At 39.1% G+C, this 72,089-nt stretch overlaps 1 protein-coding gene across 3 annotated transcripts; it reads right to left on the reverse strand.

Annotated features, from left to right (window-relative positions):
* Positions 1 to 15,550: 15,550 nt before the first annotated feature.
* SH3GLB1 (SH3 domain containing GRB2 like, endophilin B1) lies at positions 15,551 to 54,640 on the reverse strand. 3 transcript variants are annotated; one of them, XM_056123672.1, is made up of 11 exons: positions 54,419 to 54,640; positions 38,830 to 38,971; positions 35,499 to 35,627; positions 32,207 to 32,340; positions 31,624 to 31,716; positions 27,529 to 27,615; positions 26,067 to 26,090; positions 22,867 to 22,956; positions 22,395 to 22,495; positions 16,927 to 17,155; positions 15,551 to 16,014 (listed from the first exon to the last, which is right to left on the reverse strand). In XM_056123672.1, the coding sequence occupies exons 1-11, from the start codon at positions 54,488 to 54,490 to the stop codon at positions 15,907 to 15,909; spliced, it is 1,209 nt and encodes a 402-aa protein (XP_055979647.1). In that variant the 5' UTR covers positions 54,491 to 54,640; the 3' UTR covers positions 15,551 to 15,906. The 3 variants fall into 3 exon arrangements, with proteins under 3 accessions (XP_055979647.1, XP_055979649.1, XP_055979650.1); XM_056123674.1 differs by having other exon boundaries at positions 27,577 to 27,615; positions 54,419 to 54,639; XM_056123675.1 differs by lacking the exons at positions 26,067 to 26,090; positions 27,529 to 27,615 and having other exon boundaries at positions 54,419 to 54,638.
* Between the last annotated feature and the right edge of the window lie 17,449 nt (positions 54,641 to 72,089).

Below are 72,089 nucleotides of genomic sequence, written 5' to 3' on the forward strand. Positions count from 1 at the left end.
CATATTGCTTCACAGCTGAATTTCAGAATAAACTTTTCAAATTAAGAGGACTTTCTTCTGTTCTGACAAAGTTATATTCTGAGCACAATAGCTGATCAAATTATTCATTAGTAATGGCCGATTTAATTGATAGAGTCAGTAAAATGATATCACATTTCAGCTTAATAGTCTGGACCGTAATTATTCTCTTTTATTGTTTCTGCAGATAAATCAGCTTTAAGGGAAAGGAAAAAGATAGTTTAATCTCTCTTTTATAGAAACAATTGTCCTCAAACATACGCTTAGAAATTACCTGGGGAGCATGTTGAACTATAAAATGGCTGGCTCCTACCCCAAAAGTTTAAGCTAAGGCTGATTTCTGTTCAGTTTCAATTGTGGTGGTGATATGCTAAATGATTCCCAAAGGGGGTTTTTCTCTAGTTGGTTAAGTAGTTATTTAAAGATCACGGTCCTCCCGTTGTTCATCGATTTGCTCGAGCGGGCCCAGTAACATCTCCATCATAAGACTTGTTATTACTGTGTTTGGCATATCAAGTACACCATGGGTATCTTGCCAGGCTCTGCCGTGCGGGCGAGATACTCTCGGTAGCTTGCTGGGCTCTCCGAGAGGGGCGGAGGAATCGAACTCGAGTTGGCCATGTTGGCTGCATGCAAGGCAAATGCCCTACCTCTGAGCTATCGGAAGAAAAATATATATATATCACTTGATCACTTGACTTCCCGTTAATCATCAATTTGCTCGAGCGGGCACCAGTAACGTCTCCATTTGTCCCTGTCGCGTGCTAGTGTAGCCCAATGGCGTCTGCTTGTTCTAGGAACATGAAGAGCCTCAAAGCGATCGATCATTCAGGGTCTTGATGAAGAAGTCTGACCATCTGGTAGGTGGGTGGCCACATGGTCTTTTGACATCCCATGGAATCCAGTCGGTAATGGCTCTAATCGAGCAGTCGTCTCCAAATCTCATTATGTGTCCAGCCCATCTGATTTTCAACGCCTTGGCATAAGAGACAGCATCCCTGATTCTTGACCATCGACGGAGATTGGAACCACGGATTCTTTTTCTCATTTGAGTGAAATGTGATACTCTAAGCATAGCTCTTTCGATTCCTCTTTGGGAGACCCGAATAGCGTTCTCATCCTGTTTTCATAGGACCTAGGTCTCTGAGGCATATGTTAATACAGGAAGAACAGTGAAATCGAAGAGATGTACCCGGAGCTGGAGGTTCTTTATTCTCTTAGCTATATTTCTTTGATGCTCTTGAAGGCATTTCAAGCCGCTCTCTTCCTCCTGTGCAACTCAGGTGCCAGGTCATTTGTCATGTTGACTTCTCGACCTAGGAACACATAACAGTTGCATTCGGAGATGGTTGTTCCGTTGAGAGCGAATGGAGTATCAGGAACGAGGCTGTTTCTCATGAACATTGTCTTCCTAAGATTCAGCTGTAGTCTGACCTTTCCACACTCACGGTCGAAGTCGGCCAGCATTTGTGCTGCTTGGCTAATGTTTGGTGTTATTAGAATGATGCCATCAGCAAAGTGGAGATGGTGTAGTTGTCGACCGTCTATCTTCACTCCCATTCCTTCCCATTCCAGTCGTTGCATGATGTTCTTGAGGGTGGCACTGAAGAGTTTTGGTGAAATAGTATCACCCTGCCGAACCCCTCTCTTGACATCGATGATCACTTCTTTGTAAAATGGTGAGATCCTGGTAGTGCATCTGTAATACAGCTTACAGAGGATCCTGATGTATTGAGTTTGAATGCCTTGATTGGCTAGGACTTCAATGACCGCTTCCGTCTCGACAGAATCAAAGACCTTCTTTAAATCAATGAACGTTAGACAGAGCGGCATCTTGAACTCCTGAGAAACCTTAATAAGCTTGGTTATCGTGTGGATATGGTCGATCGTGCTGAATCCTTTGCGGAACCCAGCTTGCTTGCATGGTTGTCCTTCATCTAGTGTTCTGCCAATCCTATTCAGGATGACTCAAGTGAACAGCTTGTAGATGACAGACAATAGGCAGATCGGGCGATAGTTGCCAATGTTGTGGATTTCTCCCTTCTTGTTCGATATGCCAAAACCAGTAATTACAATTGGTCTCTTCCCCTGACCCTGAAGGCGTCACCAATATGGCAGTGTTGAGAAGGATGAGGAAGGAGAGGCTGATAAAATCTCAAGACCGAACTAGGCTGCCAAAATGAAGAAAGACAAAAATGATTGTCTGTACTTTCAATGCACATACGCTAGTATCAGATGCATCCATCGAGGACCTGATGGTACAAACACGAAAGATCAAGTACGACATCATTGGTCTGACTGAGACAAGAAGGCATCAATCACATCACGCCGTTATTGACACTGGAGAAGAACTGTTCCTCGGAACATATGACAAAAGAGGCATCAGTGATGTTGGTGTCCTTGTCAACACAAACTTGGCCATGAGCATTGATTCATTCGAATGCCTAACAACCTGAATCAGACGATTACACTTGAATAGATGTGGCTCACTGCGGGTAGTTTCTATCTTTGTTGTCTATGAACCAGCATTCAATTATGATGAAGGAGAAATTGAGAAGTTCTACATGGAGCTGGAGAAGTTCTATAAAGGTGACCACACCTTCTACAAGATCATTGTCAGTGATTTTAATGCCAAGATAGGACCGAGAAGATCAGCTGAAGAACTCCACATCGGGACCCATGGCCTAGAATGGAATGAACAGGGTGAGAGACTGTCTGACTTATCATGTCAACCAAGACCATCCATGGTAATTCACAGTTCCAGAAGGCTGAATCTAAACGTTGGACATGGGAGTCTCCCGGTGGACGGTTCCACAATGAAATAGACCACATCATATTCAATCAACGGTTTTGCCTGACTGATGTCACTGTTGTCCCAAAATTCCAAACAGGATTGGACCACCATCTCTTTCATGCAAAATTCTACTTCACAGAGCAGGGAGAAAGGACTGCAAAGTTTGAGAACTCCCAGAATGACCACCAACTGGGAGCACTTTGGCAATAATGCTGCAACATGGGAAGATGCTGTTGTTGAAAACATTGACGAGGAATATGATCGACTGGTTCAGCACCTCCACGATTGTGCGAGGAATGCCAACAGAGAGATAGCCACAAAAAACGGCTGTCTTGGAAAACTCTTGAGCTTATTCACCAACGTGGTTTGGTGCATGCCTCAGGCAACCACAAGTGAATGTCCGAGCTCGCAAAGCAGTGCAGAGATACTATAAAGGAAGACCTCAAAGAGAGAAGAGCATAAGTGCTGTTAGATGCAGCAGAAGCCGGGAAAAGCATTCTTAATGCCCGCCTGTCCTTCGCCAACTACAAGACCAAGATGACTGCCCTCCGACATCCTGATGGATCTATCACATCTTCCAGAAGGGCAATGGAGAAGATTATCCATGACTTCTACTCAGATCTCTTCGATAGCCACATCCACCTGCCCACATACCAAATTCCAGAGAATGGATATATCGTTCCCAACGTTCTCCCTTCCGAAATCCGACACGCCATTTCGTCAGTAAAGAAATGAACAGCACCCGGCCCAGACAAGGTCAGACCTGAACACCTGAAGAACCTGCTGTCAGTACTCATCAATACACTGGCTCGGCTCTTCACATGCTACCTGTCTGAATGCGAGGTTCCATCCCAATGGAAAACCAGCAGGACTGTACTACTGTACATATATATATATATATATATATATATATATATATATATGTGTGTGTGTGTGTGTGTGTGTGTGTGTGTGTATAAATAAAGAAAAGCTACTAACCCAGGAATGCTAGGAGTAATAGGCCATTTACCATATTTGGGGCACACATTTAAAAGAAATGTGTGTATGTGTGTTACACACTGAAAAAGAGCTTGGGCCTTGGAAGACAAGGAACAGGACCTAGTTCTGCCCCTTTCTGACTCTCTGACTTGTTTTCTTGTCTGTAAAATGGGGTGGGTGAAGGACATCAGTGTTTTTGTTGTCTTTAAGGACATGAATAAATGATAGCAATTTTTCTCAGGGAATGTAAGACAATACTGCCCATGATGCCTAAGACAATACTGTTGGCATTTGCTTATTAGAACCCTTTTGAAAGTCTGAGTACAAAGTGAGTCTTTTGGGGCTGGAGCAATAGCACAGCAGGGAGGGCATTTGCCTTGTATGCGGTCGACCCGGGTTCGATTCCCAGCATCCCACATGGTTCCCCAGCACAGCGAGGAATAATTCCTAAGTGCAGAGCCAGGAGTAACTCCTGTGCATCGTCGGGTATGACCCCAAAAGAAAAATAAAGACAAAACAAAACAGAAAAAACACAAATTGGGTGTTTTTCTTCAGATGTCTGGTTCAGTTAGGCTGTCAGCCGAGATAAGTGATTTCCAAAGGATTCCCACAAGGTATTTTCTAGAAAACTTAGGCTGAAGAGCTTTGTATATTAAAATTAAATGTAAAGAAAATATCTTCAGTAGCTCTCAGCCTAAAAAGATTGTGCAAGCTGCATGTTAATTAATAGTAACTCATGGTTTAGCACTGATTATTATTAAGACAGGACCAACTTTGTCTTGTTTAGATCATTTAGGATGTGATGGGTAGGACCTTAGAAATAATTTAGTTTAAAAGTATGAGATTAATATCCAAGAATAGCTGAGATCAGCACCAGGAGGATTACTCCATAACTTAGAGGCCAGCCGGGTATCCTAGAGGAAAGGGCAGTTCAGATAGAGAAGGGAGCACCAAATAAAGGATGTTTGGAGGATCCTCCCAGGAGGGGAGATGCATGTCGAAAGGAGACTATGGACTGAACATGTTTGCCACTCAATGCCTCTTTTGCAGACCACAACACCCAAACGGAGAGAGAGAACACAGGGGATTGCCCTGCCACAGAGATGGGGGGGATGGGGGGATGGGGGTGGGAGGGATATTATCCATGGTGGTGAAAAATGGGCACTGGTGGAGGGATGGGTATCTGATCATTGTATAATTGAAACCCAAGCACAAAAAATTGTAAATCTACAACTGTAAAAAAAAAATAAATAAAATAAAGGGAAAAAAAAAGAATTTAGTTTAATCCTTTCACTTTACAGATGACAAAACTGTGGGCCTGCAAGGTTAGGTGAATAATTTGCCTGAGGAAAATAACCTCAAATTTAATTTTTACTGGACTTGCCATCTAAATGCTTTCAGAAAAAATGGCTTATTTTGAATTATAATAAAAGCACAATTATTTTAGACTCTTGCAAAATGTAATTGGTTTATATCCAAATACCCTAGCTTAGAAGTTAAGTCCATTTATTTTCCTGGGATAATATTATGAAACAATTTTATTTTGAGGCATTCATCAGAAAGTTGCATGAAATAAAGTTGACTCAGGTCTTGAGTGAAGATTAAAATTTTGTCATAATAACAATTTGTAACATATGCTTTGAAAAATTGCAGGCCAAAAATGATCACGTGTATGTTCTGTGGCTCAAACATTGGAACTTTCATCTCTCAATTTTACTTATCTATAAGGACACACTGGACTGTTTTCTGAGAAGAAAACCATACCTTTCTCCCAAATACTTCTTTTTTGGTATAAGTTCTTTGTAGAGATTTCAGACTGATTTTTCGTTAAAAACACTTCAACTTGGGGCTGGAGCTATAGTACAGCGGGTAGGGCGTTTGCATTACACATGGTCGACCCAGGTTCAATTCCCTGTATCCCATATGGTCCCCCAAGCACTGCCAGGAGTAATTCCTGAGTGCAAAGTTAGGAATAACCCCTGAACATCGCTGGGTGTGACCTCCCCCCACAAACAAAACAAAACAAAACAAAACAAAAGAACACTTCAACTCGTTTTCTACATAGCTGATTACAGATATATATATATATATATATGTATATATATATATATATATATATATATATATATATTTGGAGGAGGTTTGTGCCATAAGCAACAGCACACTCAGACAACCCCTAGAAGTACTCAATGATATGACCATATGTGGTGCTGGGGATTCACAAACTGTGTGTGTGTGTGTGTGTGTGTATTACACACTGAAAAACAACTTGGGGTTTACTGCATGTAAAGCACCTTCTCTCCAATACTCTCTTCAGCCCTGCCAAATTCAATAGCTTGATGAGAGGGATACACACACACACACACACACACACACACACACACACACACATATATAGCTCTTTGTCTTCAGAAATTCAGATAGTAATAATAAGAATCACATACCAGTTACGGAGTCAAGCTCTTTCATTATTTCACTGACTCACCAATGGTTCGTTAAGTGTGCATCAGATTGACTGAGCACTGGTTAAAAAACAATTAATTTAGTAGGAGTGCCAAAAATTACATTTAAGCTTTGCTGGTGACATCGTTCTAATAACACCAAACATTAGCCAAGTGGCACAAATGGTGGCCGACTTCGACCATGAGTGTGGAAAGGTCAGACTATAGCTGAATCTCACCAAGACAATGTTTATGAGAAACAGTCTTGTTCCTGACGTTCCATTCGCTCTCAATAGAACGGACATCTCTGAATGCAACAGTTATGTGTACCTAGGTCGAGAAGTCAAAATGATTAATGACCTGGCACCTGAGTTGCGCAGGAGGAAGAGAGCGGCTTAGAATGCCTTCAAGAACGTATAAGAAGTAGCTAAGAAGATAAAAGAACCTCTGACTCCGGGCACACCTCTTCGATTCCACTGTTCTTCCTGCATTAACATATGCCTCAGAGGCCTGGGCTCGATGAAAACACTATTTGGGTCTCCCAAAGAGGAATCGAAAGAGCTATGCTTGGAGTATCATGTTTCACTCAAATGAGTTAGAATCTGGATTTCCAACTTCCATCGACGGTCACGAATCAGGGATGCTGTCTCATTTGCCAAGGCGTCGAAAATCAGATGGGCTGGACACGTAACGAGATTTGGAGACGACCGCTGGACTAGAGCTGTTACCAACTGGATTCCATGGAACATCAAAAGACCGTGTGGGCACTGGTGGAGGGATGGGTATTTGATCATTGTATAATTGAAACCCAAGCAGAAAAATTTGTAAGTCTGCAACTGTACCTCATGATGTCTCACTAATAAAAATTTAAAAAAAACAAAGACCATGTGGCTGCCCACCTACAAGATGGTCAGACTTCTTTGTCAAGGCCCTGAATGATCGGTTTGAGGCTCTTCATGTTCCTAGAATGAACAGACGCCATTGGGCTACACTAGCACGTGACAGGGACGACTAGAGCCATTACTGGTGCCCACTCAAGCAAATCGATGAGTAACGGGAAGTCAAGTGATCAAGTGAAACTTTTAAGAACTTGTTTGGGAGCCATGTTCTGGGAGCTACGACTTGCCATAAACCTAGGATATAGGTATTTCAATCTTCATTTTACAGAAGAAACAGGAATCAGTGTTATGTAACTCCTCCAACACATGGTTAAAAAAATGTGTGCCGGAGAGCCGCTCGTGGGGGGCAGCTGGCGACCCCGGTGGGGCGTGGGGGACGGCCCACAAAGCCCCCCTTCCCATGAGGTCCCCGCTGCTCCCCCCCCCGAGCCCGGCTCAAACCCGCTTTCCACAAGGCTCCCGTGCGGCCGCCATCTTTCTTTCCAGAGAGGAACGGGCGGGCTGGTCAACGCCCTTCCCCCTCCGGGCAGGCTTGGTGGCGCGGATCAACACGAGTCCATTTGCTTTTCTGCTCCAAGCGGCTGGTTCTCTGTGCTAAGTCCTTGTGCCTCCGGGGCCGTGGCCGTGCCGGAGAGCCGCTCGTGGGGGGCAGCTGGCGACCCCGGTGGGGCGTGGGGGACGGCCCACAAAGCCCCCCTTCCCATGAGGTCCCCGCTGCTCCCCCCCCCCGAGCCCGGCTCAAACCCGCTTTCCACAAGGCTCCCGTGCGGCCGCCATCTTTCTTTCCAGAGAGGAACAGGCGGGCTGGTCAACGCCCTTCCCCCTCGCCCTGGAGGCACAAGGACTTAGCACAGAGAACCAGCCGCTTGGAGCAGAAAAGCAAATGGACTCGTGTTGATCCGCGCCACCAAGCCTGCCCGGAGGGGGAAGGGCGTTGACCAGCCCGCCCGTTCCTCTCTGGAAAGAAAGATGGCGGCCGCACGGGAGCCTTGTGGAAAGCGGGTTTGAGCCGGGCTCGGGGGGGGGAGCAGCGGGGACCTCATGGGAAGGGGGGCTTTGTGGGCCGTCCCCCACGCCCCACCGGGGTCGCCAGCTGCCCCCCACGAGCGGCTCTCCGGCACGGCCACGACTCCAGGACACAGAAACCAATCTCTTAACTAGCTAACTTTTAATAGAAATTCTTCCAGGGTCAATAAGTAAAATAGCAGAAATTCAAAACCGCGCGGCCGCGACATCATTTTATTCTTAAACCAAGTTGTAGAAAGCAAATCATTTCACAACGCTGTTTCAGCATGTCTGATTGGGGGGGGGGGTGGGTCGTAAACTCTTAACAATAATTGTGCATCTTTTATCGAAATAATCTATCTAGTCAAAGTAGATAGAGTATTAACTAGAACTCATCTACCTCACAAGAATTGGGAGGGGTGGGAGGTGGGGGTCTATTGGGGTTCGGGGTTAAAAATGAGTATCGGTAAAGGGAAATGTGTTCGGTATCTACATGACTGAGACCTAAACCCGAAAGCTCTGTAACTTTTCCCACAGTGATTCAATAAAAAAAAAAAAAAAAAAATTTAAAAAAAAAAAAAAAAAAAAAAAAGAATGGAAAAAAAAAAAAAAAAAAAATGTGTGGATCTTGTTTATTTCAACCAAAGTCAGATTGATGGTTTTGTCAGCAATACGGCCTTAAAGAGGAAACTTATCATGAAGGTAATAGTAGACTGGACTGATGAAAGGTCCTCACACCAAACGCTATGTGTGAGATGGAGTCTTGGTTTCAGGTCTAAAACAGTTTGGACAGTATGCATTTTCACCAGCCAGCATTATTGAAATTACTCCCGAAAGAACTGGCTGTGTGTATAGACTGACTAAATGTCTTGTATTTTGGGAGTCTCTCAATTGAACATAATAGGAATGGAAGAAATGGCACTTATTGTACCAGAGATGGCACTTGTTGTACCATTTGACATCCTGCTCTTCCGGAAGGAGCAGCGAGCTGGATAAGGAGGATTGTAGCTAGCACTAAAGAGGCGGCGGGCTGGTGGATAAGATACATGATAGCAGAAGCACTGGCTCTCCATGAGTTTAGAGATAACAAAAAGATCCCACCATCTAAACCTCCAAGACTGAGTCACAATCACCAAACTTACTGCTTAAAATCAAACTGCAGTCCATACCCACATCATAGGGCAGTGGTGATCTAATTTCACCAACTTTCAGCTGGCTAAACCTCAGCTTCACTGGGAGGCCACAGATAGGCTTCCGAGGAAAACTGGAGCTTGAAGATGGGTTGGAGATAGGATGATGTCCCCTGGCTTCTTCCAATCAGTAATGAGTATGATTTGTAGACTTAAGTGTGCTGAGTGTCTTAGAAAAGTATAGGAAAGGCTGAAAGCCATTGTATTTCAGGGTACTAGTCATTTTATGCACATTGACATGTCTAGGAAAGTGGCACATGTCATGTCACATTAATCCTTAAATCAGAGCCAGAACCAGCCTCTCTGGTAAATTAAGTGCTTCATATTGTTTTTGTTGCTCCATTCCAAGTGGTCTTTTAGGGGAGCAGTCAGCATGAACCTCTGAATAGCAATGTGAATGTGACTAGGCTTCCTTCTTTGCCCCAGCGACTTAGAATCTGTGATCTGCCACTCATGAACAGCATTAATGAAGTTTTCCTCAACACATTTTTGGGCTATTTTTCCCCCCTTTGTATGTTTTTTAATAGCAAGTTTTTGAGAGGGGGAGTATGTACAAAAATGTAGAGAAGGGAAGGTAGAGAAGAAAAATTAACACACCTTCTAAGTTTTGAGGGTCACATCTGATAATGCTTCGAAGATGGGGGTTACTCATGGTGGTGCTTGGAGGATCAAATTTGGGGTTTCCGCATACAGAGTACACACACCAGCATATTTTGAGCTTAGGGCACTAGGCTCCAAAGACTCTTGAAAAAATAAGATTTTGTAGGTCAGTAGGATGTACAGGGTCGTATCCATTTCTTTCAACATTTTCAAGACAGATTTAGTAATGTCAGTGGTATTTATTCCAGAGGTTGTTAATAGCAATTTCTCTCACACGGAAATCATTAAGAAATTATGTACTGGCTGCCATGCCTAGACTATGATTCATTCTTTCAATTCTACAAAGTAGTTTATATTATTCTCATTTTAGATATAAGCAAATGGGCTTGCTGTGGTTGACTGACCAAGCAGGAGAGCCAAAGTTATGCTTCCCTTCTAGTTTCTACTTTGACTATGCCACCTCAAGCCAAAAGCAGGCCTGAATTGAAACGACAGAATCTCAGTCTATTGAAGATTGCCCAACAACTTCAGCAGAAGGCAGAAAGGTGGTAAGTGCGCCAAGCATAATGAATAAAAGGAGCAAGCTAGTACTACTATATTCCCATAGTATCACAAAACACATAATAGATGGCAAGACATATTAGGAGACTAATCTTGGTTTTAATTTTTCAAAATCCTTTTTATCTTCTTAGGGATTTAAGAACATTCTGTTGGAAGCTTTCCAAAAAGAAACAGCAATATTTCATATATTGCTGATAACAGGGCAAAATGGTACGCTTTTTAGAGGGCAAAGTGGCAGTACCAGAAGCTTTTAAAAACTGGCATACTCTCAGTAGCAATTCCATTTCCAAGCACTGACCTTATAGAAATATTAAGAAGACATAAAATTTAGCAACACAGTGTTCTTTAAAGCAGTTTATTAGTGTAAAAATGGAAACAACCTAAAAAAATTCAATAGTTTAATAAAATGTGGCACATACGAATGGAACCATGCAGCCATTTAAAATGATATAGAAATATTTTGACACAGGATAGTGACGGTATTGTTAAGTGAAAAAGTTACAAAACAGTATGTACAACACGATGTCACTAAAAAAAAAAATCCATAAATTCACAGAAGTTTGGAAGGTTAAAACCTGACAGTTTTCCCTTAGATGGTAAGACTGTAGGTAATTTGTCTTTTGAACTATGTTTTTTTTTACCAACACATTTATAATTTGTTATTATTAAAAAAAGCTTTAACAAGTCTTAAAAAGTTTCCTTTGAAGTAGGAATAAGATTGGGAATTAGCATCTTGAGGCAGAGAGATGTTAGCCTGAGACGACCTCCATGGTTTGTTATGGTACTTTGGTGTTGAACTGTCACTATTGCTGAGCAGAACTATGTGTGGTGGGAGTGTTTGCCCTTCTTCAAATTACGGGATACATTCTTAGAAAACCTCCACAGGAACCAAGTACTGGCATTGTAAGCTCTATTTCTTATACACGAAGCGTACTCAAATTTTCTTATCTACTTGTAATAGGGCCTAACACTGCTCCTCTATGAAAGAGTGGTGATGGTACAGAAGGCAGTGAGAACTTCAGTAAGTAGGCCTAAAAGAGAAAGGTGAAGTTTCTTTGTTCTACTAAAGCAGTTCTCAAACTTTAGTGCACATAATCACTCAAATGGCTTGTGAAAGCAGATTGTTGGGCTCTATTTCAAGAGTTTCTTAGTTGGCCCTGAGTAAGCTTAGGAATTATTATTATTAATTTTTTCACCTGACAAATATTTATTGAGATAAGAGTTGAAAATTTAACTGACCAGGAAAATGATAGCCTTTACTTCAGGGAGTCTATATTCTAAAGCAACAGGCACTAAATAAGTTATTAAAGTATTATAAATGTAATACGGTTGGAGCTAGAACACAATAAAGATTAGAACAGCTTTTTTGTCTTAAAATATTAAAAAAAAACCTGTCATAGAATAATAGTTTTAGAGCATCTTGAAGACAAGTACAAATAACAGTAGAAAGTATGTGAAAAATGAATTTTAACGAGTTCCCAGGCAATAGTGAAACTGTCTATCTCAGAATTCCACACTTTGTAGCCCACTGTCATCTACTGGGTGGAGCTTCTCAGTAGATTAATGAGGAAGAACAGGGCAAGTGTACTTGCAGACTCCATCATTCCCTGTGAGTCTCACAGTGAAATGCGAGTCACTTCATTTGGAGAGAGGCTGAGGCAAAGTTGGCTCAAATTGCAAAGCCATATGTGTATATATATATATATATATATGGTTTTTCCCCAAGGCTCGAAGTGCTATATTCCAGGGTGACCTATTTGAAAATTGCAGATGTGTGTGGGAGGTAGAGAAGATTCTTAGGAACCCTGTCAATAAAGCATGCAGGTAAGGTAGGCCTCTCTGGGTAACTGAAGCTATTTCTATACACCATCATCTTTACCCAAATGTCATCCTCATTCAAGCTCATCTATTCATTCTGTCCCTTTGTTCTGATGGAGGAAAACAGACTGAGGTGACCTCTGGCCCACTGACAGAAGACCCTGGTCTCAGGCTTATTTCTCATCGTTATTCAGAATAAGACATATTCCTATACTGACTGTTATTCAGAAAAACATATCCTAATGATACATAGGGGACCTAACCTCCCTACAATATGAATTTTTCTGATTAGCACCATAAAAGATTTAACATCATGACCTTTTTACATTAAATTACTTAAGAGGACAAAATACAGAAACAATACACTTACTTTTTCTTGTTTGTAAAAGAGCCTATATTTATTTTCATCTTTACTATTTCATTCATCTGGGCATCTTTCACATTACTATTCTTTTTATACTTTTAGATTTAGCTCAGGGGCACAGAAGTTTTTTTTTTTTTTTTCAGTAATTGCACCATGAATTGGTATACTGGTATGCTTCCCAAGCTTTTCTCCCATGCCTAAGAACATTTACGCTTTACCTGAGTAAAATTAAACTTATGACTCTATAAGCCAAAACCAAAATAAAAACAAAACCATGCCCCAACCATGGCCCAATCAAACAAAATCCTATTAAAATCAAACAAAATAAATGTAAGAACATATTCACATATCGTGGTGGATTTGTGGTAGACAAAAGCACAAAAAGCTGTTGTACACACCTTAACATTACTGAAACCTGTACGTATTGGGGTTATTATACACAAAGCAGGTTCTCTGATTAAAAACTTTAACTGTGGTAAGCTCTGGGTCTGATTTAAAGAGGATGAGAATAAGGAGTGGGATGGGATAGAGACTGGATATAAAAAGAGGATCTCTGGTTAGACTGGGTAGGTCAGAAAGCTACAGGTTGTAACAAGAGGAAACTGATGGTGACAGACTATTTCTGACGTGTAAAGCCTTTCTCTACAATTGCCTACTGTACTAGATCATGCGCTATAAAATTTTCACAACAATCCTTAAGTGGTGTAACTAATTATCCCCATTTTACTAACAAGGAAATGGCAGTTAATAAAATCTCCTAGTTGAAATTCAAAGAACACAGTATGTGAACATCAAATCTGAACTCAAGACTGTGCTTACTCTTTAGCCAGTTTTTTTTTTTTTTGCTTTTTGGGTCACACCCGGTGTTGCTCAGGGGTTACTTCTGGCTTTGCACTTTGCACTCAAGAATTAGTCCTGATGGTGCTCGGGGGACCATATGGGATGCTGGGAATCGAACCTGGGTTGGCCGCATGAAAGGCAAATGCCCTACCAGCTGTTCTATCGCTCCAGCCCCTCTTTATCCATATTTCTTTCCTGCCTGAAGTCATCTTTGCATTTATGCTTAGCCAAACCACTTTTAGTTGTCAGACTGTTCTACATTCTCTGGCCTACAAGCCCGGCATATATTTTTCCCTGTGTCTGATTTGATATTCAACTGACACGAATTTTTTGTATTATCATTTAAACCCTAAATCTGCACTATAAAAAAGATGTTAATATCTAGTGTGGCTCCAGAACTTATTTTTTGGGGGGAATAAAACCTTCCCTACTTGGTTACATGTCTAACTAAACCATCTTGAGCAGCTCTTAGGGTTCTTTCAGAATATGGCAATTCAGAATGTGAATCCAAGAATCTTGTTAAACTATAAAAACGCAGAATACTTTGTCTAGCAACAGATATAAAATTTTTACAACTACTGTTAACACTTATGAAATAAATTATTACCATGCTTATCACGCTTTATTAGGAGTCTTTATTTAATACAAAAGTGTGTGTGTGTGTGTGTGTGTGTGTGTGTGTGTGTGTGTTAGGCGAAGCCTCAGAGCACTCAGGGGGTTATTTCTGGCCTGTGCTCAGAAGCTCTGGCAGAGCTTTGGGAGACCACAGTGCTGGGGATTTGAACTGGAATTGGCTGTGTGCAAGGAAAACACCTTCCCTCCTGTACTATCTCTTTAGCCCAAAAGGATATTTTAAAATGACATCTAAGTAGCCACTTTTTATTAAAAAGTAACCCAAAATATCATTTTGATATATTAACATTGCCTGAAGTCATCTTTGCATTTCTTGCTTAGCCAAACCACTTTTAATTGTCAGACTGTTCTACATTCTCTGGCCTACAAGCCCGGCATATATTTTTCCCTGTGTCTGAAGCATTTTCTCTCCGTACTCCCCAAATATGAGTTAGGCGATCCCCAAACTGCCAACTAGCGGACCTATATTTCTTCTATCAACCACACTAATTCTGTTATCTTACAGCTGTGTACTTTTCTTCATCCTCCACTGGTCTGTTTAGATCTACAGAGGTGAATGATTGTGTGCATCTTGTTAAGGGTTCTAAGCTGGCGAATCAGCAGCGTCCAGCCTCAAGCACTATTTTAATGAATGAGTAAAAGAATGAGAGTAAAAAAATCAGTATACTGATTCACTGTAATAGTCCAAGGAGCTATTTTCTGATTCGAGGTATGTTGCTAGCCATTAATCCGTGTTTTATAACTAGGGATCCCGATCAAGAGCATTTAAATCCATTAATAAAAAATGTATTAGTATGTTCACATGTAACCAAAGTTTATTACTTTTTAATATAATTTGCTCAAGGAAGAGTATATCTGCACTAATCCATTTTTATAAGAATTTGTTATTCAATAAGAATTTGCTGATGGTACTGCAGTGTTTTGAAAACAAACCTTATTCTGATAATGCATTTGGTTATGAACTCAAACAATTTTAAAAACACTTTTTACTTGTCCCAGATGTTTTGAATCTTAAGTGCAAAGATGCCAGAGAAATGTGGTAATATTTTTCAAGGACAGTTTTTGAGTTAAAAAAAATTCAGTAGTGTTTAATAAAACAAGCACCCCCAAAACCCATTAAAATATATTGCTAAAATAATTCAATTTCTGTTGGAAAACATGGTAAGCATGGTATAACTTCATTTGTTTACATAAATAATCAGAAACATTTTATTCTTCACAAAAGACATTTCTGTATCTCATCTTTTTAAATGCAAAGTTAAGAACTTTTGTTTTTGGTACCAGGGATGGAATCCAGAGACCCATACATGCAAAGCATGTGTTCTACCACTGAACTACATCCTTGGTCCTAAAGAAATTTAAAATTATTCTTTGGCTGTTAATTATACCTAATAAATGAGTCACTGATATCAATTCACAATAAATTTATTTCACATAAAAGGAAAAGCTTGCATTAATGAAAAATTCAGTAGAAAACAGTTCTGCTTTCAGTTGGGGCTCAAAAGTAGAAGCTGCTATTATTAGTAAAACCTCAGTAGAAAGAATTTGTAAGAAAACATTCTTGGCATGAAAGCTCTAACATGAATTGTGTGATGAAATATTTACCATGCAACTTCAATGGCAGAAAGGCCGGTATCTGATGGCAGATATTTTCTTTTTAGTCTCTTAAGATATTAACAAGGAAGATAGTTATAAACCTGTTTTATTCAGTTAATTGTATATAAATATGGCATCATCATGGGTAATCTCCCAATGGCCCGCCTGTTTAATTGAGCAGTTCTAAGTAAGTAATTGGCACTCTGCCCTTCTGATTTCCCCTTTCTCCCATGAGCCAGTCTGAATCCATTCCAGCGACACTGTACACAGTGATTACCTAGAAAAGAAAATATTTCCAGATATAAGCTTTATTAAAAAAAAAAGAACAGAAAACCAAACTGAAATTTAATTAAAAAAATTATTCATTATCAAAGGACTGTATCAGTTTTATAGTCAAAGGATTTTAATAGAGGCAAGTTTAGAAATCTTCTGGGTATTCAGCAGTTATAAGTTTTCTTTTCCTTCCATTCTTTTGGCAGGAAGGGGACGAGGGACTTCTTGGGGCTACTCCTGGTGATACTCAGATCTGTGGTGGGCCTGATGATTCTGTGCACCAGTGCCTGAGCCCACTGATGTGGGGCTGCTCAAGCTAAGTGGTGCTGGGGGTAACCTGGACCAACCCTGAGTGCCAGGGACTGACTGAACTCTGGGCTTGGGCTTCAGCCTTCTGAGCTATTACTTCAATTCCTACGCAGTTACAAGTTTTATTTTTTTTTGGGTGGTGGGGTGGGGAGTTGGGTAGGTATACTCCATGGTGCTCAGGACTTACTCTTTGCTCTATATTCAGGGATAAGTCCTTATAGTCTTCAGGGCACCATGTGCGGTGTCAGGGATAGAACCACATAAACTCCTTAACCCTAAGCTATTTCTCCAGCCCCAGTTAAAAGCTCTAAGTATTTCTGTGGTACTCTATATTGTTAAAGAATGATAGAATTTTATAAAATGTTAATATAAAAGCTGGGAATGTGGTTCAGTGGTAAAGTGCTTATCTTGCATGCCTCAGACCCGGGTCTGATTTCTCATTCCATACCCCAAAAAGGTTCATAGAACTAACCATCTAACAGCTAGCAAAGTATTCATGATTAAAACTGCTTGTAAATACTGAATAATTTGCATTTTGTTACTAAGTACCAAAAGGCATGTCAATCTATGACATTTTTTTCCCCTCTTATATCCACGCACTGCTTACCTCATCTGCCAGAAGTGACAACTCACTACTGTTTGCAGCATCATAATCATACAAAACCCTGGCCTTCCTGCAGCCACCGCTCTCTTTAAGGTTAGTGATGTTGGAAGAAGATGTCATTGTTAAGCCACTTGTTGAAGTCAAGGTAGAAGAACCAATCACATTTGATGCAGAAGACGGTATATTTGCCATTGACGCCTGATTGTTGTTAGAATGGTAACTGGATGGAAAACTGTTGAAAAGAAAGCCAATGATCTGTTTCCAAATGATCAAAACCCTTGAATACCACTTGGTGGCACTGTTTACTTTCTACTAACATCACTTTGGCTAAAGATTTACAACTACTAATAATACTTTAATGACAAGTGGACAGTTTACCATTTCTCTCGGCAATTTATATGAAAAAATATCAGATTTTTTTCAAGTATAAAACCTCATAAGTTTGTTTTAAAGCCGTATTTACAATTGCAGAACAGATTTTGCAAAGGGATGGATGTGGGGAATGGGAGAAGATGGAGAGATTGGTAGAAGGATGCTGGCACTCTGGTGGTGGGTACCACCAATATCAGAACACTGTTTATCTAAAACACTGCTATCAGTAATATAAATCACATTTTTTAAATAAAAAATGTATTAAAAATTAACTTTAAAAAGTTTCAAGAAGCATAATTGTTTTCCAGAAAACATATCCTTGAAACACTTAAATTAACATCAATTTTTTATTCTCTATGAATGGTTGCATGAAAATAAAAGAAAGTTACTTAAAATTATATGCTACAAGAATGAAATTTTCTTATTTAATGGGTATCTAGAAGCCAAGCATCATGACCATAAACTAAATGCAAAGATAACATAGTACTATGGCTTTATGGACATACAGACAAATAGATGAAAATCCAAACAATATATGTTATGACTCATAATTATAACAATGACGATCTAAGGGGGAAATAGAACAAATTCCACAAGTAAATTATTTTCTCATGGAAAGAGGATAGAGGAAGTTTTTTACAGAAAATAGTGAAATTGCCAGCTTAAAAATATAGACACATTTGACCCAGCAATATCACTCCTGGGAATATATCCCAGAGAGGCAAAAAAATATAGTCAAAGTAACATCTGCACTTGTTTGTTCATTGCAAGCACTGTTTACTGTAGCTAGAATCTGGAAAAAACCTAAGTGCCCGAGAACAGATGAACGGTTAAAGAAACTTTGGTACATCTACACAATGGAGTACTATGTAGATGAAGTCATGAAATTTATATACAAGTGGTACTACATGGAAAGTATCATGCTAAGTGAATGAGTCAAAGAGAGGGACAGACATAGAAAGACTGCATTCATCTAGGAAACATAAAGTAACAAAATAGGAGACTAACACCCAAGAGTGGCCGAGATTAGTACCAGGAGGTTTACTCCATGGCTTGGAGGCCAGCTGCACATTCTAGGGGAAAAGGCAGCTCAGATAGAGGAGCACCAAATAAAAAGTGTTGGAAGGATCCTACCAGGAAGGGAGATGCATGCTGAAAGTAGACTATAGACTGAACATGATTGCCACTCAATGCCTCTTTTGCAAACCACAGTACCCAAAAAGAGAGAAAAAAAGGGAATGCCCTGCCACAGAGGCAGGGTGTGATGGGGGGATGGGGGGTTAGAGGGATACTGGGATCAGTGGTGGTGGAGAATGGGCATTGGTAGAGGGATGGGTACTCGATCGTTGTATAACTGAAACCCAAGCACAAAAATTTGTAAGTCTACAGCTGAACATCATAGTGTTTCACTGATAAAAATTAAAAATAATATATAAAGACAACCTTGAATTTTCAGTTTAATATAAGCCTAGTAGCTAAATGAAGCATCTGGCATATAATAATTCTAATCTAATTATTACTAAGTTTGAAAATCATGTGTAAAATTTATTAAAAATTATTTTTGGTTTTCAGTATACACCCATACTGTGCTCAGGGATTACTCCTGGCTCTGTGCTCTGAGATCAATCATTTAGTCTTACTAATAACAGAATTCTTTCAAGACAGAGAGACACGTGAGATGTTAGTCCCTTAAATTATAGCAGCAGTTCCACTGTTATGTGTGAATTTACTGCAAATTGCAGCAATAACTAGATTGAATGGCTCAGTTCCAAGCATTGCTGTGACTTCAAGCAGAATGAAAATATGAATGGCTACCTGAGCAAACCCTGTGTGGCACTCAGGCACTTTCATGATGAAGGAAAAATGTAGTACCAGGTTCTTTTTTGCTTTAAAACTGTTGTGATGATATAGGAATAAAATAGTGTTCTGCTTTCAGACATTAAACTTCTAACAAAACTTCCAACATATAGAAGCACAAATTCTTTGCTGGTCCACAAGGATAACCAGTAACACTTTTCTGAGGTCACAACTTCTAAGGAAACGGTTGGCAGTACTCCAGGGTGTTGCCAGAGCTGATTAGGGGACCATGTGTGCCGACTGAAGCAGGGGCTCCCAGATGCAAATTAAGCTCGCTAGCCATAACAGCTATCTTCTGAGTCTCCATAAGACATCCGTAAGATCGGAAAACGGAATTGTGGAATGCCTAATTTTGCCTAGGTCCAGTCTGAACAATTATACAGAGAAAATAAAAAGACTTTTTGAAAACCTCGTCACTGAAATAACATCTCTTGGTATTTCTTTAAGTCACTTATAACTCCCTTGTTTAATGGCTCCTCACTACTTAAATGCCAATTTCTTTACTATTACTGTGACAAGTAAAGTGTTAGGCCCTTGCTTAATTCTTCTAACCTCCTCATCTCTCATTCTCTTAGCTTGAACAGTAAGTTCCGAACAAAATGAACTACTGTCAGTTTCCTGGACTTGTACATTCTCTTCTGTCTGGTCTTTTATGTTCTTCTTCTGCCAGGAATATTTGTCCTTGCTCCTTTTTCATTGATTCTATGGAGATACTTTCACCCGTGTTACTTTGTTAGACCCATTTCTGGTTGAGTCACATTTCTACCAACTATCTCTATTTTCTATATAGACTTTAACTGTTTATGAGAGCAGAGAACAGTTTGTCCTGTATATAATTTTATTTCCATTTTCACCTTACAATGAAGGCAAACACTGTAGCCTATTTTGTTTGATATAAGTCTAGAATATAAAACAGTGTTTGACAATATGATAGGTGTTTGATAAACAGCTGATAAACAAATGACTGAAATGCGTGCTTTGCCAACCAGTGCTGCCATGGACGTTGGGGAAAAAGGAACACTCTTTCACTGTTGGTGGCAATGCCCACTAGTCCAGCCTTTCTGAAAAACAATATGGGCAGTCCTTCAAAAACTAGAAATTAAGCTTCCATATGACCCCACAATACCGCTTCTGGTTATATATCCCAAGGATGCAAAAAAGCACAGCAGAAATGACATCTGTACCTATATGTTCATTCAGCACTGTTCACAATAGCCAAAATCTGGAAACAACCCAAGTACCCTAGAACAAATGACTGGTTAAAGAAACTTTGGTACATCTACACAATGGAATATTATGCAGCTGTCAGGAGAGATGAAGTCATGAACTTTGCTTATAAATGGATAGACATGGAGAGAGTATCATGCTAAGTGAAATGAGTCAGAAAGAGAGGGACAGACATAGAAGGACTGCACTCATTTGTGGAGTATAAAACAAAATAACATGAGGCTGACACCTAAGAATAGTAGATACATGGGACAGATAGACTGCTCCATAGCTGGAAGCCTGCGTCATGAGCAGAAGGGAGAAGGCAGCTGGAATAGAGAAGGGATCACTAAGAAAAAGATGGTTGGAGAAATCGGTCGGGACGGGAGATGTGTGCAGAAAGTAGATAAAGGATCAAACATGATAACCTCTTAGGGTCTGTATTGAAAACCATAATGCCCCAAAGTAGAGAGAGATTACGAGGAATCATGTCTGCCACAGGGGCAGGGGGAGGGTGGGAAAGGGGGGTATATTGGGGATATTGGTGGTGGGGAACGTGCACTGGGGGAGAGATGGGTGTTTGATCATTGTGTGATTGTAACCCAAACAAGAAAGCTTGTAACTATCTCATGGTGATTCAATAAGAGTCAAAAAAAAAAAATCTATGCTTTGCATGCTACTGTTTTGCTTTAAAGCATATTACCACTGTAGCACTGTCCTCCCGTTGTTCATCGATTTGCTCGAGTGGGCCCAGTAACGTCTCCATTGTGAGACCTGTTGTTACTGTGTTTGGCATATCGAATACGTCACAGGGCGCTTGCCAGGCTTTGCCATGAGAGCGAGATACTCTTGGTAGCTTGTAGGGCTCTCTGAGAGGGGTGGAGGAATCAAACCCAGGTCAGCCAACTGGCCGCATGCAAGGCAAATGTCCTATTGCTGTGCTATCACTCCAGCCCTCATATTATATTACCACACTCAAAGTGGTATCATAGGGCTTGAAATCTTACAGAACTTAAAATATTTCAAAACCTTTTTGTAGTACTCAGGGCTTACTCCTTGAAAGCTCAGTGGTACATATGGGGTGCCGGGGTAAGCTGTGTGCAAGGCATGTACCTTACAGGCTTTAGTATCCCTTTGACCTCCTTTAACACCTTTTATTTAACAACAAAAAATAATGAACAAGGGATTAGGAGACAGCCCCGCAGTTAGGGAGTGTTCCTAGCATACACCAATCTGGGTTTGCATCCCAATTCCCCAAGCATCTCCAGGTGCAGTCCAGAAGGCCCTTAGCTCCTTTGGGGTTGTCCAGGTACCCCAGCACCACAGCACATCTCCAACACGTCAGGGCCCAGGTAGCATCGCATCCTCAGGCCCCTGAACCTCTCTGGCTGGTTGACCAATCTCCTGAGCATTGCTTGGGAAGTACCTCCCATAACACCCTCCACCACCCCCCAACCCCCAGGAGAAGAAACACTAGTGAGTTAAAAAAAAAAAAAGCCTAAATTAGCTTATGTCTCAGGGTAACTACCTTAATCAACTGAAAGAGGCATTCAATACAAAGTGAATTAAAACATGTTTAAGACTTCAAACAAAATAATTAAGAACTGAAATTGTCTTCCCAACCTATTTATATTCTGTCAGAAACTCAAAATGTTGTTACCTCAGAAATGACTACAATCCTTAAAAGCCCTAATTTTATGCAAGCATACACATCCTTCATTCTTCTTATCTTCAGCTCTATTATTATGCAATATTACTATACAATGGGCTGGAGCGATAGCACAGCGGTAGGGCGTTCACCTTACAAGCGGACAACATGGCCGACCCGAGTTCGATTCCTCCGCCCCTCTCGGAGAGCCCAGCAAGCTACCGAGAGTATTCGATATGCCAGACACAGTAACAACAAAGTCTCCAATGGAGACGTTACTGGGCCCGCTCGAGAAAATCGACGATCAACGGGAGGGCCTTTACCTTTACTATACAATAAGCTCTAAATTTCTTCTCATATTACGAGTTTCGTAAAAGGAAATGATTACCTTCCCAGTTGTTTCTGGAGGTCTAACATGTACTGGTAGCACTGTGCATAGTAAGTCATCTGGGCTTCTACAAAATCATTCAGACAACGAAGGTGATGGGCCTGTAAGGAAAAGTTACAGTAAGCACTATAATCAATGACAAATTATTAAATGCGAAAAGGAAATAGCACAAAACTGTTTGTGCTCATAGAAAGAATCACCAGTAGCTAGCATTTTACTACACAGTTAATAAAGACTGACCTTAGTGAACTGCACAGTAACAAAACAATTAGCTAATAAAAGTCAACCACAGGATTTTGTGAAGGTATGAGAATGAGGCATAAGTATTTAATATATCTATTAATATATCCTGGGAAATGACACAATTTAAAACTTCTTTAATGAAAGAAAAATGGAATTAGTTTTACCTCCCCAAGTTGGTTTAGGGCACATTCTTCTATTTCAAGTAAATTTTTAATGACTGAACACTCACGTGTGTGCTGCTGATTCCTTCTAGCAGAAGTCTAGTAATCTCTGCTTGACGATCAAATTCACTTTGAGTTATCCTTAATTCCTGTTCAGACTTGAAATGGAGCAAGGTTTTAGAATCTCAAAAGACTTGGTCAATTTTGTGTACATTTGTTTAGACCGTTAAAAGATCCCCCAAGCCTCAAACAATACTCAGACAGTTCCTTAATTTAACTTTGTACCTAAAATGTTTCCTGGTTTCTATACCTTAGTTCCTATATTACCCTACCTAGACTGAATTGATTTCCCTAACAATAAGCTTACTTAACAGCATTCACTTATGCCAAGCCTAATGATATATACATAAAAGTCTAAAGAAACTACTATGAGAGAGTCATTCTACTTTTATATATTTTCTATTATCAATTTTGCTTAACAAAGTTTCATCTGAAAGATGGCATAAAGCAGAAAAATTCCTAGGAGAAAAATCAATGTTCTTGCAAAGGAAAGTATTACAGAAAAACAATTAACCACCGTGTAACATCTGCAATATTTACTAGTTCTGCTTTACTGAACACAGTACTTTTGATTTATATACAGAAAGCCAAATATAAGTGAATGTCAAAAATAAATTATGTTGGTTTCATATGTGTCTTTGACTGTGAAAGTACAATTTGAATAGATTTTATTAGCAAAAAATATTAAAAGGTTGTTTCTATAAAAGGCATAAGCAAGTAGCTGTGCAGATTAAAATGAACAGGTGGTATGAGTATAAAATGGAAATATTGTTTTAAAATTAGCACTTGCACGCACATACTTTATGTGCAGAAGTCTGGGGTTTGATCCCTGACATGGCATGATACCCTGAGCACTGCTGGGAGCAACCACAAGGTACAAAGATGGGAGTAACCCGTAAGTATCACACTATGTGGGGGGGTAAAAAGCACTTTTAAAAATCAATAAGAATAAAGATGTCTTCTATATTTGAGCAAAATTCAATTGTGAAGGCACCATGATCTGAAGCCTAAAACGTCATCACTTTTTATTCTAGTCTTTTAATTTAGAAAAGGCAGATAAAAAACATATCTAATTTGTTAAACGCATTTTAGATTGGGGTGATTTTAACAGCCGATTGTCCCAAACCATCTATACTTCTGAAACATGTAACTGTGATCATCTGGTAGTCTAAGATAACTGAAATTAGATTTAGCAAAATCAATTTACTTCGGAAGAAAATGATTATTAGATTAAAAAAAACAACAACAAACAGAAATGAATTCAATTAACTTTTTCCCCCTAAGGTTTTGATACTCTAATTTTACAAAAGTTTTGCTTTGCAGGTATAAGACCCTAGGTTCAATCACTGGCACCAAAAAGAAAAGGGGTCAAGGTTGTACGAAAGACCTACTACTTAGAATTACTGTCACGGGACTAACTGATTTATAGTATATGACACCATAACATGAGTTAGGAAAGTGAATGAAAGTTCTTTCAGGATGTAACTGGGAAAAGCTCAAGAATTGGTTGATTTGTGGGCTAGAGAAACAGTTTAAAGGGCGGGAGCACATACTCTGCATGTGGAAGGTCCAGGTCCCCCCCAGCAACTGTGCCTGGAGCATCACCAGGACTAGTGACTCCAGAACAGACCACAAGTCGCCCTGAGGACTCCTGGTTGTGGCTAGACTCACTTCAACCTGTCTCTGCCATGCCCCTAAGTATTTGTTGGATTGTGTATCAAAACTTGAAACTCTAGGTCAGAAATTTTACTCATGCATCTGAGGCAGATGCATGTTAGGAGTTAATAACTCGTAACTCTTGTTTTCTTTATGGACTTAAATCTGAAAATACGTCAAAAACAATTTTCAAAGTATACACTTTATAAAAAATAACGCGAGTAAAAAAATTCACTTTTATGTATTTCCTTTGTTTTCTTACATACATAGATAATGGAATTGTTTCTTTAGTTTCTTCCCATTTATTAAGCTAAATATTTCTTAAACTTGTAGACAATGTAGAAGCAAATCACTTTTTTTCCCTTTCCTATTGTACCTCTATGCCTACTAAATGGGAAGAGACCTTTTTGTTCTTTTGTTCAATCTATAGTTCTTTCCCCTTTTCACGCTAATAGTTTAGAAAGAAACCAAAGGCCAAGATGGAGCCACAACTAAGTTTATAAAGGGATTTCACAAAGATAGCTGAGAATAGAACCAAGAATTTCATACTGATTTTCAAAGTCACGAAACAGTTCCATAATCAATGCATGCAATACTGTTTAGTCAGGAATTCTACAAAGTCATAAAATAAAAAGTTGAAGTGGTAAAACGATTAGTAATCAGCGTCCACAACTGCCACCTGCCCTCAACTCTTATGCCCAGCCCTCATGGAGATCAGATTTTGATATTCTGAACAAGGACGGTGATAAATGCTTCTGAAGACCTCAAAACGATATACAAAAGCCATAGCTTTTTCCTTTACGTGTTTAGTTCTGTGATTACATAGCTCAGAGAATATTAGAAATTATGCCACAAGTTAGGGGAACTGCTAGTACAGTTGTAAGGACAGTTTCTTAAAGTGACAGATAACACTGAGGGAGGAGACAGTATACATAAAAAACAAACAGAAAATTCAACTGTTATTGGATATTGATAATAATAAAAAGACATAAAATTAGATGCTAGACAGCATTTAAAAAACGACTGAGAAAAATTAGCTTTGGTGCTAGAGAGACCAACTTTCAGTTATCTAGAAGAAAACTAGATTTTTTTGGACTGTGTGACATAATATAATATACATTTTTTCAGAGATAAAGGAAATATTTATCTTTGAAAACTGTATTACAGTTTTCTGTATTTACTGTATTTTACACAGGTGTCACAAATAAGCCAGTATTTAAAAAGCCTCCTGGTAAGGTATTATAAAGATTACCACCTAGTAATATTATTATATAGAATTTATGTAGCAGGTTATATATTAATACTATTTAGTATTTATAAGAGTATTTGCAAACCACATCTCTTTATTAGTCTACTACTCTTAAGAGCCATTCCTAGCCAACAAACTTTCCCAAACCTTTTTCAAAAGTTTCAAACATAACTTCCCATAATTTTCAGACTTTATAAGATGTAGTAACAGAAACAGTAACTGTCCCCACAGTAGCTACTCAATCTATACTGAATGAATGACAAATAAGTTGTTTCATTAATTCCGTAGTAATAATTTACTTACTTTTGTCACTTCCTCTGCCCAAATCTAGCCAGCATTAAAAATTAAAGAAAAATATAGAGCATGAAAGAAAGTTGGAATTTAGTATTTTCTACAACTTAGTATAGAAAAATGTAAGTATTTTAATTCAAATGGCATATTTTCCTGTTCCAGAATTACACTAACATTAAATACAACAGCAACTAAATCAGTATAGCTTAACATACTGTGAAAATCTCATTTATATAAAAATACTATCAATTTTTGATTTTATACTAATTCTACAAATTACTAAGAAAAAGTTCCTCAAATTGGGAATATTTAATCCCTCTTAAATTCTAGCTTTCTCATTTGTAATATGAGAGATGTGGGCTAACTTCTACTTTCTCATTTAGATAAAAAATTCTAGATGTTTGGAAATTAAAGCAAGGATAAACAGACACTGGACACTGATATAGCTATTTTGGACAGCATAATAAACTTGAGATACAATAAGTATAAATTGACTAAGTTAAAATACTTCTTAGCATAAGTAGATGACAGGTAGTAAAGCAACTGTCAAAAACAAAACAAAAGCAGAACATGAAAGTCCTGCTAATTGTTACAAGAGTATTTTTACCTAACATAGTCTCATACTTTCATTTACCTACATAAAGGACAATGGACATATATTGGAATGCATTCTCTTGCTAATTTAGTGAGGGCTTTAATTATAGTTTAGAAAAAGAAAAACACACATAAAATACTGTGTATAATCTTTCCTATTCTATTACATGGCTTTCCCACTCCCTGCTTTTAATTCAAAACTAATGGCATAAAAGCAATTACTGATATTTCTAAATGAATCTGTACTGCAGAATTCATGACACTTAAATTTCCTAAAATCTCAAACATTTCCTTAAATTAAGTTCAATATATACATTGGATAGTAAGGCTCAATTCTCATTCCAATTTTTGCCAAGTATTGTCTCTGCAACTTAACTGAACTGGCACTCAATGGTGAATGTATCTTGACATTACAGAAATACATAAATTACTGGGATTTGGTTTAGTCTGAAATTCCATTTGCTTGAAAAATAAAGGTTAATACTGAAGATACTGAGATACAAAGGCAATTTATACATAATTTGGACATTATACCTTTCTCTTAGTAAGTTTTCTTAGTTTTTCTTGCTAAAAGAGAATATACAAAGTGCCAGTAAGATTAATATATTTTATTGGGTATAAAAGGCACTATATTTTATAAGTATATACTTATCTATATCTATAAAACTTCAGATTCTACAACATGAATTTTGTATACCTAATATATTTGGCAATTAGAACATACAATTTCATTTTAGTTTTAATATTACTTTACCTAGTATTCCTTATATTTTTTGTCATAATGAATGCATGTCTTTGACTATTTCAGACTTTTACATGCATATAATAGCAAGAGAAGGCACTTTATTCAAGATGTAAAAAACACAGTAGGCCAACAAACCTTCAGCCATTTTACATGCAGGAAGTTGAGCATGTAAGAGAAATTTACCATAATGTTATCTCCTTCAGGGCGACTTGAGTTTAGTTGCTTAAGTGCATAAGTAAGAAACAAAGAACACATTATACCAATGAGCACAGTGAAACAAGTTACTTCTGCACAATAAAGAAGACATAAACAAATGTTAATAGAGCTGATAAAATGGTTTTCCATTAAAAAACTATATTGTTCTAAGAATTTCATACAGTGGTGTATAATGAATTTTTCCAGAAGATTAAACTTTTTAAAAATAAAAAATAGAATTGATGATTAACTTAGAATTATTTCGGGTGGGGAATGTGGCTCACTGGTAGAGTACATGCCTGGCATGGCACTGGGGTAAAATCCCCTTCACTGAAAAAAAGAAAGAAATAAAGAGAATAATTTAGGAAAAAAAAATCTAAAAAATTGTCAACTTTTAAATTAAATTTTCTTCTATGGCAGTTCTTCCTACTCACAATTTTTCTATTTAAAGATTGCTTTAATTTTTCGAACGTCTGATGCCTTCTACCACATTCCCTTTTAACCAGCCTCAGCCAAGTTTTGGCATACTCAAAGGAAATATGAAAGGCATATCAAATCCTTAAATTTTTAATAAACTTTAAATTCTAATATAGGTATATTAAACTTAAGGTTATAGGATTGTGCTAAAAATTTATTCAGTACAAACTAAGGGGATAAGTTGCAGTGAAAATTCTTTAATGAGTAATGCTTAAATATTCATAGTCACAGTCCTCCCGATATTCATCGATTCGCTCCAGCGGGCCCAGTAACGTCTCCATCGTGAGACTTGTTATTACTGTATTTGGCATATTGAATACATCACGGGTAGCTTGCCAGGCTTTGCTGTGCGGGCAAGATACTCTCAGTAGCTTGCCAGGCTCTCTGAGAGGGGTGGAGGAATCGAACCCAGCTCAGCCGGGCTGGCTGAGCACAAGGCAAATGCCCTACTGTTGTGCTATCACTCCAGCTTCAAAATATTAAAACGTTTAAATGAGTAGAATTTAAATGTGAAACTGTGTAAATGCTTAAATGGGTGGAGGGGCTTATTCACCATATTGTTACTTGAAGATGTATTTTCTGTCAAATTTGATACTGATACTCAAAGGAGGTAAAGGTAAGGTAAAGGTAAAGGCCCTCCCGTTGATCTTCGATTTGCTTGAGCGGGCCCAGTAACGTCTCCATTGGAGACTTTGTTGTTACTGTGTCTGGCATATCGAATACGTCATGGGGAGCTTGCCAGGCGAGATACTCTCGGTAGCTTGCTGGGCTCTCCGAGAGAGGCGGAGGAACCGAACTCGGGTCGGCCATGTTGGCTGCGTGCAAGGCAAATGCCCTACCGCTGTGCTATCACTCCAGCCAAATTAATAAATATTAGTGAGCTCGGAACTATAATTTTTTTTTAATTAACAAAACTCTAATTTTCCTGAAACTTTACATATGATTAAGGTTAAAACTGGGCTGGGGAATTAGAAACAGAAATAGCTCAAAGGGTATATAGCTACGCTGGTAGCTGAAGAGGTCACTCTAACCTCAGAATTTCTCTGATTTCAGTTTTTTATAGATTTCATGAATTACTTATTTGGGGACTAAGTATTACTTTACAATTAAGGTTTAAGACCTATGAATGTTTTGTTAAGTTTGTTTACTAGTTTCCAAACTTTCAAATTCCTTCTTGGTATTAATTCTGAACTTTGTTGAGGTGACAGATAAAAAAGCAAAATCTTTGCTGTCCTCAGTTCTCAATCTAGTGTGGTAGATTCAACTTTCTAATAGCAGGAAATGTGTTAAAGAAAAAAGCAAAAAAGTAAATCCAAACTTGTAGTAGGTTCTATCTTTCTGTATCCTTCAAGTAAATAAAATAGAAATACAAGGAGAAAATGATGACAAAATATAGGTATGCTTTGGCTTCAAAGCCTTATGTTTTAACAGGCTACAAGGATTTTATTTCAGTTTCTGGAATATTTCGGACTTCCATATAGCTAAGAAAAATGAGTAGATTATCAAGGAGGAAAACAATAAAATCAGGATTTTTAATCTAGAAGAACATTTTAAATATTTGGCTACAGTTAAATTTTGTTTTGTGCAATATGTAAATTCTGTAAAATCTGAGTATAAATAAAACTTTAGAATTCTTTTGTAAAGCTTTTCATTTTAACCTTTCCACTTAAAAAGCAACTATAAGGAAATTTTTTGACACTTGACAAAAATATTCTTATTCTTATTTAAAAATCTCTCAGCACAAGTAGGCTTTATGAATAAAGAGATTGCTTCATTTCAAATTTGGATTTCTAAATGGTTCTTATTTATCTTAATGACAAATTTTCCTGCATTTATCTTTATGCATTTATCTTTAAAATGTTCCATTTTACTATATATATAAACTTTATTGTTAGAAACTGGAATCTAGTATACCAGCTGAGACTGTGTCATCTACAGAACTAATTTCTAAAATTCTGGCTTTGCAAAACACTGTTTGGACAGTTAGAATCTTGATGATGATGTTCTGATAAGTTCTAAGATGAAATAAACACTAGTGAAGTCTGGCCAAACCTAACTAATTTCCAGCAGGAGCTTCTAAAAATCTGAAGAGAAACCACCTAAAAAATGTTTTGCTTTTACAAGATAGTCAGATAGCCTCAAAAGACAACACTAACATTAAATATTTTAAATCACTATCAAATTTTACTCTAAATCAAATCTCAAACTATTATCCCCCCAAATAAGAAGACATAATAGATTTCTATCAGCATTGTGGTAATATGTTCATTAAGGTAATTATCCTGGATAGTAAGTATTCTAGAGAGTTGGAAAGAGAAGGTAGGGGGAATATCATGCCTCACAACAAAGCCTATCCATTAGCTCAAAGTAAGAATTACCATGTTAGTTTCCTCTAATACAGATTTGTTTACACTGTACTATCTTAAAGGTGTTCCAATTCAAATCTGTTTATCTCTTTAAAATCTGGGATGGAGGCATAAACAGTATAAATATTAGATTAAATAAGCTTACAAAGAAATCTCCTAAGAAATGTATTATATGCAATTATAGAAATACTAATTTGTAAAGTCATTGAATTTCTAGTCTATGCCCACTCAATTATAAATGATGGTGTCAGTGACACCTGGGTTACCAGCATGGAGCTGGGACCTCCACAGCTGCACCCAAGGACACTTCAGGCCACCATGTGGTGCTGGTAATTGAACCTGGTTCTGATGCATGCTAGCTGAGTGCTCTAACTGGGATACTATCTCCCTACCTCGTGAGGTGGTTTTGATAAAAAATATTAAAGAATTTATTTATCCAAATAAGTTTCCTCCCTATTCAAAATAGTTACCAAGAACCCGTGCTGCCATGTTTGAATGGTTTTGAAGTCAGTAAGTCACTTCTAATATTTAAGCCATACGAAAGCTTTCTCAAACAGGGCTTATTGTCATTATATTTTCTTCCTATTTCAACTGTACTGTATCTATTTCCAAAAGACATATCCAACAACATCACTGAGGACAGCTAAAGAATACGGGGGTTGAAGTGCATGATTCGCGGGCAAAAAGCTGGGGTTTGATGCCTGGCACCACACGGTCCCAAACACGACCAAGAGTCACCTCCTAGAACGCAGCCAGTAGTAGTCCCAGAGTATTGCTGGGTATGACCCAAAAATCAAAACCAAGCCAAACAAAAAACCACAAAGAAACAAAACTGAAAAATGATAGACTACGAAGCCCTTATTATTTTTGTATTTTGGAACAACATATTGCTGAAATAAGAACTAGCCTCCTGACAAGACTACTTTGCACTGCTTTAGATCTACTAAATTTTGGTAAGTTTGGGTGCCAAGGATTGAATTCAGGGACTCATATATGAGAAGCTTGTGCCCTACCAGTGAGCTGTATCTCTGGCCCCAAGTTTTGTAAATTTATTTAAAAACAGAAAAGCACTTATCCCCAAATCATATTCTAGTTTTAAGGATAAGGTGTAACTTGCATGGTGGAAGTAAAACATCGTACAAGTTTTAAGATAAGTAACTTAGAAGTCTTTTTCTATTAATATACTACTTACTGCAGCTCTAGCTTCTGCAGCTTTGGCCTTCTTAAGTCTGGTTTTTGCAGCATCCAAATCTAATCTCTTATTTTGCAACAGTTTCCTTTCTTTCTATAAATAAAGGAAAGACAAAATTAAAATCTATGATCCTAACATCCAATTAAGAGTACACATATATTTAAAGCATTATTCTTTGTACTCCATTAATAAAAGATTCCTGAAAATTAATTTTTATACATGCAAAAAGGCAGGAAGTATATGATCCAGAGATGTAGCTTCCAAGGATTATATTTCTGACTCCTAGTTTATATAAATAGTTGTATGTTTATAGTATAGTACAGAGCCATTTTGTACCAGGAATCACTTGCAGGTTTTAGTGCTGCTAATGAGCAAGAAGTATGTAAAGGATTTTAATAACACTGAAATGTACAAAAATAGAGTCCTTTATTTTGCTTTAATTTTGGGTTTTGTTGTAAATGCACCTAACAAGATTTAGATGTTTTAATCTGCTATACCTATTTAATAATAGAGAAAATTATTAAAAACACTAAGTACAGATCTAAATTATTTTTACTGAAAAAAAGAAAGAATTTCAACTCACAGCTATTGTTTTGTAATCTCCTTCTATAAAATTTCTTAAAGGAGTGAGGAAATTTAAGGCTGATGTTTGAATGAGTTCTCTGTCTGCTGTTCCAATTCGTTTTTGTGTTTCTCCGCACTTGATAAGGGCATTACCTGCAAAGGAAAAAAAGTTCTTTTTTAAACACTGTCTGTTAATGTCAGACAACAAAATCACATTAAGACAAATTGGTCATCTTTTCTGTTTTCACATTAGCAGTCCACTGTTTAAGTAAAACTTAAACAGAATTAACTGTAATTAGTTTTATTTTAATGGTAATAATAACTAGTCAAAAGAAAATGACAAAGATAAATGTATCATATCAGAATTAATTGTATCAATTCCACCAATGGGAAAAGAGGTAGGTACTTATAGTCACATATCAAATAATATAGATATCTTATAAAAACTATGTAGGCTTAAAATATTGTTTGTGGCCCAGAGAGAGCTCTGTGGTAGTGTCTTGCCTTGCAGACTTGAAGTTATGGGTTTGATCCCCCACCCCACCCTACATTAAGTACGATTCAGGCAGCACTGCTGTTTGCAAACTCTGGCACTGGATGAAAAGTGTATCTCCAGAGCATTATAATCAAGTGTGGGCAAGCTCTGAAACCAAAGCATGACCCAAAATTAAGCACGCAGGCACCATAACCAAGACCCCCAGTGAGCACTACAGCTAAGGATGTGAGCAACTCAGTGTAAATGTGTAAGCACTACAACTATAAGCACCATGACTAAGTGTTCCAAGTATGGGAACCAACCGTGTAACCCATTATACCAACAAAAAAAGGGGAAAACATATTTTATTAAATAGGCCAATTAGATATTTATCTTCTGTTTCTATATTTATACATCATCATTAATATCTATATATAAGTGCATATTAGTTAATTTTTATTAGTTTTATTAATTTTATTAATAAATTAATAAATAAAATTTATTTATTAGATTAATGAAGTTAACTTCCAATAATAAGGGTGCATAACCTGATATTACTAGCGACGAAAACAGATCAAGCTGAATGAAAACTTAGAACCCTTTCTAATTTTTATGTTCCACTAGTTTTTCAGTTAATTTTATTAGTTAATTAGTTAATTTTTATCAAGTTAAAAATTCATAGAGTAGAAAATAAAGTAAAAGAAAAATGTAAGATTTTATAAAGCTCTTTGCTTCTTAAAACTGTGGGGTATGACTCTATACACGGTCATGTAACAGAATGTGGGGGCTCATCGTAAAATACATTTATGCTTATTAAAAATTAACATAAAACAAAACCAAGTTTCTACTCTTAGCTTTAACTTTAATGAGCTTTAGTTTTGTGAGTTTTTCAGTTCCTTCTTTAGACCGAGAAGATACATTTGAATTATTAGTTGTGCGATTATAGGTGAATTATGTATGTAACCTCACTAAAAATTTTAATTTCCTTGTCTTTAAAATAGAGATAGATATTTGCATTGTAAATAGGATATGAACAAGAACTTACTGAAGTAAGACTACATGTAGTGTATTGCCACACTGCTAGGAAGACTCAATTGTTACCTATTATCAATTGCTAATAAAGAGATTAATGAAGTTAACTTCCAATAATAAGGGTGCATAACCTGATATTACTAGCGACGAAAACAGATCAAGCTGAATGAAAACTTAGAACCCTTTCTAATTTTTATGTTCCACTAGTTTTTCAGTTTCGAGAAGTAAAGAACTGGAACTTCCTGTATCTTTTTTTGTGGGGGAGAGCAAGCGGGATGTGGGTTGGGTTGGTGAGACTCAGCTGTGTTAGTGGCTACATGCAAGACAAACTTCATAATCCTTGTACTTTCTCTCTGGCCCCTTCATAAATCCTTTTGACTCCAGCACCTATGTACACCTGGCATAACAATAAAAATGTGTTAAAGTAAAATTATAGAAACTATTTTCAGATTTCTGAATCATACCTTAAAAAATATGAAAGTTTCAATGTTATAATCTAAAAATCCAATTGAATAATGGAATTTATTTTACAGTACTTAGGTTATTAAGTCAATCTTAATAAAGGCTGACTTAATTTAATTTACTTCTAAAATTTTTCTTATAATCCTAAAATTTATAAGCTATTTTATAAATCAGATCTATATTTAAGTAGTTTAATTTACCTAATACTTAATGCTTTCTATCTAAAAAGTACTGATTACTTACTGACATTTTAAGAAAATTAGCAACTTTGGATTATAGAAAAGAAGTCTAGAAAAGTTTCATATTCTGAGAAAATTACATCTGTGGCATAATAAAGATGTGTAACTATAAGCTTGAGCTTTATGTCAAAAACAACTAGCAAAGCTGGAATATCTATAAAATGTGATTACAGGAAAGTGAAATATATCAGAAAATGGAATGCAATCCAAACATCCAGAAATAATTATGGTTAACATTTTTGTGGTATTGACATTACTGTGTAGCATAAATACTAGTAATTTGTTGAAGCACCATGTGCCAAGTATTTCAATATAAAAAAAGTTCTTAAGAAAAGCTTAAAAAAACATAATAGAGGAGATAAATGTTAAAATTTAATATGTCAAGGAAGCAATATAATATACCTATGAATATAATATAGCTATTATAAGATTCACTAGGAGTGCAAGTAAAAAAGTTAATAGTTAACTTTTTGTAACTAGAAAAAAAAAGTGAATTCTCAGAGTAATGTGTTTACATTAATTAAATATTTAATTATACTGTTTTTACTGGGCTGGAGCAATAGCACAGCAGGTAGGACGTTTGCCTTGCATGAAGCCGACCCAGGTTTGATTTCTCTGTCCCTCTTGGAGAGCCCGGCAAGCTACCGAGAGTAGAGAGTATCCTGCCTACATAGCAGAGCCTGGCAAGCTCCCTGTGACATATTTGATATGCCAAAAACAGTAACAAGTCTCGCAATGGAGACGTTACTGGTGCCTGCTTGAGCAAATCGATGAACAACGACAGGAGCACAGTGCTACTGTATTTATTGGCTATCTATATTTCTATTTTGAAATTTGTTTTTTGGCCACACCTGGAGATGCACAGGGTTACTGTAGGCTCCACACTCAGGAATTACTCCTCCTAGCAGAGCTGGGGGGGACTACATGGGATGAAGACAAGCACCCTATCTCTATCTATCTAGCCCCATATTTCCAAAATTTTAACATGAAAGATCTTAAGTAAAAACTGATCTACTAAAATCAAGTAAATGTTAATAATGTCACTAAATAGCAAAAACCCTAAAGATAAAAATATTTATCAGACCCTTTTGTCTTTTACTTACCATAAGCTGTTCCTGAGCCAAACTCAGTCCCGGCATCAATCATGTACTGTCCCAAAAGTTCTGGATTACTTATACGACATGGAGCTTTTCTATCCAGTTTCTCATAAACAAATTCTTCTATTCTGGCATCTGCGAGAAAGGTTTAAAATTATCAATGATGTAAAAAATAAACTATCTTTAAAAACATTGTTTACTCTCCTAACAGACAATGACTGCCCTTTAATATAAACTTGAAGTTAGTTTTAAGTACATACATATATACACATATAAATGTTAGTATTAACTTTAAAATATATTTTAGAAGTCTGATAAGATATTTTGGCAAATACTTTAAAGTAAAATCTGTTTTATGTATTTTATGAAATTTTACATTCCAAAGGCTGAATATTTTGTTATTATCAGTTTCCTTTGCAAAATTCTGAAATCAGGGATTTTTAGCATGAAAATATATATGAACATATGACACCAAGAATTTGAGTCACACGTTTCTGAACAGAATAATACAGGCTGGAATAATCTATACAGAGATTAGTACCATGATATTGGCATGATTTTAGTTATACAGATATATAGGTATGTCTGGACATATTCACTCAAGAGATTTCACCACTAAAAATTAAAAAAAGAAGTTGGAATGACAGGACAGGGGTTAAGGCACTTGCCTCATACACAGCTTACCCCAATTTGATCCCTGACACCATACTGTATCCTAAACACTGTCAGCAGCAACCCCTGAGCCAGAACCAGGAGTAAGTTCTGAATTCTGCTGGATATGGCACAATTACCCCTCCCTAAAAATAAAAAAGAACTCAAAAACAAAACAAAAACCAAAAACAAACAAACAAAAAAACCCAAAACAAAACCCCAGTAAACTTAAATAAATTCAAAAGATAAAACAAAAGGATAAAAAAATAATAAGACATTAGCATAAATGTCAAGGAAAAAGCAGTAAAATCTGAATAAACACTTGTTTAACAGCAAAAAATAAGCATATTGCTATATACTATGTTAATATACTTGGTTCAAATACAAATTCTACTTTTAATTTGCTATGTTACATTGCTAAACTTGATTCTTATTCAATAAACAATTATACGGTATCTTAGGTGCAAGGTTATTGAGTAGGCTATCTAAAAAACTCAAGAGTTGTCTGAAAATAAAATCATTTATGGAAAAATATATAGAACTTAACATAAATGACAACTATTTAAACTTCTATAAAATTTTCTCTTAGTACTAGGGGCAGTTATTTATCCAGTGGAAGAAATATTAATTTTTCTTCATAGCTCATTTTAACTCTTAAAATTTAGTCATTCCATATAAAATAACAGAATGGGAGTCTAACACCCAAGAATAGTAGAGATAAGTACCAGGAAGAACTCCACAGCTTAGAAGCCGGCATCACATGCCTGGGGAAAAGGCAGCTCAGACAGAGAAGGGAACACCAAGTAAAGGGTGCTAGGAGGGCCTGCTCGGGATGGGAGATGTATACCGAAAGTAGACTATAGATGGAACATGATGGTCACTAAATACCTCTACTGCAAACCACAACACCCAAAAGAAGAGAGAGCAAAAGGAAATGCCCTGCCACAAAGGTGGGGTGTGGTGGAGGGGATTAGGTGGGAGTGGTGGGAGGGATGCTGGGATCATTGGTGCTGAAAAACGGGCACCGGTGGAGATGGGTACTCAATCATTGTATGACTGAAATGAAATACGAGAGTTTGTAAGTTTGTAACTATACCTCATGGTGATTCACTAATAAAAAAATTAAAAAAAAATTTAGTCATTCCATCAAACTGAATATTAAGAGGTTTCTATAAAAGCTTAAAAAGTATTTATCTGTTACTGAGCATACAAAGGGGGCACATTTATCAACGTCTTCACCATAAATCATTAAAAATAATCACATATGCCATAACTATGGGCTGGAGTGATAGCACAGCGGGTAATAATGTAATATGCCCAGGAGCGATAGCACAGTGGGTAGGGTGTTTGCCTTGCATGCAGCCAACCAGGGTTCGATTCCTCCGCCCCTCTCGGAGAGCCCGGCAAGCTACCCAGAGTATTTCGCCTGCATGGCAAAGCCTGGCAAGCTACCTGTGACATATTCAATATGCCAAAAGCAGTAACAAGAAGTCTCACAATTCGTTGTGAGACATTATTGGTGCCCGCTCAAGCAAATCGATGAACAATGGGAGGACAGTGCTATAGTGCCCATATTCTCACATATTTTATGTTTTACTCCTAATTCAGAAGATCTAGATTTCTGTCACTTGGTCAGCAAGAATTTTTTTCTGGACAAAGTGTAGCATATGTAACATATCAGATAATAATGTCAATTTTATTAAGTCAAGGGCTGGAGCGATAGCACAGCGGGTAGGGCGTTCGCCTTACACGCGGCCAACATGGCCGACCCGAGTTCGATTCCTCCGCCCCTCTCGGAGAGCCCGGCAAGCTACCGAGAGTATTCGATATGCCAGACACAGTAACAACAAAGTCTCCAATGGAGACGTTACTGGGCCCGCTCGAGCAAATCGACGATCAACGGGAGGGCCTTCACCCATTATTAAGTCATGTGGCTTTTTGCGGACTACTGGTTTTGTGGTAAGCACATAAGATAAAAATATGCTTACCTCAGAGGAATCAAACATCTCGCAAAGCCACTGACCTGATCAATACTGTCATAAAAAGTTTGATTGCAAAAGAAGATGGAGTAAAGCATTCTAAGTTAGTACTAGAGATGGAGTTGCGATAACTGCCCTTTTTTTTTTAACATGTAGATTTCCTTTATTTGTATTCTAAACCAATGTCTGACAACTGCTGTTAGTATTACAAAGAAGAAAAAAATGGGTCTTTCTAAAAACATGGGAGTAATGAGGAAAACAAGGAGTCTTAATAGAACAAAAGTGGCAGAGGTAATTCACAGTTGTGAGAACATGGGCCAACCTCTATCACATCCCCTAGAATACAGACTGAGCAAGAATTTCCTCAAATTAGGGCGTTTGCCTTGCACAAGGCCAACCTGGGTTCGATTCCTCTATCCCTCTCGGAGAACCCGGCATGCTACCGAGAGTACCCCGCCCGCATGGCAGGGCCTGGCAAGCTCCCCATGGCATATTCAATATGCCAAAAACAGTAACAACAAGTGTCACAATGGAGACAATACTGATGCCCGCTCGAGCAAACTGATGAACAGTGGGACGACAGTGCTACAGGCAGTGCCATAACTTTAAACCAAAAGATTAGATTTAAATAGTCATTGACATAAAAATGTACCAGTTAACTTTTGATAAGATTTTAGTCAATAAGCTTGAATTACAAAGTTTCTTACTTGGGTTTGGTTGTAGTAAGACTTCAGTTTGTTTCATTATTTTTTCTGTCCATATTTTGGTACATTCAGCTTTGCTAAGGAGGTTCTCTAAGTGAGCATCCAATTCTGTCTTCTCAGCCTGGCCAAGCTTTTCTTCTGTGAACTATTAAAAAAAAAAAATCAGTGGTGAACTTAATGTCATATATACACATGCTGACTTTTAACAAAAACATTTTCTCTGGTGTTGGGTATTGAGCCCAGTTTTAATGCATGTAAGGTATATGTGCTGCCGCTGAGTTATATCCTCCACCATGACATTTAATGATACACACTTGTAAATACAAATTTGGAAAAAAAAATACCTCATTTACAGCTTAGGAACATACATCAACAATTAAAAGGAAAATTTAAATCCAAACAATTCCTCACACATAAATATTTGTAAACCACTGTATATAAATGCGACACTTTTGCTCCTACGGTATCCATAGCACGTTTCTACTAAGTGGCACTTACAACGACTGTATATTACAGTTAACACATGTTCTTAGTTCAGCTTAAATGTGTGGCATGAATTCAATAGAAAATTTAACATACTGCTTAGTTCATAAAATATATAAACACTTCTTACATGTAAATATAGCATAACAAATGTCGAGTAATGAAAGCTTTAAGTCACTTGAATGTAAACACAAATCCTAGCTGCAGTGTTGTATGTTCTCAGCAATCTTTTAACTATCTTTAAGTATCCTCTTTATTATAAAGAAACAATACATATCTTATAGTGCTTTGATTACATATGTAAACTACCTAGCTCACTGTCTGGAAATTGTTGTTCTGATTTCAAAACGGGCCTTTTGATTAATGCATCTGCAAATTATAGGTGCTTCAACCACAAAAGATGGATTTTCGTGGAATTCTGGGAAACCATCATTTAAGTTGCTTTTTAAAAATGTTTTAATTTTGCATGTGTGTTTTTTTTTGTGTTTTCACTATACTCAGCATTTCTCAGGGGTCCCACCTGGCAGGACTTGGGGGACCACATAAGTGTAGGAACTGAACTTGGGCCTCCCACATGCAATGTTTGTACTTAGACTTTGAGGTCTCCCCCTTCCCTTTCAAAGAAACTGACTCACAGACTAACTTTCAAGACGTTATTTATATACCAAGGTAATCATCTAAAGATTTTAAAAGTTGGTTAAATTTGTGCAAATACTAATTTTATTAGCAGCATGTTGGTTTTTGAGGAAAAGCAGCACTGCCCATACTAAAGAGATAAAGATGAAGTGATTTTAATGAAACTTTGTGGGGACTTCTGATTTCTTTTTCTTCCTCCCTCTCCTCATTACTCCTCCACCCCCTGCCCACCATCACCATTTTGTTTTGGGCCACACCTCGCAGAGCTCAGGGATTATTCCAGGTTCTGCACTCAGAAATTACTCCTGGTGCTGCTCTGGGACCACATGGATTGACAAGGATCGAACCTTGGCTGCCCATGTGCAAGGCAGAGGCTCTACCCAGTATTCTATCTCTCAAATATCTGCCCCTGCCCCTCCCTGCCAAACTTTAATCACCTGGTGGTGCTCAGGGCTTACTCCTGGCTGTGTTAGCCAACACTCTTGTCTGTGCTTGGGGAATCATATGTGGTGCTGAGGATCAAACAGTTGTCAGTTGCAAGCAAGGTAAGTGCCTTACTGCACTATCCCTCTGGCCCTAAATATTTAAAATTAAATACTAGCAGCAATATTTAAGCCTTTTCTTGCGGAGTACTTTTCCTGCAGAATATATGTCTTTTCCCCACTTGTGATAAGACAGGAAGATTACTAATTCTGTGCTTGTCATTAGCCAATGTTAGCTAAGAAAATACAATACCTGGCGTGTTTTGCCTTCCACTTCTTAAAATATATTCATCTACTCCATTTTCTTTTTAGTTTTATTACCTGTTTACTTCAGATCCCCCAATACTTAGAAAAATTTTATGAGGTACAGCGTGATTTACAATATCGTTAATGACGATTTCATGCATACATTATTCCAACACCAATGAACAAATACTTTTACCTGATTATAAATTAATATTTTAAGCAAAATTGTATTTTAGATTTCTGGTTCAGGTGGGAGTAGAAATAACAGCTTCAATAGCTTTTAAAAAAGCCTTGGGTCTTTTTTGTAACTGGTTTTTAGCAAACCCTGTTCAAGCTGATAGAACCAAGAATAACAGCTCCAGAAGTATTGCCTAAGTTCATAAACTTGCAATGTATTGTGACCGAGGTGAGGAGAGGCACTGAGTGAAAGATTAAAATCCAGATCTCAAAATCAGATGGATAACTATGTAATGTAATTCTTACAAGGGAACTATTAGTTAGGTCAGATGCCTAGATTCTAAGGAAAAGATATCTTAAAAGTTTAGGGTTTTACATGCTCTAAGACCAACCCCAGATGATTAGAGTATACTTTATATAAGCATCAATAAGGAGGGAAAGGAAAATACTAAAGTGAACATTATCTACAATGGATGATTAGCAGAGAAAAATTCTTTACCTAGTACTTTTAAAATTGGGACACACACTCATATTTACTTAATAGAAAAGCATATCTATTTGTTCATTTAATTTAATCCTTCAACAAATACTTATTAAGTACTACGCATGTCGCATGTACTAGGTACTATGTTAGGCACCTGAGTTTCAGCAATCCAAAAAGACACAGATAATCTGCTTTTAATAGTTTACATTTTAATGGAAAAGAATAAGTAACTTGAAAATGTTTACAAGGGTTTTAAAGAATGGTGGAGAAAAGAATAATATATAGGTAACTCCACTGTTTGATAAGAGATGGAACAATTGAATCAATAACTCAATTGTTTTAAAGGAAGTAAAAATTAAGAAAGAATTCTGCAGAAGAGGAGAGGATAATCAGGCAAGGCTTCAAAAGGGAGGGTCTGAAAGTAGAAGCAGAATGACCTGAGAGTGAGCAGTAAGAACCAATTCATCCAAAGATCCAAAGGAAAAATACAATCAGTTATATAAAAATGTATCTTCTAGCTGCAATTCTAGAAAATTCACCTTTATGTACATTACATACTAATTTCCTTCTAGAAAATCTTTAGTTTTAGATTTTTGGAACACACGGCAGAGTCTGGCAAACTCCCTGTGTTGTACCCAATATGCCAAATACCAGTTAACAATGATGGGTCTCATTCTCCTAAAGAGCCTTGAATATAATCTTAGGGCTAGGATGAAAGAGACGTTACTGGGGCCTGCTCGAGGCAATCGACAAATAACAGGATGATTTGTGATTTTGTGATTTGTGACTGGTGGTGCACAGGACTTACTCCTGGCTCTGAGTTAAGGGATCATTCCTAGAGGAACTTACGGGGCCATGTGGGGGACTAGGGATAGAAGTTAGGTTAGGTGGGCTGATAAGAGATGAAACAACTGAATCAATAACTGTTTTTTTTCATAGTTTTATTTTTCTTCTTATATTTATTTATTGAATCACTGTGGGAAAAGTTACTAAGCTTTCAGGTTTAAGTCTCAGTCATACAATGATCAAACACCTCTCCCTTCACCAGTACTAATTTTTCACCACCAAGAACCCCAATATACCCCCCTCCCATCCCTCCCAATGCCTGTGAGGCAGATGATTTCCACTTAACTCTTCTCTACATTGATTACATTCATTATTTCGCCAAAAGATGCACCATTATTGTTTAGAATCCCCCCCCCCCCCCGCCCCGGCCCACAATCAAAATTGCTGAAAAGGCAGTGTGAAATACTTTGTTTTCTATAGCTGGTTATGAGAATCATATAATGATTTTCGATTTCTGCAAAGAGCCAGATAATTATGAGATTGGTTTCTGTGCGAATGGTGTTATGGCTGTGCCGGAGAGGTAGGGCGCGAAGGACAAGCCGGTACTCCCCCCCACCCCCACTTCCCCTGAGACTGTAGTTGCCTCGTCACCGCCGGCTCATACCTGGCTTTCCTATAAGTTCTGAGGCAGCAGCCACCTTGCTACAGGGGGGGGTGGGGGGGGAGGCAGAAGGGAGCAACACCCTTTCCCTCCTGGGGAGGCATGGCAACAGAGTATAACGCATGGTCCATTCACTTTTCTGCCGCAAGCTGCCGGGCTCTGGACTAAGTCCTTTTGCATCTAGAGCCATGGCCGTGCCAGAGAGCCGCTGAGGGGGGCAACTCGTGACCTTGGTAGGGTGTGAAGGACGAGCTGGTACCACCCCCCTTCCCATGAGACTGCAGTTGCCCCATCACCACTGGCTCATACATGGCGACTGTAGTTGCCCTGTCACCACTGGCTCATACTTGGCTTTCTAATAAGCTCTGAGGTGGCGGCCACCTTGCTGCCAGGGGGAAAAAGGCGGAAGGGAGCAACACCCTTTTCCTCTCAGAGAGGCATGGTGCTGTAGTTTAAGGTATGGTCCATTCACTTTTCTGCAGCAAGCTGCCGGGCTCTGGATTAAGTCCTTTTGCCTCTGGAGCCATGGCCATGCTGGAGAGCCGCTTGTGGGGGGCAACTCGTGACCTCAGTAGGGCGTGAAGGACGAGCTGGTACCGCCCCCCTTCCCATGAGACTGCAGTTGCCTCGTCATCACCGGCTCATACCTGGCTTTCCAATAAGCTCTGAGCTTATAGGAAAGCCACCTTGTATGCAGTCCAGATGCATTTCTGCCAAAAGTCTCTGGGTTTCGAGATTTGTTTCTGAGTCTCTGGGATCATGGCTGTTAATCAACTTGATCAGGAGCCAGAGAGGCTGTTTGTAGGCGGTGACTTGGGGTCTCGCTGGGATGGGAAGGAAAGGGCCGGTTCTACCCTCATCTGGTGAGGACCCAGGTGTCTCGTCACTGCAGGCCCAAACCTGACTGTCCAGTGGTCTCTGGAGGATAGCAGTCACTGGGCCGCCAAGGAGAACAGGCCAAGGCACGAAACCTATTCCCATCTGGAGTGGCCCAGCCCCAGTAACCTACTGCAGAAACAGGATGCATTTCCACCAAAAGCCTTTGGGTTCTGAGATTCGTTTTTGAGTCTCTGGGATCATGGCCGTTAAGCAGCTTGATTAGGAACCAGAGAGGCCATGCCTCCAATTATATAGCTGAGCTGGAGGTGGTTTGTGGGTGTGTCTCCCACATACCTAACTTTTGGCCGTTTACTTTCTTGGTAAACTTTGCCCCAAGTTTTTGGAGTCTGGCCAAAGGCACAGCAGCAATTTTGGAAAGTCTGACGGCGCCATCAGGCTGCTGATGCACTCGCCTCACAGGTACAAGTTGACCTGCTGGTGGCATCATACCCCCCCATACCCCCCAACTCAACTGTTTTAAAGTAAGTAAAAATTAATAAAGAATTAATTCTGCAGAAGAGGAGAGGATAATCAGGGAAGGCTTCAAAGGGGAGGGCCTGGAAGTAGAAGCAGAATATGTTAGGTGTGTGCAAGGCAAGTGCCTTACCCACAGTACTATTTCTTCAGACTGGGTCCTTTATCTAAAAAGCAACATTATTAAACAGATTTACATTAGAACTTACCAAAGCATCTGCTAAGAATCAGGAAACAGAGTCTGTTATAGGAGAGTTAAAAATATCAAAAGAGTATAAAAACTTAGATCTATATAAATACTAATTATAGTTATAAGTTACAGCCACTGAATTTATCTTATACAAGCTAGGTTTCATGACATGTTTCTCCTACATATTTTAGTGAACCAACACTCACAAAGTTATTTTGAAAAGAAATTTATGTTTCTCCTACATATTTTACCAAACAATCAATCAGAAAGCTGGTTATATGAAATAGATATTAATTTTGTGTGTGTGTGGCGGTACTCAGGACCTAGCTCTGTGCAATGCTCAGGAGACCAAATCATATGCTGGGGAATGAATCTGGGTCGGCTGCATGCAAGGCAAGCCCCCTATCCACTGAGTTATTTTTTCGGCCCAAATTATTTTAATCTGATCCCAAAACCTGTGTATTTAATATTGTATCTGTGATTCTCATGACCTACATTTACAGATATCATTCATTACTCTTTTCAACTGAAAAAAAAAGAGAGAGTATAATAGAGCAGAGATGAAAAGTTGCAACAAGTTTTTTTGGTTAAGTCTGAGCAAGAAACAAGGAATAAGACATAAATTGAATAATAAAGTATTCTATGAACACACAATGAGTAAGGTTTTTAAAAATTATTTTAGTTCAGAAATGGAAGGGAACACAAGTATGAAGTGAATCTGAAGAGTATCTGTTTAGAAAACACAAAACACAAAAAACACTTAAAATGAATTTAAGTGCCAGTAATAAATTCTGCATGTCTACTTGCATATTCCAAAAGTGAAAAATTATTTTACTTAATCTGAATCATGTCGTAAGTCAGCATGGTATATGGTTATGTTTTATTTTCTAGTGTTTTGGGGGAGAGGGTTCACAGTGCTTGGGGTCCTGGTGATACTTGGTGGCTGGTGATGTGGTGCTGCTTGGGCCCACTATTGCTAGGGACTGGCTACCAGGGTTTAGCCAAATAGGAACTTAGGGGTGAGAGTGGGGGGGAAAATGCAGTGCTAGGGATGGAACTCAGAGTGTCACAAATTCCAGCCCTTTGAGCTATCTCCTGGGCTTTGAATATCATTTATTTTTATACATACTTCTGTATTCTTAACAGTAGCAGGGTTTAGTATGTTAAAAAATAGTGTGTGTGTGTGTGTGTGTGTGTGTGTGTGTGTGTGTGTAGGTAGGTAGGCTGGTTTTTAGGCCACACCCAGCTGTGCTCAGGAATCACTCCTGGCAGAACTGACATAACCATATGTGGTGCCAGGGAGCAAACAGGTCAGCTGCATGCAAGGCAAGCACTACCCATAGTACTCTCTCTTCAGCCCCCATGCTATGCATTGCACACAATACTCTTGAATCTTGTTACATAGGCAAGGATCCTAATTTTAGTGATAAATAAGTTAGTTAATATCAAGAGTGGTTAAACATTTTGCCTAAGCTATCAGAGTCAAAGACGTCAGTTCGAAATTTAATCTCACACCTGTTTGAATCAGTCTTATTACTAGAATGCACTTTCAATAAATAAATACTTGCCAAGTTTGAGAAACAATTTTTACATCCATTATCTAAACATATTCTGTGCTTCTTGACTGTATGTCTTTGTCCATAGCATTCTGGATAGTTGAATCCTATAGTCCACTTGCTATTTACATGAAATTGCATAGTCAACCAATTAAAAAGGTTAATGTTATTTATCTATTTTTTGTGCCACAACAGGCAGTGCTCAGGGGCTCTTTGTTTGGGGTCGCTCCTGGCAGTGATTAGGAAATCACATGGTCCTAGTGATCAAATCTGGGAATCCTGCACAAAAAGTGTGAACTCTGTTAAGATTTCTGGTCCTAGAGGATAACTTAGAGCTGTATCTCTGGTCCTTAAGGGTAATTTTGATTGAATCTAGGATGAACAAGGTAAAGAGGGGAGGGGAAAGAATAATATGCAATTGCTATCATATTTAACTTGAAGCTATAAATTAAAATTTTCTTATTTAAAAGATTATAAAAAATTATCTCCCATGATCTTATGATTGTGAGGACTGAAGAATTTTTTTGTTAGCCAGAAGACTCATTTTTTTTTAAATCTAAAGTTTAAATTACTAGTAAAATATTTGGATTTTTTTTTGTTTAGAAAATTCTGTTTTTATGTTTATTGCAACACTGTGATTGCAAAATTGTTCAATTTGTAAAAATACCAGTAAAACACACTTCCTTATCTTATTTGAGTTCTATAAGCATATGACATGGTCATAGGCCTCCAAGATTTTATGATCTTAGTATTTCAACAGAAATGCAAATTATAGCAATGGCACCATTTTCAGGTGGACCAAAGACCTATTAAATTCTTCCCTTAAAAGTGGACTGATCCCTTTACCTAATACTCAAAATTGTATTTTCTTCTAAAATGTTTTAGTTTTCAACATCTTTATGTCCAAAATATTTTATTTTACTTTTTTGCTTTTGGGCCACTTGGGGACGACTGGCAGCACTTGGGGACGACTCGCAGTCTGTACTTAGGATTCGGGACAATGTGGTGCTGGGGACTGAATTGGAGCTGCCTCTAGAATGTACCATGCTTTTGACCCAGTGAGCTATTTTTTGGCTCTATGAAAAATCTTTACAGACTTTTCCATTTTCTGATCATATTTTGTTAGAAAGTACAGTTAATTTGAAGATGTTTGATTATAGCAGTAACATTTAAACCTTTGTGAACATAGCCTGTAAGTCACAGAAATCCAAACACACTTCGGCTAAATTGTTATTTGACATATAACTCATATTAATAAAATAACATGACAAATGTAATCCCCCTCTTCGGTAATTATTTTTTTCTCCAAAACATTAAAGTATTGTCTTTGAGCCAGCCACATTTTTCCAGATATTGGAATCCTGCATCTACAGAATAGGCATACAGTCTACTTAATAAAGCAGCATGGACTTCATAATACAACCCCACCACACCATGCCCAATAAAAGTAAAAAATCTACCTAATATCTGAGCTTTTATTTACCATCAATTCTTTGGGTAAGACTGACATTTAGAAAGAATCTCCTTGAGGGAAACGTGTTAACACAAATTCTACATATGAATTATGTATTAGTAAATGAGAAGTACATCTTTTTCATTCAATTCCCAATTTTGGCTCGCTGGTAAATTTACTTGAAGGATCTCTCAAAAAACAATGATGCCAGATATAAATCTCAAGAATTCTTAACTGAACTGGAGGAATAGCCAATAAAGATTTCTTGTAATTTCAAGTCCAGCTGATACTGAGAACCACAGCTCTAAACTCATACATAATTATTTTAATATTAAGTTAAGAAACCATCTTCTCTTTAGTAGTTTGTAAATGCCCATAACGGTTTTGATATTTTGGAGCAGTTCTACCAATTTTTACCTAATGAGAAAATGGACTTTTTTTAAATTGAATCACCGTGAGAGCATTACAAAATAGTTCATGATTGCATTTCAGTAATACAATGTTCCAACACCCATCTCTTGACCAGTGTAATTTCCTAGCATCAGTGTCCCTAGTTTCTCTCCCACCCCTTCAAGCTACCTCCCACCCCAGCCTGCTTCTATGCAAGCATCTCTCTTCTTTATCTCTCTCTTTCTCTATCATTATAGGCATTTCCAACTAATATTGTCATAATGGGTCTTAACTACCCTCCGTCCCCCCACACCACTGACCAACCATTGACCAGTCCTCCTGGCCCGTTTTCCCTGGCCTTGAATATTAGTTTTAGACTTTTTTTTTTAATATCCCACAAACAAATGGGAGTCATTCTATATCTATTCCTTTCCTTCTGACTCATTTCACTCAGCATGATGCTCTCCCAGTTTCTCCATTTATAGGCAAACTTCATGACCTCATTTTTCCTGACAGATGTGTAGTATTCCATTGTGCAGATGTACCGTAGTTTCTTTTTTCATACATCTGTTCATGTATGAAAAAAGATACATAAACAGTACTGAGATTGCTTCCAGATTCTGGCTATATGGAACAATGCTGCAGTGAATATAGAAGTACAGATGGTGTTTCTGCTGTGTGTTTTTGGACCACCAGGGTATATTCCCAGTAGTGGTATTGCTGGGTCAAATGGGAACTCAATTTCTAGTTTTTTTGAGGAACATCCATATTTTTTAATGAATGGACTTCTAATGAGAAAGGTTTTTATTATATATTGAGAAAAATGATACATTATTGAAATTTAAATTTTATAAAGGAAATGGGATTTCAAAAAGGTTTTAAAAAAGAATTTGTGGCCAAGTGGGAATTTCATCCAGATAGTACTTATATAAGTGAGCTGAAGGCAGCATATTTATCTATCTCCAGTTTATATTTCCTATTATGCTAAACCTGGGACTCCCACAGGCAAAGCATGCATTCATGCCAACCCTTTGAGTTATCTTTCCTGATCCTATCTCTTATTTTACTTTATTTATTTATTGGCTTTTTGGGTCAAACCTGGCGATGCACAGGGGTTATTCCTGGCTCATGCGCTCAGGAACTACTCCTGGCGGTGCTTGGGGACCATACGGGATGCTGGGAATCAAACAGGGGTTGGCCGTGTGCAAAGCAAATGCCCTACTCGCTGTGCTATTGCTCCAGCTCCCCTGATCCCTACCTTCTTAATTTAAATATAGTGAAATGTTTTGATTCAGTTATTATTAAGAACTGAAAATGTGTCAACTTGGAGCTGGAGAGATAGTATAGGAGGTAAGACACTTGCTGTTCCATAGAGTTGACTTGGGTTCAATCCTGGCAATGTATTATGCTCCTTTGGGGCACTGCCAGAACTGATCCCAGAGCAGCATGGAGTCAGAAGAAGTCCTGAGCACTGCCAGGTGTGGTGCAAAAACAAAACAAAAACTGCCCATTTGACAGATATACTGAGTGAAGTAAAGGAGTAGCAAGTCAAAACACAGATTATTTACAAATAATAAAATATTTGTTATAAACTAGGACTAGATGAAGTCCTTGAGTATATGGAATGGGTCTCATTTATCTCTGTAAGCTTCTAGAAGGTAGTCTATAAATACTGGTGGAAATAAAGAGTATAATATTTCAGATTTATATTAATCAATTTCAAGGTCAGCAGATGTAACAGTGGAAAAATTGTAAAAAAGTAATAAAACCACTTCACATGCATAATGATCCAAAGCATAAACTGTGCTTATAGACACTATGTCCTTTTATTCACTTATACATTTTATCCTACCATTCTTTGGAGTACCAAGGCAGATAAAAGAATTTCGAAGGCTAAGATTAGAGTGGTAAGACCCATTTATAATGCTTTGATTTTTGTTCATAGTTTGATTTTTAAAACAGGGAACATGATTAATTTCTAACTTAACAATGTTTAGAAAGTGACAAAAAAGAAAGGCATTTATTTTTAAAAGTTAAGAAGCACTGTTGGATACAAAGGAGGATAACAAATAATGGTTGATTCCTAAGGATACACAATTTTATTACAGATGTTAAAAGTCAGAGTAACAAAATTTTCCATGGGGTTTTACACTGGTTCTTTAGAAGAAAAATACCAGGGAATCATACATAACTGGAAGATGATACAGAACTTCACATCAAGCACCTGTGGTCTGAGATGTACTTGAAGCTATGTCTTCACTCAATTAAAGACTATGCAGAAGGGCTGGCAAGACAGTACAATAGGCAAGGTGCTTGCCTGGTACGCAGCTGACCTGGGTTTCATCTCTGGCACCCCATACAGCCCCCCTAAGCACTGCCAAGAGTGATCCCTGATCACTGAGCCAGGAGTAAGCCCTGAGCACTGTTGAGTATGGACTAAAACCGAAAGAGAGAGAGAGGGAGGTGATGGAAGGAGGGAGGGAGGGAGAAGGAGAAAGATTATGGGTTCTTTTTAGCTGTATAAACAAGACTGGAGGTTAGGAAAACAAGAGATTAGGAAGGTCAATTTGGAAATTAAAAAAAATAATTTGGAGCAGTACGTTTATAAATGAGATGAAGATATATTGAAACCTCAACAAAGAGACTTAGACTTGAAATAACATAAGAGTTGCTTAGAAAATAATAAAACCAAGCTCAGAATAATGGTACAGCAGGGAAGGCTGTTTACCTTGCACACAGGCAACCTGGGTTCGATTTCTGGCATACCATATGGTCATCTCTCCCCACTCTCTACCTGGTCCATGAAGCACTGCTAGGACTAATTCGGAGTGCAGAACCAGGAGTAACCCCTGAGCACCACCAGGTGTGGGCCAAAGGGCAAAACAGTAATAAGAAAAGAAAAGGACAGAACAATTTGTAGAGAAAAAATAACTGGATGCTTTTATATTCTATTGTTTAGAGTTAAAAACTCCCAGGGATACTTTGTTGATTAGTAAGAAATTACAGCTATTCAAGAAATTGAACCTTACCACTCTATTTAAAGTCCTCCCCCCACACACACACACTTTGGTGGGGGGTGCACACACAGCAGTGGTCAGGTGCTATTCCTTACTCTGCACTCAGGAAATATTCCTGGCGGGCTCAGGGGACCATAAGGGGTGCCTGGGAATGAATCGGGCTTGGCCATGTGCAAGGCAAGCACTCTACCTGCTGTACTATCACTCCGGCATCAAAATGTTTTAGAATGGCGAGAATTTAATTGAAAAACTTGAAACATGTTGAATTTTTTAAACTGAGCTATTTTAAAGCAAATTTTAAAAAGTAAAAAATAAAATTTCCAGCAGTCAGAAAACCAGAAAATGGCTTATCCGTTAAGGTTATAATTTAATCTGATTGTAAATTATTATTTAGAAATGTGAAAGTTGAATTCCATTCCTAATGACTGGCATAGCTCTTACGCTATTCTTAGCACGAAACTTGGCACTTTGACATTATACTGATGTCAACTCAATCTAGAATAGGAACTCAAGTTATTTACTACTGAAATAAAAAGTGTTTGTTGAATACTGTCACAGCATTCCAAATTTCACATTCACTTTGAAGCCATCTCTTTTCTTTACACACACACACACACACACACACACACACACACATAATTTAAATGTATTATGGAAAAAGTACAATAAACAGAATTATGAAACCCATGAAAGCATGGCCAAATTTCAACTATCGACTTTCTGACAATGTTGGTTCCAGACCCTATTTTTTTAAATATTAAAAAAAAATCAGAAACCAATATATACAGAAATATTTTAAAATGTATGTTTAACAGATATAAATTTATATCAAAGGACATTAAAGGAAACTTTTTTTTTTCTGTTTTAACTCAATGATTCAAAACAAAATCTTGAGTGTCAGTAACCTTCAACTCATCTTTCTCTCATATGCATAGGGCTAATTTAATAAAAGCATTGCTGGATAAATTCTGATCCTGCCCTGCTAACTTACCTAAATTATACTCCCCCATCCCTTTTTTTACTTTTGCCTCTTGTATGGTCACCCATAGCTCCCTAACTAGCCTTCCTAACATGCCAGACTTCAGAGTCTCTACCTAGTTGATTTCTCTGCTTGAAACATCTTTCCTCCCTATATCCACAAATCTGTCATTTACTTGAGGTCTCTTTGAATTTAACCCTATTAAAAATGCTTATGCTATCAAATCTATACAACGTAACAGCAACAGCCATCTCTGCCATTATCTATCCCCTATTGCCTTTTCTCCATCAGTATCTGATACTTTTCTTCTGCTAGATTATAAACTCAGGGAAAGGTGATGTTTTGTTGCTTTTTTTATTTACTACTGTTTCACTAGATTCCAAAAACAGTACTGACAAAAGGCAGACAGGTAGTAGAATAAGTATGTAAGACTCAAAATAATTTGATAATCATTTGGGTAACTTGATAGCTAATAGATTAGGATAGAATTTTAAAACTTTTTCTAAAGAATGTGAAATAAATGAGGCTCTAGATTTGATCTGATATGCTCTCCCAACAAAGAAGGGGGAAAAAATAATATGAAACAATAAGTTATTTAAATTTGGGAAGACTAGTTAAGAGCTTTTCAAAAAAAGTGATGTTGGGGCCAGAGTTATAGTACAGCAGGTAGAGAGTTTGTCTTTCACATAGCCCACCTGGGTTCAAGCCCTGGCATCCCATATGATACCTGGGGCATCTCCAGGAGTAATTCCTGACTGCAGAGCCAGGAAAACCCCTGAGTATTGCCAGGTGTGATCCAAAAAGCCCTCCACACCAAAAAAAGGTGATGCCTATTAAAGACATTTAATTCAAATTCTAGAATGTGTTCTATGCAAGACATATGTACTCGAAGACCTCTAACTATATTTAAGAGTCATTTTATTGCGTCAAATCTACATTCAGCATCTCGAAATCAAACTAAACAATAGCAAAGACTGGCAACATGAAGACCCACAATCAAAAAATAATCAACTCTCTAATCTACACATTACTTACTAGTGGACCTTGCCTTTCTTAGATATAGGCTAATAAATCAAGCTATAAATTTCAGTATCCTCATGACATGTGCACGTGTTAATGAAACACCTTGTGTTTCAGCAGAGGATGGGAGGAGAGGGTTATGGCAGCTATCTTATCATTCAGCAGAAAAAAATGCAGAACTTGGAAATGAAGACCTAGAAGGGATTTCCTGGCTCTTCCACATGTGCATACGTGTTGCTACAATACTCAGGTCATACCAGATACACCTTCAAAGTCTCTCTTGAGTGTAGCCATCTATTATCCTAGACCTGCAATACTCATCTATTATTCTCGACCTGCAATACCCATCCAAGGAGAGAAGCGACCTGCAGTGTGGGTCAGAGAGCAGTGGGCCATTTACTCGCTGTGTACTAGCCATGCAAGTTCAGCAAGTCACGGAAGCTCTCGCAAGCAGCGTCCTCCTTATGTACAAGAAGCTGGCAGGCTGGGCAAAGTTGCACAAAAGGGCTGGCGAGAACCGGTCCAATGCCTTGCAAAGCCCAGAGGACAGCACCCTGTTTTTCCCCCGCAGCTATTACCTTGCTCTAGTGTGACTATTCTTTCCCCAACGGAGGTGGCAACCTGCGGGCCGACGCGAGGCCCATAAAACTGGACTTACTGGAGACCACCAGGAAAAGCAATGAGCACCAGCAAACTGCCTGGCCTCCGAATCGCGGGGCTTGGGCGCCTTCGAACCGTTCATCACTGCTTTTTTTTTTTTTTTAAATCCCGACAAAAGCGTTGCTGAAGTCACCGCGCCTCAACACCCCAAGACTCATCATCCCCTGGGCTGCGGAGCGGGTGCAATTCACGTCGGGCCGGCGCAGATTCCAGCGAGTCAGCACGACGCGGGCGTGGACGAGGAGTGTGTCCCTGGTACCCCCCACCCCGCACCGACGCGGGCTGACTTTTTTTCCCAGGGCATCTTGCAACACGCCCCCCTGCGCGACTCGGCAACACGATTCGCCCCGGGCCCCGCGACCCCCTCGGTAGGACATCGAGTGTGTGTTTGCGGGAGGGCCTTCTGCCCCCGTTCCTCCGAACTCCCAATTCTGGTTTCCCGACATCTCGACTCGGTTCGGACGCCGGGCGCCGCTTGCCCCCTCGCTCCTGCGGACAGTCGGGCCCCGGGGGTGGGAAAAAGTCCCCGCCGGAGCGAGACGGGCAGCGGCGGGGCAGGAAAAGGAAACTTCCCTTCCGGACTGGGCGCGGGGCGAGGGAGACGCGGGGATGATAGGGCGGAGGCTCCGCGGCCCGGAGCGGTGGGGGGGCGGGGGGACGTGCGGACCCGCCCCAGGAGAGGGAGGTCACCGCAACCCCGAGGCCCAGCTACGGGGGTCCAGGATGGAAGCCCCGGGTCCCGGCCCGCCTCGCTGTGCCCGCGGCGCGACGGTTGGGGCTGCAAAAAAAAAAAAAAAAAAAAACGGCTGCCCGGCTGCTCCGGGGCCCCAGGCCGCGCCCATCGGCAGCGCCGCGGCCCGCAGCAGGCCCCGGCGAGAGAGAGGTCGGCGACGCGGCGGGCCGCCGCGGTGGCCGCGGTCGCTCCGCCGGCGAGGGTGGGTGTGGGTGGGGTTGGCGGAGAGGAGCCCCCTCCGCTCGGGACGCGGGCCACCCGGGCGCGCCGCGGTCGACCCCCTTACCTGCACGGCACGACTCAGGAAGGTTCCGGCGTCGGCCGCCAGTTTCTTCACGTTGAAGTCCATGATGTTCATCCTGGGCGGCAGCCGCCGGGCGGAGCCGCCGGCTGACCTCGCGGGGAGGCGGAGGCGCCGCGGCGGCCGGGGCTGGGGCGGCCGGGCGACAGCCGCGGGGGCGGACGTGGTGGGTGCCGGGAGGCGGCGCCCGCCCGCCGCCGCAGCTGTCGTTTCCGTGAAGGAGGAGTGAGAGCGGGGAGGGGGTGGGGCGAGGCGAGGCGAGGCGAGGCGAGGGGCGGGCGCCGGGCGGCGGGCCGCGTGCCCGGGGCGGCGGCGGCGGCGGCGGCGGCGCGCGCGGCCTGCGGGCCCCGGGGAGGGGGTGCGGCGAGGCGGGTGGGGGGCGGGGGAACCCCCGCACGGACGCGCCGCGGCGCCCCCGGGCCAAGGGAGGGAGGGAGGAAGCGCCGCCGGCCGCGGACGGCGGGGAGGCGGAGCTTTCCGGTCGCTCGGGGCGGGAGCGGCGCCCCCTGCAGGAACGCGGCGGAGCAGCCTCGGATTGCGCGTCCCGGGCGCCAAGGGGCCGCTGCGCGTTTGCAGTGAAGCTCCCACCCCGAGCCCGCAAGACCCGAGGGGAAAAAAAAAAAAAAGTAGCTCGTCTCCTTGCTTTTGTCTTCCAAGAGAAAAAGACGGGCATGACAGCCTCGAAGGACAACGACTGTCAAGTTAGCGCCCGCTTCCGGCCCTCCCTGCGCTGCCGGCCCGCGGCTAACCAGGCTCAGTCACTGACTGCCCAGAATCCTGAGTCCTGAATCAGGTGCCGGTCCACCACCTTGCTTGAAAGCTCTCGGGTTGACCTGGCTACTGCATGGCCTTGCAGTTGTGGTTAGGGATGTAGGGATAGCGAGGGAGGCAACCCTTGCTCTCCTGGTGCCTATAACTTTGTTGGTAAGACACAACATGAATAAGTGGTTACAAGTGTGATGAAATGCCAGGGAGGCATCCCCAGCGCTCTTCAACGTTCCCTTCCAGGTTTTTCCTAGTAATCTGAATTCTGTAAAAAAAAAAAAAGTGCTATGGGGAGGTGACTTGGTGATAGAGCACATGCTACACCTGTGTGAGGACTGGGGTTTATTCTCCAATATTGCACCCCATACACAGTGGGGGTGGGTGGAGAACACTTCCTCGGCATACTTCAAATTTCCCCCAAAGCATGGTTTTTCTTTTCTTTTCTTTTCTTTTCTTTTCTTTTCTTTTTGGGTCACACTCAGCAATGCCCAAGGTTTACTCCTGGCTCATCACTCAGGAATTTCTCCTGGTGGTGCTTGGGGAACCATATAGGATTCCAGGGATTGAACTCTGCCGCATGCAAGGCAAACGCCCTACCGGCTGTACTCTTGCTCCGGCCTGTTTTTTTTTTTTTCCTTTCTATCACTTTAAGTCTTTATAAAAGCATGATATGTGTTAGACAGTTTTTTCTTTTTTTTTTTTCTTTGAACCACACCCAGGTCATATAGCTAGACTTTACTCCTGGTTTTATGCTCAGGGATCACTCCTGGTAGGCTCTGGGAACCTTACACAATACTGGTGACCTGTGTGCAAGGCAAGAGCCCTACCTGCTGCACTATTGTTCCAACTCCCCCAATCAGTTTTTTTTTTCCTAGTAACTGGCAAGGTCTTCCATACTTGGTGTCCAGACTAATGACATCAAAAGTGAGGGTAATCTTTTGCAAACTACAACACCCAATAAGAGAGAACAAAAGGAAATGCCCTGCCACAGAGGCAGGGTGGGATGGGGGGGATGGGAGGGGATGGGAGGGATACTGGGATCCATGGTGGTGGTGGGAAATGGGCACCGGTGGAGGGATGGGTATTTGATAATTGTATAATTGAAACCCAAGCACAAAAATGTGTAAGTCTGCAACTGTACCTCATGATGTCTCACTATTAAAAAAATTTTTTAATAAAAAAATTTAAAAAAGTGAGGGTAAATCTACTTCTTGCAAAATGATCCAGTGGACTGTAAAAATAAATATTGGAAGTTCCGTTGTGTATATCTTGAGCTAGTAAATAGAAAAGAACTTTTGTTTCATTATTATTTTAAAAAAACATTAGTTGGTACCTGATATTAATAGATGCACACCATACCCAGTAAATATAGGCGCTAGCCTAAGGGAAGAATGGGAAAGTTACAAGTGAAGAGAATTGAGATTAAAACTTTCTTAGTTTTTTGTTTTTGAGCTACATCCAGCAGTGCTCGGCTGCTACTTCCAACTCTTTTCCTTGGAGCCATTTGAGTTATCACTCTGACCCAAACTTAGTATTTAATCTTTTGATTATTTCCTTCAGCATATGTTTACATAATACAGTGTGCCTGGTTAAGTGGATTTCCCTATCTTACTTTTCTTCAAATAAACCTTAAGAAATGGGCATATAGCCTGAAGAGTTTTCCTTAAAGAAAAAAATTTTGCTCGAGCGTGCCCAGTAACTTCTCCATTGGAGACTTTTGTTGTTACTGTGTTTGGCATATCGAATACATCATGGGTAGCTTGCCAGGCTCTGCTGTGTGGGCGAGATACTCTCGGTAGCTTGCTGGGCTCTCCGAGAGGGGCAGAGGAATCAAACTCGAAAAAAGTCACTGTCACTGTCACTATCCTCCCGTTGCTCATCGATTTGCTTGAGCGGGCCCAGTAACGTCTCCATCATGAGACTTGTTACTGTGTTTGGCATATCGAGTATGCCTTGGCTCTGCCGTGCGGGCGAGATACTCTCGGTAGCTTGCTGGGCTCTCCAAGAGGGGCGGAGGAATCGAACTTAGGTCGGCCATGTTGGCTGCGTGCAAGGCAAACGCCCTATCCACTGTGCTATCGCTCCAGCCCATTATCATTAGCATAAATATTTAGGAGGTCTGGTTTACTTAAAATTTTGGGGTGGCTTGGGGTCACACTGGGAGTGCCCAGGGCTTACTCTTGGCTCTATGATCAGAGATTACTCCTGGTGGGGCTCAAGAACCATATGGGGTGCCAGGGATCAAACTTGTGTCAACTGCATTCTATGGCAAGTACCTTGACAATTGTACTATCTTTCTGGCCCCCTGATTTTATTTAATTGATATATTAAATAAGTGGAAACTGAACTACCTTTTGCTATACGTTCAAGGGATTTTTCACAGGTATAGCAGATGAATTGTGTGGTGGGCCTGAAAACAGGGTTAAATTAAAGTGCTATAATCGGGTCAGCTGTGATATTGGGTACTTGGAGCCCAAGTGCAGCCTTCTAAAGAATCATTTTTATTTCAGACGCCAGTTACAAGTTCAGGAGGCTACAAGCTAATCACTTTTGGTCAAATTTGGGTTCCCTGTTACCCTGAAGGGCTGGAGTGATAGCACAGCAGTAGGGCATTTGCCTTGCAAGCAGCCGACATGGCCGACCCGAGTTCGATTCCTCCGACCCTCTCGGAGAGCCCGGCAAGCTACGGAGAGTATCTCGCCTACATGGCAAAGCCTGGCAAGCTGCCAAAAGAAAAAAATATATAACAATATAATAAATATATAACAATAAAATATAAGTAAACAAGAAACTCTAGAGCTGGTATTTTGATTTGTGGAATTTACTAGGAACTTTTTGTTTGGTTGGTTTTTGCAGTACCAGGGTTTGAATCCCTAATGTCTGATGAATGCAAGGAAGTGCTTTGCCACTGAGCCACATCTCTAACCCAGGAAGATTCTTGTAATATGTACTAAAGATGAGTAAAACATGGTTCCAGACTTTAAGGAAGTCAGTGGGAAAACAGACGTGGAAAATAAAACAGTGAGAACTGTAAGTACAAAAGTTTACATAGATATGGTAGGGCCTAAAGTCTTATCTTAGGGTACCAGATGGGTTTAAGCACCTTCCTTGCCTTACTCAGAGCTTATTTTTTTTCCATTTATGACCCTTTTCACTGGAGAAATATAACATGAGATTGTGCTACCAAAAACTTGGTTTATAATGAATTTTTGATCATTTTACATTCAGAAACTTTTCACTGTTGCCTAAAGCTTCACAATTCTTATATTCAGTTACATAACCCCATATAGAGTCACCACCCACAATTTTAGAAACCAAGGATCTTACCTGTTCCCTTAACCCTCAGTTTCACGTTGAATGCTCTCTGCTCTGGTATTTTGTGCCCTTTTAAAATTTCTGCTGCCTGAGTATAAATAACAAGTACAAATAAAATATATATTACAAAATATGTAAGCATAGGTAAGTATATGTTTATTTGCACTTTACTCAGCATTACTTGGTATTTGAAGAGGAAGGGTTTATATGTTTTCTAGTTCATTGTTCATCCTCTTTAAGTCTGCAGACCTTCACTTTTTTACATACTGCTCCATACTATAACAGGTAGTTGTAACCAGTGATTTTTCATTCCGGTTTTCAGCTTTTCAATACCTGTGGAACTGCACTGATTTGTGGGTGAGTGGTTGCAGAATGATACCTAGTTTGCTTATATTTATTAAGGGTTTCTATTGTAAAGATCAAGACATGGAAATACAGCTACAACTAAATTGGAATCTATTTTATTATGAAGAAATTCAGAGGTAGGCAGTTTTCTGTTTTTATTTTGCAATTTTTAGTACTTAGTTTTTCTTTTCGTGTCATGATGATGTACATCTTAGACAATATGTGTATCTTCAAGGAAGAAAAACCGATGAAAGCAAAATGCACTTGCAAACTGAGTCTGTGTTAGTTTTTTGTGAATCAAGAAAAATATTTTTTCATAGACCCCACCTTTTATTTATACTATATGGGCTAGAAGTTGAGTCATTTGATTTCATATAAATGCTATGGAATTTGGTAAATGCAACATACCTCATTGAACAAAATAACGTTATTTTCCCTCTACTTTATTTGAACACTGTAGTTTACAAAGTTGTTCATGATGATTTTTTATAGGCATTCAATATTCCAAAATTAATCCCATCACCACTGTCATCTTTGGTTCACTATTGACTCTATATTCTCAACCACCCCTCATGCCTGGCCCCATAGCAGATCCACAATTATTTATTATATATTTCTTGTTACCAGTAAATGGTCAACAGAGCACTGTAGCACTATCATCCCTTTGTTCATCAATTTGCTCGAGTGGGCACCATAATGTCTCCATTGTGAGACTTGTTACTGTTTTTGGTATATTGAATACGTCACGGGGAGCTTGCCAGGCTCTGCCACATGGATGGGATACTCTTGGTAGCTTACTGGGCTCTCCAAAAGGGGTGGAGGAATCAAACCTGGGTCTGCCGCGTGCAAGGCAAATGCCCTACCTGTTGTGCTATTGCTCCAGCCCAAATGGTCAACAGAATAATCAAAAAATATTTCTGTAGAAGAAAATTTATAAAAATTGTTGTATATCACCAGGGAGGCATTTAGTCCTTGTTTGAGCTGTTATTGCAAGTTAAACCTTTTGTGTTAATGTTTTTGTTAGTGGAGATTGTTTGGCTTCTATGTGACATTTCCATCTATCTGGTGTGCTCATACAGGGATGCTAATATTGTAGAGTTTGGAGATGTTGAATCCAGAATATTTAACTGGGCAGTTTGGTGGAGGCATTTTTGAGGCTTTGGTAATAGCCTTTGCTATTACCCCAGAGGTCTCAGCCAGGAATGGGTATCTGAGACATTTTTGTGGCTAGTTGATCTCTTTAGAGATTAAGTTTGGCAAATTATTGTTGGCAACACAGATGACTCACCTGATTGAGCATGTACGTTCATGCAGGAGGCCCATGTTTGATGCCTGGTACCGCCCTGGGGTCCCTCCAAGCATTGATAGAAGCAAGGCCTCAGGACCAGCCAGAATGCCTGAGTGGGTGTGGCTCAAAAACATAACAAATGAGCCAGAGAGATAGACTGGGGTTAAGATAGACTGGGGTTATTTTGTATGAGGTTTCTTGTTTTTTTTTTTCACCTCCTTTTCCTAAATAACTCAGTATTTCAGTCTTAGATATAATCCATTAACTTACATTAAGGATGATGAGAACTTATTTTTCCTACCTCTTCTTTATCTTACTATGACTATAGTGCCTTTATTATTTTATTCTGAATTTCAGTAAGGAGTTAGGAGTCAATTTTAGTTTTAGGTGTTATTTGATGATGTAACAAAGCCTATGCAAACTCTATTGGAGAAGGTGTATATTGATAAAGACATTTAGGAAGTTTGTTGACATACTAATAAAACTTTAGAGAAGATCAACTTTTTGGTCTTGCAGTTCTACTTGTAGGAATCTATGTAAAGACATATTAGTAAAAAGATAAGTATGCAGATTTTTTTTGCATTCCTATGTTTTGTTTGGAGACCACAGTAAATGAAAATCAGGGACTATTGACGGTATGCTTGCGGGTCATTTTCAGTATTGCTTGGGGACCATGTGGAGTCAGGGATCACACATTGGGCCTTCCACGTACAAAGTATGCTCAACCTCGTGAATTATCTTTTTGTCCTTTTGAAATCTATTTTAAACTCAAAACAACAAATGTTAATAATCAAGGAAATTTCTTTATGAATTGTAGTGCATGCATAATGATAAACTGATATTAGTTGTTAAGAGAATTATGGAGACATTAAAATTTGTTGAGTAAAAGTCAGTGTATATAGCATAACATTGTTATTACATTTACTTATAATAAAAGAGTTTATATGTGTATGTATACATGTAAAGAGCATTATAGATAAAAGAAAAGAAAAGGGACTACAAGGAGAAAGAGGAACTTTCATATTTAGTCATGTATACTTAAAAACTGCTTTAGTGTTTTACAAAAAGGATGTATATAATGTATAAAAAAGAACTCTAATCTTTTCTCCTGAAAAATTTAATATGTCAAAGTAAAGATTCTGAATTTTTCTAGTATTTAATATTTAAGGAGGCCCTCCCGTTGATCATCGATTTGCTCGAGCGGGCCCAGTAACGTCTCCATTGGAGACTTTGGTGTTACTGTGTCTGGCATATCGAATACTCTCGGTAGCTTGCTGGGCTCTTCGAGAGGGGTGGAGGAATCGAACTCGGGTCGGCCATGTTGGCTGCGTGCAAGGCAGACGCCCTACCCGCTGTGCTATTGCTCCAGAATTATGTGATTTTATCAGTTTATATTATTTCAGTGAAAACAAAACAAACAAGCCAGTGTTGACATAACGTACAAGGTATGCCATATAAATAAACCAATAACAAAAATTTATAAAAAAAAAAAGATAAGTATGCAGATTTTTTTTGCATTCCTATGTTTTGTTTGGAGACCACAGTAAATGAAAATCAGGGACTATTGACGGTATGCTTGCGGGTCATTTTCAGTATTGCTTGGGGACCATGTGGAGTCAGGGATCACACATTGGGCCTTCCACGTACAAAGTATGCTCAACCTCGTGACAGACTGTCTGAGTTCATCATGTCAATCAAGACCTTCCATGGTAACTCACAGTTCCAAAAGGCTGAATCTAAACATTGGACATGGGAGTCTCCCGATGGACGGTTCCACAATGAAATAGACCACATCATATTCAATCGGCGGTTTTGCCTAACCGATGTTGCTGTTGTCCCAAAATTCCAAATGGGATCAGACCACCGTCTCCTTCGTGCAAAATTCTACCTCACAGAACGAGAAGAAAAGAATGCAAGGTTTAAGAAGAGGACTCCCAGAACGACCACCAACTGGGAGCTCTTTGACTCTGTTGCGGCAATATGGGAAGATGCCGTCATTGACAACATTGATGAGGAATATGATCGAATTATTCAGCACCTCCATGATTGTGCGAGGAACGCCAAGAGAGAGATAACCACAAAAAACTGCCTTTCTTCGAACACTCTTGAACTTATTCGCCAACGTGGCTTGGCACATGCCTCAGGCAACCACAAGCGAACATCCGAGCTGGCAAAAAAATGCAGAGAAGCCATCAAGGATGACCTCAAAAACAGGAGAGCAGCAGTGCTGGTAGATGTGACAGAAGCTGGGAAAAGCATTCGTAATGCCCACCTGTCCTTCACCAACTACAAGACCAAGATGACTGTCCTCCGACATCATGATAGATCTATCACATCTTCCAGAAGGGCAATGGAGAAGATTATTCATGACTTCTACTCAGATCTCTTTAATAGCGACGTCCACTTGCCCACATACCACATTCCACATGATGGATATGTCGTTCCCAATGTTCTCCCTTCCGAAATCCAACATGCCAACTCATCGGTAAAGAAACAAAGAGCACCTGGCCCAGACAAGATCAGGCCTGAACACCTGAAGAACTTACCATCAATACTCATCAATACACTGGCTCGGCTCTTCACACGCTACCTGTCTGAATGCAAGGTTCCATCCCAATGGAAAACCAGCAGGACTGTACTACTATACAAGAAGGGAGACATCCACGACATTGGCAACTATCGCCCAATCTGCCTATTGTCTGTCATCCACAAACTGTTCACTTGAGTCATCCTGAATAGGATTAGCAGAACACTAGATGAAGGACAACCATGTGAACAAGCCGGATTCCAAAAAGGATTCAGTACCATCGACTATATCCACACGATTACTAAGCTCATTGAGGTTTCTCAGGAGTTCAAGATGCCGCTCTGTCTAACGTTCATTGATTTAAAGAAAGACTTTGATTCTGTTGAGACGGAAGTGTTCATGGAAGCCCTAGCCAATCAGGGCATACAAACTCAATACATCAGGATCCTTCGTGAGCTCTATTGCGGATTCACTACCAGGATCTCACCATTCTACAAAGAAGTAATTATCCATGTCAAGAGAGGGGTTCGGCAGGGTGATACCATTTCACCAAAACTCTTCAGTGCCACCCTTGAGAAGATCATGCGACGACTGAAATGGGAAGGAATGGGAGTGAAGATAGATGGTCGGCAACTACACCACCTCTGCTTTGCTGATGACATCGTTCTAATAACACCAAACATCAGCCAAGTGGCACAAATGCTGAACGACTTTGACCGTGAATGTGGAAAGGTCGGACTACAGCTGAATTTTACGAAGACAATGTTTATGAGAAACAGCCTTGTTCCTGACGCTCCATTCACTCTCAACGGAACCACCATCTCCGAATGCAACAGTTATACCTAGGTCGAGACATCAACATGAAGAGAGCGGCTTGGAATGCCTTCAAGAGCGTTGAAGAAATAAGTAAGAGGACAAAGAACCTCCAGCTACGAGCACATCTCTTCGATTCCACTATTCTTCCTGCATTAACATATGCCTCAGAGACCTGGGCCCTACGAAAACAGGATGAGAACGCTATTCGGGTTTCTCAAAGAGGAATCGAAGGAGCTATGCTTGGAATATCACGATTCTCTCAAATGAGAGACAGAATCCGGAGTTCTGATCTTCGTCAACGCTCAAGAATCAGGGACGCTGTCTCATTTGCCAAGTCATCAAAAATCAGATGGGCTGGACACGTAATGAGGTTTACAGACAACCGCTGGACTAGAGCCATTCCTGATTGAATTCCACGGGACATCAAAAGATCACGTGGATGCCCACCTACAAGATGGTCAGACTTCTTCATCAAGACCCTGAATGATCGGTTTGAGGCTCTGCATGTTCCTAGAACGAACAGATACCATTGGGCTACGCTAGCACGCAACCGGGATGAATGGAGACGTTACTGGCACCCGCTCGAGTAAATCGATGAATAATGGGGATTAAGTTGTTAAGTGATTAAGTGAACAAAAATTTAACGCTAAAATGACATAATATGTTTTTCCTAATATACTTGGGATCTTGGAATATTTTAGTTCACCACACCCTTTGATACTGTGTAAAAATCCTAGTTTCCTGACAATGTTATTTCTTTTAAAGAGTTTCTAGAAGTAGCTTGCCCTGTATGCCCATGTTTCTACTGGGAGAAGTGAATAGTTATTACAGTGTAAGAAAAGCTTGATTATACTTTTATATTCTAGTTAGTAATATTTGATAGCAAGGTGGTTTGGGCATTTGCCTTGCACGCGGGCCGACCTGGGTTCAATTCCTCCATCCCTCTCGGTGAGCCCAGCAAGCTACCAAGAATATCCCCGCCTGCACAGCAGAGCCTGGCAAGCTCCCCATGGTGTATTCGATATACCAAAAAACAGTAACAACAAGTCTCAAAATGGAGACTTTACTGGTGCCCACTCGAGCAAATCGATGAACAACAGGAGGACAGTGCTACAATATTTGTGACTTAAAGACTAAAGGGAAGAGTAACAGGTTAGCCCACATTTTTGTAAATTAGGGTAATATGAATCATACTAGAATAAGTTTCCTATTTTGAAAAGGGCACATTATATTAACTTTGAGGTATTTGAGTAAGGAGACATTATCATAAAATGGAGAGATGTAAGTATAATTATTGTGATTTCAGTGGGGCCTCACATATATAAGACAAGGGCTTTATTGATGAAGTACAGATTCCTGACCTAAAGTGGTTTAAATTTTATTAAACTCTCAAGTGCTCAGAAAATTTCAGAAACACTCACCTATCTGTTTCCTACAAAGAAGATTACCTAACAGAGATACCTGTTATGAACAATCTTATGATAAACCCCTAGAGCATGTAGATCACCATGATTGTCCATCTGGTCAAGGGACAGACACATATAAGATAGAATGGAAAGTCAAGTTTAAGAAAATACAGCTTTCAAGTAAGTCACACAGTTGTGACAGAGTTCAGAATAGACTGGAGTCTCTCTGGGATGTACAAAATCTGTATTATTTTGCTTAACTGGAATATAATCTTGTTTAATCTACATGTAAAGGAAATTTACACCCTGATGCTTTGTATTGCCTAGTATTAATTGAGTGGAACACCTAATAGAAAGCCATAAGGGGAAACTTCACAGCAGTAAACACAAATCATTTAATGTTTGGAAAGCAATTAGAAATATGTGATTAAACCTTGGGAGACAACACTGGGTTGAAAAACACAGACTTTGGAGTCATTTTCTTAGACACAGTAAATAAGATTTCCTCAGGACACACATACTGTGATAACAAAAGGAAGATTAAAGCTTAAAGAAAATAGTACTTATTTTTTAATTTTTTTTTATGTAGGAGTACTGCTATTTATTCAGCCACTGATTAGCTGATTGAATTGGGCATGAACTCCACCTTCCTTTTTTTTCATTTTTTATAATTTTATTTATTGAATCACCAAAATAGTACTTATTTTCTTACTGAAAATAAGAACAGATTTTTTAAAGGGCATCTAGAATATTTAATCACTAAAATAAAAACTTCATGGACTCATGTGTATTAGAGAGATTAAGAGAGACTGGTAAATAGAAGATAATGAGGAAATTTTATAGGAGAAATCACAGAGAAATGAAGCATGAGAAGTAGATTTTAAAAATGAGATCAGAATGAGAAAATTAAACGTATGATACAATATTTCCAGAAAACAAGAAAGGAAGAGCCAAATTTGATGAGATGATGGGTAATGTCTCAGGATTGTTGAATTAATATCTTAAAGTCAAGAGTCAGGCTTCTTAAGCAAAATAAAGTGTATACTGCAGACACATTGTAGTGAAATTGTGGTATTAAAAAGACAAGGGTAAAATGTGTAATGCAGTAGTTATGTAAGAAAAATAGAAATACCTCTAAGATCAGTAATAAAGTGGCACCACATTTCTCAAAATACTAGGAACCAGAAATCAAAGAAACAAAGTTTTTGAAAAATATAGGAAATGTCAATAAATTTAGAATATAATACCCAACTAAAATATCACTTAGAGTGTCAAATAATGGTAGTTTTCAAAGACCGAAAAAATTGACCTCTCAGATTGTTACTGAATACTTAAATAGTCACATCAATAGTATATAGTGTGTAAAAATGTATGCATCTCTATTATGCATGAATTAACATATTATATGTTTGTGGTGTATAGCCAATACATATAAGTGGTAAAAGTTAATATGTTGTATTGGAGGTCAAATCTGGGTGTGTGTGAGGTAAGGCCTTATCCTAAAACTATCTCTCTGGAGCAGTAAAAATTAATTTAAAAAATCTTTTGGAGGACTTGGGGCCACACCCAGAAGTTCTCAGGCTTACTTCTGGCTCTCTGCTTAGAGATCACTCCTGGCAGTGACTGTAGGATCATATACCATACGAGGGATGGAACTAGGATTGCCTATGAGCAGGAAAAGCACTTTGCCCTGTACTATCTCTGCAACTTCAAATAGTTTAAGTAGAATAGTGTGTTACAGTGTTATGACAGTAAGAAATATGTATTTAAAATAGTGATTACCTGTGGGAGAATAGAAGACAATAGGTTTGGAAATTTATCCATATTCTTATGCTAGTATAGGTAGGCATTTGTTATATTATTTTATAGACTTTTGTCTACTTGATAGTATACTTAAGAAGAAAGAAAAGTTAAGAAAAACAATGATGTCAGTATAAAATACCATGAACAAAATGAGAACAGGAAATTCCACAGATTTGGAACTAAAGCGCTATTGCCTATGTTCCACAGAATTGCTTTCTAAGAAAAGGGAGAAGGAAAATTAGACTGCTTCAGGCTGTTAACATCTGCTTCTGTCATTTCCTCTTCTCTCCTATTACAATAAAAGAAATATCCTTCTCTTTATCAAAGATCTATTTTTCCCCAGGCTTTCTGAATTCTATCTGTCTCACATTATTAGCACCTATATATTAATTTTCACTGTTTCTATACTATTCTTAAACTTTTCTTCCCTCAAATTGCTACAAAACAGGAATCAGATATAAGGCTCATGATATATACTATAAAGTATAAGTCTTGTGTATGTGAGGCGTCGGGTTCAATTCATGGTGCCTGAGTTCCTCGAAGAGTGGCCATGGTAAACCCCCCAGGCAGTAATTACCCACCAGTAATTCTGGGACAACCAGACCATTGATTCATTGCTAAGGCCCAAGGAAGCCTGCAGTGTTGCTGAGGGCTTTGTTGGAGTACCTGGGCCACCTCAGCAGTACTCCAGGGCCACATTTGTTGTTTCTTGGGTGAATGTGGATTCAGGAATTGGACCCAGGTCAGGCACATGCCAGACCTGCACCCTAACTATTGTGTATCTCCCAGAATATCATCTATAATTTTTAAAGCAACCTCCATGTTGAGATCCAGTAGAAACTACACAATTGACATTTCTACTAATAGAGTACCAGGGTTCCTTTTTCTTCACATCCTTGCCAACATTTTGTTTGTTTTTCCAATATTTTGGTACAAAATATAAGCAATTCTCATCATTGTGAGGTGTTACCTCACAGTAGTTTTGGTACAGTAGTTTTGGTTTTGCTTGTGATTCCCTATAAGCAAGTGATGGTGAGCCTCTGTCTCTGTCTCTGTCTCTGTCTCTGTCTCTGTCTCTGTCTCTCTCTCTGTCTCTCTCTGTCTCTCTCTCTCTGTCTCTCTCTCTCTCTCACTCTCAGTCTCCCTCCCTCCCCCCTCCCTCTCCTCTCTTCCTGATTTTTGGGTCACACCAGCTGTGTTCAGGGTTTACTCCTGGCTTGTGCTCAGGGATAATTTTTGGTGGGCTTGAGTGACCATATGTGGTACTGAAGGTCTAACCTGGGTTGGCTGCATGGAAGGCAAGAACTCTACCCTTTGCACTGACTGTCCAACCAGGTGAGCCTTTTCTTATGTGTTAGTGGAACATCTGTATGTCTTCTTTGGAGAAGTGGATATTTAGGTCTCTTGTTCATTTTTTCTTGTGTTGTATTTTTTTAGTTATTGCCAAGATGTGTAAGTTCTTTATGTATTTTGAATATGAATTTTTGTCAGACATAAAATGTACAAATATCTTCTATTTGGTGGTCTTTTGATTTTGTGAAAATTCTATTGTGTAAACTTTTTAAATTTTACGAAGTCCCATTTGTTGATTTTGACTTTTATTTTTCTTCCTAGTAGAGTTTCTGCTGTGTTTCTACAGGAATTATGTTTTGGTACATATTTTATGGTTTTGGGTCTAACATCAATTTCTTTAACATATTCAATATGCCAAAAACAGTAACAAGAAGTCTCACAATTTGTTGTGAGACATTACTGATGCCTGCTCGAGCAAATCAACGAACAATGGGAGGACAGTGCTATTGTCACCAGAACAAACCACTGTAGTTCACCTTGTATGTCAGTACAGTTTGCAGTGTGAATATCAATATGTTAATCCATTTGTAATTAATTTTTATGTGTGGTTTTAATTAGTGAATTAGTTTTATTTTTTAATGTGACTGTCAGGTTTCCTAGTGTTAGTTCTTGAAGAGACTTTCCTTTCTCCAATGTTTAGGATTGATTCCTTTGTAATAGTTTATGTGTCTGCATATATATATATATTTTTTTCTAAGTCCTCTATTCTATCTCATTGGTTTGTGTACCTGTTTCTTTGTAGTTTAGTTTGAAGTCACGGCACTTGTTTCCTTCATTTTGCTTCTTTTCTTTCAGAATTGCTTTGGCTATTTGGGATCTTTTGTGATTCCATGCAAATTTTAGAACTGTTTATTCTATTTCCTTGCAAAATGCCATTGGTATTTTGATGTCAATTATGTTGTGTCTATGATTTGCATCCGTTGAAGACTATTATTCAAATCTATTCTTTGTCATGTTTTCCCTCCTTAATTCTTTAATTCTCTCAATTGTTCAAGATGGAAATCTGGAAATATTTTCAATGTTTACTTATCCTTCATCACTAGCTCCAGTCCAATATCTCTTCAGTAACCAATTGTTTTTTGTTGTCAAGAGAGACCCTTAGTTAATTCTCCAGCAAATTTAATTTAAGAGTTTCTATATAAGATCCCTTGTTACTCTAGACAAAATTTCTAAGTTTTCATTTATGTAATTATTTGTTTAATAACTTTGTCCAAACTAGTCTAATAAATACAAAAGAACAGAGATCATCTCTGCCTTTTAAAAACTTTCATGTTATAAGTATGTAGCACATTAAAAACCTAAATCCTTAAAGAAGTGCAATGAGATAAAGCATGTTGAGCAGTTAATATTATTGTTGACATATAAAAATACCCAATTTGACTTTTCTTTCTCATTTTAAATATTTACATTAAATATTTGTCTATCGAAATTTCATAAATTAATCTTTTGGATGGCTGTATTTATTCCAGTAGATGTCAGGCTAACCTAAGAAATTGTTATATAATAAAAGCAGCTGTGTGATTCTGGTATTTAGTTGAACTGCAAGATAATTTCCTCCTTTTTAATATAATAAAGGGAGGGAATGTTTTTATATATGTTTTTTCTGAATATGTGTCATCTACTTTATCCGTATGAATATATTGTTCTAGTTTTCCTACAACTGGAAATTATTCTACATTTTCTTGATCATGAGAAGAATATTTTCCATTAAATTTTCTCTCAAAATTTGTATTTTTTTCATTAACATTTGTTTTCTATAACTTGGGTGATGTGGTCAGTAAATCCTGTTTAAGTTTGAATTGTATAACTATTGTATTGCTGTGTAACTAATTAGTCTATAACAGTGACTTAATACAGCAATAAACACTTTTTTGTCTTTTAGCCTCCTTGGGTCAGGAATTCAAAGGTGGCTAGTGAAGAATTCTGGATTGAATTGTCTTATAAGGTGTCAGTGAAGATAAAAGCTGGGGTTATAGTCATCAGAAAGTTTGATAAGTCTCGAAGGATCCTTCTTCAAAATGGTTAATTTACATGGAGTCAAATTGATGCTGACAGCTGATGGCAAGGCACATGAATCTCGTGTGTATCCTTACAACATGGAGTCACTATCCATGAGAAGCATTTCTCATCTAGAGCCATGTAGCTCCCTGTGGCCTCCAGAATATTCCACTGGGCCACAGGTGAAAATCCTGTAAATGGGTGGCCACAGATAAGACTAGAGGACAAATTGCTAGGAGTTTGGACCACAGAAATGAAATAATATTGAAGGGGCTTGAAAAAAAGCAAAAGAGGTTGAGAAATAAAGTAAATGGTTGAGAAACTGCGCTGGAGTAAGTAATCAAGGGGATAATAAGGTAGAAGCTGCGATGCTATTACAACCTGGTTTTAGAAGTCACACTCCAACATTTCTATTGATAATGCAAGTCAGCTGCTCTTAGTAGAAGGGGGAAACATCAGGAAGCAAGTATCCTTGGGGAGCATTTTGGAGCCAGGCTACTCCAGTTCACCCTATTGAGTTCGACCTGATGAGTCAAGGATCTGTCTGTCTCCTTGACTGACTTTAGCTTTCCCCAGAAACTTCTTTACTATGTCTGAGACTTCTAGTTCTTTCATTTGTAATCACCTTGAAATACAGTTACAAGATAAAGTTTCATTACAGATGAAAGAACTAGAAGTTCTAGATCTAGTTTCTAGTTATATAATAACTAGAAGTTATTAAACTGCAGTCTTATTAATAGATTGTAAGATGTGGGAAGGAGGTGGTCCAAGAAAGGATCTTATATGGTCTACAATTAGGTTGTATTCTTTTAGTGTGCTTTTCTTTTTGGACTGTGACTTTCACAAATATTTTACAGATTATATATCTCAATTTTGATCAGACAGGACTATTAGAGGGCTCTGGAATATATTATTTTTCTTTTTCCCCATGTGAAAGGTGTGTGTGGGGACCTAGAATTGGGGATTTTCCTCTTCCTACATATATGGCTTGTAGATGGATGCTTCTCTTCCTCGAAGTTTGTTAGGATTTTGTAAAACCCAACTTTAATTAGGCTCTGGTAAATTAGTTTCCCCTGAGGATGGGCTTTTATTAAGGAGAAAAGAATGTTACATTTATATTTTAAAAAGGATTACTTTTCTCTCTCTTCTGCTAACAGTTTTTGTTTGCTTTTGTTTTGGGGGCCATGTCTGGCTGTGCTCAGAGCTTATTCCTGGCTTTTCACTCAGGGATCACTCCTGGCAGTGTCCCAGAGAGGAGGCAGGGCCTGGTGGAGAGGGCAGGGCATATGGGGTGCTGGGGATTGAACCTGGGTTGACCCTATGCAAGGCAGCACCTCTGTTCACTGTACTATCTCTCTCCCCCACCCCCATGCTAGACTTTTTTTTAAAATGTAGGAGTACTGCTATTTATTCAGTCACTGATTAGCTGATCGAATTGTGCATGAACTCCACCTTACTTTTTTTTCATTTTTTATAATTTAATTTATTGAATCACCGTGAGAGCAGTTACAAAGCTTTTGGGTTTAAGTCTTGGTCATACAATGAAACACTCATACCTTCACCAGTGCCCATTCTCCACCCCCAAAAACCCAGTTTACTCCCATCCCACACCCTCCCCCTACCTGTGGGCAGATGATTTACATATTACTCTCTCTCTTCTTTGATCACATTCAATATTTTGACACCAGACCCACCATTATTATTTGAGATTTTACCCCAACACTCAGATCTGCTGAAAAGGCAACAGTAGACAATTTGCTCTCTATTGCTGGTTATGAATAACATATGATCTTGCATGGCTGCAGTAGTGGCCACACGATTTTGAAATTCCAAAATTTTAACACTTAAATCTGGAGGGATTTCTGCCAAAACCTGCTGGTTTGTGAGATTTGCTCCTGAGTCTCTGGGATCATGGCCGTTAAGCAGCTTGATCAGGAGGCAGAGAGGCCGTTCGTGGGCGGTGACTTGGGGTCTCGTTGGCGTGGGGAGGACAGGACCGGCTCCACCTCCATCCCATGAGGCCCCAAATGTCTCGTCACT

The sequence above is a fragment of the Sorex fumeus genome, unplaced genomic scaffold (assembly GCF_029834395.1).
Source record: "Sorex fumeus unplaced genomic scaffold, SorFum_2.1 ptg000047l, whole genome shotgun sequence".
Classification (NCBI taxonomy): Eukaryota; Metazoa; Chordata; class Mammalia; order Eulipotyphla; family Soricidae; genus Sorex; species Sorex fumeus.

Bases quoted from the DNA above. Each gene is read 5' to 3' on its own strand.
- SH3GLB1 (XM_056123672.1), bottom strand. From the start codon at position 54,490: ATGAACATCATGGACTTCAACGTGAAGAAACTGGCGGCCGACGCCGGA. The intron at 32,341-35,498 runs GTAAGTAAAAGA...TTTCCTTTGCAG, and splicing joins TGGCTCAGGAACAGCTTATG to GTAATGCCCTTATCAAGTGC. The intron at 31,717-32,206 runs GTGAGTTGAAAT...CTTTATTTATAG, and splicing joins GAGATTACAAAACAATAGCT to AAAGAAAGGAAACTGTTGCA.